At 37.5% G+C, this 51,260-nt stretch overlaps 2 protein-coding genes and 1 long non-coding RNA gene across 3 annotated transcripts; 1 reads left to right on the top strand and 2 right to left on the bottom strand.

The window, feature by feature from the left end:
- Positions 1-5,463: 5,463 nt before the first annotated feature.
- LOC108664426 (sialin) lies at positions 5,464-18,416 on the bottom strand. The gene is made up of 10 exons (XM_018151003.2): positions 18,317-18,416; positions 14,853-15,049; positions 14,064-14,297; positions 13,624-13,711; positions 12,378-12,580; positions 12,009-12,152; positions 11,606-11,738; positions 10,329-10,570; positions 6,656-6,779; positions 5,464-6,335 (listed from the first exon to the last, which is right to left on the bottom strand). Exons 1-10 carry the CDS (start codon positions 18,414-18,416, stop codon positions 6,220-6,222), a joined length of 1,581 nt encoding a protein of 526 aa, XP_018006492.2. The 3' UTR covers positions 5,464-6,219.
- Positions 18,417-22,248: 3,832 nt separating this feature from the next.
- LOC108664425 (gamma-aminobutyric acid receptor subunit alpha-5) lies at positions 22,249-41,691 on the bottom strand (the record flags this gene model as incomplete). Its single annotated transcript, XM_047885699.1, is given in 11 exon segments — positions 22,249-22,747; positions 23,147-23,255; positions 23,750-24,422; positions 24,959-25,044; positions 25,200-25,360; positions 25,864-25,951; positions 26,331-26,395; positions 26,745-26,882; positions 27,701-27,783; positions 41,154-41,189; positions 41,474-41,691. Coding segments are annotated over 11 exon segments (1,827 nt in total), but the record flags the coding sequence as incomplete, so codon positions are not given.
- LOC108664432 lies at positions 39,035-40,099 on the top strand. Its single transcript, XR_001930362.1, has 2 exons — positions 39,035-39,161; positions 39,963-40,099. It is a non-coding gene; the product is annotated as an uncharacterized LOC108664432 (long non-coding RNA).
- Positions 41,692-51,260: the final 9,569 nt, after the last annotated feature.

Here is a 51,260-nt window from a genome sequence, read left to right as displayed (position 1 = left end):
AAGCCATACGTAGCTCTACGCCTGCTCGGAGGTGTCGTAAGTGGAGTTACGTAGACGTTTTGAGTGTGCCGATGCAATATAAAACTATTGATTTACTTGCAACACGGTGAGTTGTGATAGAATTTTGTCAATAATTCAACATAGGCATAATATGTGAGCGTGCTAAACGGTGCTTTTTGAGAAAAAATGTCAATTAAGTTATGCCAGCTAATTTCTTTTCCTTTTGTGCTATAATTTGCAAGCAAATCTTGATATTGGTATCTAAGAGTTTTATGATCATTCATTAAAATAATATCTTCATGACTTTTTGATTCAAAACTAAGTGGAGTTTGACAAGCCAACCATTTTTCTAGCTACGTACACAAATTCCTTTCTTTCTCCGCTGATAGTTGAACTCCAACTCACAAAATGTTCTAAAGTCTAGGTAGCTCTCTAAAAAGTCCTCAAATTTTGAATGGGAAAAATGTAATTTTTTGCCTTGATTGCAAAAAAATTACAATTAAGGCGTTGTCATTGCTATTTGGACAACGTCTCACTTATTTCTCCATATGCTCCCTAGTCAGTCAACGCAGATGACGCTGACACAATACAACCTCCTTTCATCCACGCGCACTGCGCACTGAGTCGACAGGAGCTAGGAATGGCAAATTCGAAGCCTCTGATTGGTCAGTTAGTTGGATGGTTTCGATAATACCTTTTCAGATGAGTCTTGCGGAAGACAGTTTTGTTAATGTCAAATTTTGACTGACTTGATAAGTCAGTAACTTTTTGAACGTAAGTACGAAAAGTTACGTGTACTTAACGAAGTTTCGTTAATCTCTGCCCAGACTGGCTCCCAACTTTGAATGTGAGACCTCCAAAATTGTGACGTATTATGTCTAAAACGATGCAATCCATGTACATATGGCGTGACCATATGCAACGGCGTAGCCGACTTCTACCGGTCGCGCCTTAATATTCACTTGTGTTGTTGAAGTCGGCCTAGTCGGTCACGGTTCCGCGCTTCCTCAGATTTAGAAGCCTTCATTTAAGTCAGTGGTTCCCAAACTTTTTCAGGCTGGCGCCCCCTTTGGCTCCCTAGTGATTTGTAGCGCCCCCCACAGACACATATAAAATCATGCGCCTCTTTCTATAAAATTTAGTACGCTGCAATTTTAAAAGATATAGGTTAAACACGAATGTGTATTTCACAAATAGAACCCATTTTAGTGAACCAATATGTTTTCAGCCGTTTTAACAGTTTTGGCACTAGAAACCTAGGACGTCTCGGGCAAATTTACGGCCCGGACTCGTGGCCAGTCTCACGACCAATCTCAAAATTCAATTATCAAGTAATATCTCCCAAACTAATGAACGCAGCTCAATAAAACTTGGAACATGTATCCATCAGAACTTAACGGTGATGTTTAGCTTGCGAAAATTGTTTAAATATCACCTTCATTCGTGAGTTATATTGCGATACTGGCCGAAATTCGCAGTGATCAATGATTTTCTTCCAAATTACCTAACAGATTTGAACGGAATTTTGAATATACATTCCTAACTACCAAATGGTGTTTTTTAGATTCAAACAATTTTTTGATTTTACCGTCGTTTGCGAGATATATTTCATTTCACCGTTATTCTTGATTTCACTCTTCCTTATTCGCTTTCGTTCGCCAGTTATACAGATATAGGTAGGAGGAACGACCGGCTTTTCTACCGGCTGGTTTAACCAAGAGCCCTTTACGTATAGCCGGAAAACTCGCAAACGGAGGCAAAACGAAAAAATTGTAACGAGCTAAACATCACCGTTGCTGAGGTTAGGTATTAAAATACTAAATTTCGTTCAAATCTGTTCAGTAGTTTGGAAGAAATTTCTTGATTGGTGCGAATTTAAGCACGTATTGCTGTTTAGATCACGAATGAAACTCGCGAACGAAGGCACAATCGAAAAAAATTTTCACGAGCTAAACATCGCCGTTCGGTAGTTAGGACTGTAAATTCAAAATTTCGTTCGAATCTGTTCAGTAGTTTGGAAGAAATTCCTTGATCAATGTGAATTTCGGCCCGTATTGCCAAATAACTATGGCAAAAACAATTGAAGGCAAAATTCAAAAAATTTTCACGAGCTTTAAATTACCGTAAGGTCCTAATGAATACGTGTACCAAGTTTCATCGAGTTAAGTTCATTAGTTTGAGAGATATTCCTTGATCATTGAATTTGGAAATTGGCCGTGAGACCGGCCGTTAATTGGTAGGAGACGTAAACCCAGGAGAGGTTAAAAAAAATATAACTCAGGACTCACTGCAGTGAGTGACAGAGAGAGCATTTTCTTGTCGACGAAAACGTGAAGTCACGGACGGACAGACAGACGGACGGACATCGCGAGCACAATAGTGAATTTTTTCCATAAATGAGAAAATGCGCTAAAACAGATCTGGGTGAAAAAAACCATCGCTGGGAGTCATGTGCTGCACGTGTTGTGTACAAATCGTCAAACAAACGTTCGAACGTCTGACTTCGACTTCGGACTGCCGCCCCCTCTATCATCCCCCTATCGCTCCCTATCACCCTCTTCTTCTTTACCGCCCCCCAAAATCTTTCCATCGCCCCTAGGGGGGCGATATCGCCCACTTTGGGAACCACTGATTTAAGTGAATATATTTCACTATATTTAACCGTGAAATTTAAACTTTAGTTAATTTACATCCAAATAAATCTTTGATGGAAGCAGCACGATACAATTTGATCATGTGCCTGGTCGTGACGATTCATGTGGTTTCCTTTCAAATACTGCCAAACAGACAGCAACCTGTTCACGTATGTCCAGATATTTCCTCAATATTCCTATTCAAGCCCTAAACTTTTGGAATTCGAGCATTGAACTTGGCGGCACTTTGTCCGACGTTTGTCGTCCTGTCATCCGACGTCTGTCGTCCTGTCATCCGATGTTTGTCGTCCTGTCATCCGACGTCTGTCGTCCTGTCATCCGACGTCTGTCGTCCTGTCATCTGACGTTTGTCGTCCTGTCATCCGACGTCTGTCGTCCTGTTATCCGACGTCTGTCGTCCTGTCATCCGACGTCTGTCACATGACGTCTAGAGTCTGCTAGTAGCGTGGGACCTGCCCTGAGACTGGCGTGCGCCCTTAATAGTGGAGGTGAGCCATGTGAGTTGTCATAATTCTTGGCTCATGATCGAGGCGTACGTGCTGCTGTCCTAGTAATCCTAAAAGAATTTTACATCTGCAAAATTTGCGATAACTGTAGCTATAACTTGTAATTGTAACTTGTAACTGTAACTTATAACTATTACGGTAACTATAACTTATAACTATTACGTAACTATAACTTTTAACCATTACGATAACTATAACTTAAACCTATAACGATAACTCTATAACGATGACTATAACTGAAATTGATAACTGTATTAACTATAACTAAATTTAATACCGTAACTAACTTAATCCTATGCCTATGACTTATCACTATAAGTAACTGTGGGTGCTTCCACAGCCTTGGACCCGTATGGTGGTGGACGAGGCCAGTGCACCTTCCACGCTGTCGGAACCTAGACCTTTAGGTTCAAACCCAACAATAAATTTGTGTACTAGTTATTCAAATAAATATTAAGTTAAAAACCCACAATTCACTATTTTTTCCGCCTTCGTTTATGTTATATCACAACGAAAAGAGGGAGAGACTGTGCAGGATTCCCTCATTCAATAATCGAGCAGCGGCCAGAGTACAGACTCTTCGTGATATATCACTCCGCGTTAGGACCAAGGCTGTTTAACGCCTTACCAAAGGTGCTGAGAGACCGCCAAGGGGAGTTTACCCTTGCGATTTGCAAGAGACAACTGGATAAGTTTCTGATGAAGATCCCGGATTGTCCAGTTATGGGAAATTACTCTTAGCAAGTGACAAGCAACAGTATCTTTCATCAGCTGGCCCAAAGGAGGACAAATAGACGGAACACGTCCAACGTTGCATCCGGGATCCGAGGGCGGGGTGACCTGCCTAGCGACGACTCGGAGACGGAGGACGACGAAGGCGGAACTCCAGCTTGACCTTGCACTACGAAGTCCTAAATTCATCATAAGGTCTTCACAATAGTTTCCACAATGTGCGATGTCATTGACAGTTTAAATCACTAGAGACATTTATAAAGACAATTTCCTTTTTTGCAATTAAATATCAGGTGGCAATAATTACCATAAATACTTAAGAGCTTCTCTGCTTCTTACCTTAATATTCATTGTGAAAAAAGACGAAGAGAAAATTGAGAAAAGTAGAAAAAATTAAATTAAATTTTACTTAATTTTTTCATTTATTTTTCTTCGATTTCAGATTATAATCCTGTACATTAAAACAGGGCAAAGTGCATTATTAACCGAAAAAATAATAATAGGTGCTTTGAAATTGGACACTTCTACAAGTCACTCCGAATTGACTTAATGTCTTAGATCAAATTCTATTGCTATCAGTGCTAGAACACCTATTGTTCTAGCACTGATAGCTTTTCATAATAATCACCGCAGTAGTATCAATAAGTATCTTTCGAAGAAGTTTCGTAGCTTAACACTCTTTCTTTCTTGAGAAATGACTCTGAAAATAACGAAATGAAAAATAATGCGTGTAAATGAAAAATAATGCTCCTGCACTTGTATTAAGTCCATTGCAGCAAGTAGTCCACTCCAAACAATCTCTCAGCACACTCGCAGGTGGGCACACTCATTGCACACTACTTTTTCGTCTTGTCACGATGGCTGCCGCCCACTTGATCTTATTGGGTCGCCTGCCGAAAACCACAACTTCCCTGGATGTAATGGACCATCATGATTTCTGCCTTCCGGAACGTAGCCTTCAACACTTCTGGACAATCATATCTAGGTCGTGCGTCGAACCAGCCCTCAGTAGAACGGCCACTCGTCGAAGGACGATAAATTTTGGAGCAGAACTATACTTTCTGAAACCTAACCCCAGATGCGGTGAACGTAAGATTACGTAATTTAACGATGCCCGGAAGTCATATTCGATCCGCGGCCTGGTGGTGCATGGCAGGTTCTATGCAAGACCGGAGGAGGACAACGCCGAGTGGTTCACGGCTGATTGGTGGATGTCCGTAGAGATCCAAGGCGTTCGATTCAGGGCTCGTTGGTGCACAAAATTGGTGGTGCACGGCTGCGCTCCCATCTTATTTCTGCGACGAACTCTGAGACAAACTCTTTCTGCGCTTCAAGGACTTCTGAAATGACACGAAGAATGTTCTGTCAGTACAGAGGGAGTACCAGTATAATGGGCCCACGGACCAGCTATTCGCGTTACTCACCTAACTGGTTCTTCCTTCAACGGAGGTAAACTACAATAACTAATGCTCAGTGCTCGTGAAAGCTGATTATATTGCCCTGACTCTCCACCGGAAGGTAGAACCACCAGTTTTGCCTGGAAGGACTCAATGAAAATTATAAGCCGTGTCTCTGTTCTGTATATTTGATTCTATACTGTTCAATGTCTGCTCGTCTTCAGCAGTACCTATCCTCACCGTCTGTCGATATCTATATAATCCTTTTTAAAACGATCATTATAGCATGGCCTGCAAATCATCTTTGATTAAAATAATTATTTATGCACAAGGATGAGCGTTCATTTTATTTGCGCAATTTGGACTTCGATTTTCGGTTGATAACGGTCGAGCGATCTGAAGCTTCGGAGGCGCGACTGCGTAACTCCACAGAGCTTTCCTCGACTCACGGGATGCAACCTAAGGGATCTTCATTTAACGAATAAATTACATTCGTTGGTTGTCGTTCAATTTTTTTTCCTCTCAGTACAAAACGCATATTAAAATTTGTACACATCTTAAGATTTGAGGCAATTGTTTAATAATCACACATATTGTCGTATGTGCGCTTTTAAGGCATGCCAAACGTATACTGAAGCTTGCTTGCTTGCTTTGTTGGAGGTGTCGTATACTGAAGCAGTTCAAACGAACATAGTAGTACAGAGAAAAAAAAAAGAAAGAAAAAAAGAAAAGAACTTAAAAATAATCTTATATGCATTAGTGAATCGCATGAACATTCATCGTGTAGATTTTTACGAAACATAAAGGGTTAGTTTAAAGTTTGAAGCCACTTTTTAGCTTATTTTAAGTGTCTGTGAGTTCTAGAATCGTCGCATGAACTATTAGCGACAGCTGGAAGATAAGTTTGTTTCGTTTTAAATCGAAACGAAATCAAAACTTTGTTGCAGTCGATGACGGTAGACGGGGTTTCGTTTCTGCCAAGGATGCATCCAACTGCTCCAGTTTTTCAGTAAATATCACCGAAGATTTTCTGCGATCCTCCAAGCCTGTCGAGAATAGGATATGTCAAGTGCATCTATAAAGTTAAGTCAATATTGTCATCGGCATCAACGTAATTTTACAGGCAGTAAGTTTACAAACAGATACATTTTAGCAGCAAATATATTGAGCTTTCAAGAAGCATGATCAAGAATTTAGTGGCGTATACTGCATAATGTCATGATGAAGCCTGGAGTTCTTTCATTAAATAGACTATTATTTCATTGAATATGTTATAAATGACATTATGAGCAAAGAAAATATTAACATTTGGATGAGTCCTTCTAGGGAGCTTTAGGTGAACAACTTAATTGCAACTACCGTCTACCTGGTTCTTCTGCGTAGTTCCATGGCTGGATGTCAGCGCTGATGGTCAGGATATAAATCAGTGCCGTAGCTCCTGTAATTGCGGCCGAAATCAGGAACACCGTCTGCCAGGCTGCCAACGTTTGCTGCCCATATTTTTAAAATCGTCTCTTATGTCGTTGATCCAGATCACAATCAAGTAATAAAATAATTCGTCGTCGCGATATAGCGTTTAATTTTTATTCTAAAATTATACAAACACTGGAAATAGGTCCATGTATTCCGATTTTTATATTATGACGCATGAAGTTTCCTCAGGTCAAAATAATATTATAAAGGTATCGCAGGTCAGATTATTGTGCGAATTTGAGGGACATCATGTGAGTGAATTGGTTTGCGTCACTGTCGCACAGTTGTTAGCGCCACTGTATGTGCAGTGATGACAGCATCGAGATGGATCTTGTCCAGTGATGACAACACCGAGATGGATCTTGTCCTGTGTTGACAACACTGAGATGGATCTTGTCCAGTGATGACAACACCGAGATGGATCTTGTCCAGTGATGACAACAGTGAGATGTTCGAGCCAAGGCAAGCTCAGTTCATTTATCGGTGTCGCTGGTTGGCGGCGCTTCATCGCCGTAAAAATACCGGCATGACCTTGGGTTGGTGTCTCTAAATGAAATCTGGGTACTTGTCGCCTGTAGGATCTAAAGGATGGTGACCAAAGTGAAGACCAAGCCAACTCCATGCCAAGGCGGAGACCATGCCTAGGTGAAGACCTCGCAGGTGGAGACCACGCTAGGGTGGAGATCACGCTAGGTTGGAGACCATGCCAGGGTCAGGACAACGCCAGGGTGAAGACCACTTCAAGGAGGATAGCCTACCAAAGACATGACCCAACAAAGGGGGAGACTACGCCAGAGTGCAGATTACGCCAAGGTGAAGAACACGTCTAAATGAAAACCACACCAAAGAGAAGACCATTTCAGGAAGGAGTCCCCGCCAGAGAGGAGAGCACACTAGTTCAGGCTTGTAGCACTGGGGACCAATCACACCTGGAGCACCAACCACACATGGGGGACCACAGCAACTGGTGAGGCCTTACACGACCGGGAGATGGCCAGAAACCTCTATCTTGACGGCGAGTCAACTCAGAATTATTGCAGTAAGTGGCCACGAGTGTTGATTGGTGATCATGAGTTAGTCTCAAGCAAATACCACCACTGGCTCAACGCTTCGAAACTGGGCAACACTGTTCCACCAATTGACTTTTGTTGTTCCGCGCTGACGTGGCAGCCGGGCGCAGCCGACTGCTGCCGCTGGAGTTAGGTACAGCTCACCTCTCCCTTTAACGGTCCAAACAACACTCCAGCGTTTGATTTGAAATTTATTGAACAATTCTTGACCAATCCATTTCCGAATCTATTTTCTATTACCAAGTAGTCCGTGCGCGATTATTCTTTATAGTTCCACCAGAGCTGGGCAGCGCTACTTGGAAATGTAGCGGGGCTACCACTACCGCTACATGCTCTAAATGTAGCGGGCGCTACCGCTACCGCTACACCCACTATATTGTAACGGGCGCTACCGCTACAGTAAAATGTAGCGCGCTACATTAGCCGCTACAATGGCCGAAATTATTGGAAATCTCTAAATATTTATTGTTCTGCTATTGGGATTTACTCATTAACATTTAATGATAATAAAACATTTTTAAAACATATCAATGCAACTTTATTGCAATTAACCTAACCGAACTAGTATGGGTTACCCCAGGGTTAGATACAGTAAATAGAAGTTACAGTTATTTTTATGTTTTACCTTCCCTACATGGATGTGAACTTTATTCTACCAATCTAAGAAATTATCCACATATACATATAAAAATCAGTCTTTTTTATATATATGTGGATTATTTTTGAGATTGGTAGATTAAAGTAGACATCCATGTAGGGAAGGTGGATCATAAAAATAACTGTGTAAAAATAACTGTAAGCAAACTGAAAGATGAAAAAACCTGTAAGTGGTAACTGGTAACAACTTAACAAGTAACAACTAACATGTTGACTCTAGTAACAGGCTGAGGTTGACAACATTACACCGAAATCTTTCGTACAGTTTTATTCTGTAATTTAAATTATGTATGTATCATGCTGGTTTTTAAATAATATTTAATACTATTAAGGGGACCGGCTACCCTAAAAATCGGAAATTTTGGCTTTACCGTTTTCTTGACTCATTTTGTAGCTGCTGAAAAGGCGCGTCTAACGCAGTTTACCGCATGTCTGTGCGTGCTATAATTTTGCGTAAGACAATTTTAAATATATATATATGAACATTTTTTAACAATATGTACAAAGATTTATTTGAATTAAATCTGTATATATATGTAGATCATTACTCTCGTTAATTACAAAGTGTTTGCACTCGTTTGAAAGCTACAAACGAGACGCGTTCAACAAAGCTACTACCATAGATGTACATGCAATACTTTTTTGTGTAATGCAGTCTTGAACTTTTATAAAATGATCATTTTATATCATTAATTACAAATAAATGGTATTTATATACCATATTATTTAGGTTAATTGCAAAGTGTTTGCACTCGCTTGAAAGCTACAAACAAGATGCGTTTAACAAAGCTACTATCATGGATGTTCATGCAATAGTTTTTGCGTAATGCAGTTGTAAAGTTATGTAAAATGAATATTTTATATATATATATATTTATCTATAAAAAGTCCCATTTATAGCCTATTATTCACGTTAAATTGAACATAAATAGGTCTAAAGACGCGTGCTGGTACCTTGAATGCAAATAATTGGCAATGGGAAAGCTTGGGCTACAATATCAAGACTTTTTGGGCATATTCTTCTGTTTTCAATGAATTTTACTTTATTTGGCTCCCCTGAACAATTTAAAAATCCAAAAAACGCCATCTTAAAAAAAGTATAACTCCAACAGTTTGCAAGCTACGGCAATGATAGACATACCATTCGATTTGTAAAAACAATACCTAGCGACTCTAGAAGCCTTTTTTTAATATGTGCATGTTTTGACTTATATATGGGAGGGAGGAAGGTGGAGGGGTAAAAATGTGAAAAAATGGGAAGAACGCGAAAAAACGATGAGGACAATAAAAAATCGTGGCTCTACAGTCGCTAGATATTGTTGTTACAAATCGAATGATATGTGTCTCGAAATTGTAGCATGTGATTTGCAAAAGTTATAAACTTTTTTAGAGTACCCCTTATTTGCCGTTTTCTATTAATTTCACGTTTTCTTTCATTTTTTAAATTTACATGAAGAAAAAGGTCTTAGATTTCTGTTTTACATATGTGTATCAAGTTTCAAAACGATCCGTCTGTAAACAAAAAAGTTTTGTTGGAGGGTAGCCGGTCCCTTTAAGTAAAATCTAAAGGCTTTATCCATAAATGTAGCGGTAGCGCTGTAGCGGCAAAACCTCGTATCGCTACTTAAATATGTAGGGGGCGCTACCGCTACCGCTACCGCTACATTGCCTTAAATGTAGAGCCGCTACCGCTACCGCTACTGAAAATGTAGCGGCCGCTACATGTAGCGCGCTACTGCCCACCTCTGAGTTCCACTTAGATTAGTCTTTCAAATTTCTGGCAATACATCTGTAGAAAAGTCTGATGTAGCCTTTTCGTAAAGTCAAGGAGAAACTCACGTTGTCATTGGTAATGGCTCCAGTCACAGCTGGGGAAGCGAAGCCTGGGATGGTACCGAAAGTGTTAGTCAGTCCCATGAGGGTACCGGCGTAGCAAGGTGCCAGGTCCACGTGTGAACATAAGTGCCCCGAGTAACAAGCGCCGCACGCGCCCACTGCGATGCACAGGATGACGATGGCAAGGGTGCGGTTGCAACCCACAAAGCACATGCCGATCAGCGCCAGCATCGGTACGAAGCACGCTGCCGGCGACAACAAACGTTTAATTTTATGGCCTCACATAAGTGCTGATATTCCAAAGGCCATAAGCTAGACCAGCTCCGCACTGCTGATAGCCATTGCAACGTTAGACCAAAGCCACTGCTTCAGCCACTCCGTCTCCCTTGATATGTAAATCTAGGATAGCCCTGCTTCCACACTTATCATGACTCTCCATCTTGCAGCCAAGGATCAGAGAGTCAATATTTTGCAGCCTCATTTCGATTTGCATGTCGAAATGAGGAAATGAGCTGCAGTAGCTGGCTTCCGTCCAGTAAAAGCCAGAAATAAGGGCCACAGTGGGCCCTTTAAAAAACAATAGATATCTCTCATTTGAGATGACCAGGGCATCTGCAGACTGCAAGGAGCGCAGTTTAAAGAGGTGTTAAGCAACCCTCGTTACTCAAGACAAGACATTGAGATTGGAGTGGATCAGGAACTTAGTGGAGTTAGAGTGCTGAATAAAATTGAGTTTGATTTGCACCATTGCTTGGAAGTGTTCAGTTAGCAGATGGAAAGTGTATTGGCGAACTAGAGAATTATGACTGTTCAATTTTTAAAATTATTTTTGTTAGTGCTTCACGATTCCTTCAAATGTCGGAATTTCGAGGGATTGTGATTTTCGAAATACGCGATTCTATAGCGTTAGATGGTTCAAATATTGATATGGTAATATTAACTAGCTTTTGTACCATGTACAACGATCCCAGTTGGAACGTTGCTGAAACTGTATTGTTCGACGCACGATGCGTGCAATAATGGATAAAGATTTAATGAAGAATTTATGTTCATGCAATTTGATGCCCAATAATTTTAATTCGTTGTCGTTTTAATAAATAAGTATTGTACGTGTTACTTGCATCTGGATGTTTACCGACGATTTCCCACGATAAAAAATCGATAGGATCGAAATTCGAAGCATACCCTTATTAACAATAATCTTTCAAACGACAAGGAACGAATCTTGTAGAGTTTCATGGGTGTAGTATAAATGTATTTGAGTTTTCATGGATACTCACCAACTGCCATTGCGAGTCTGCGAACGTTTAAGATACGAATCGTTTTGTTTTTTGTGAGGTGATCCATGAGGAGACTGTGGAACAAACTGTAAACGTACATGATGGCGTACGGCAAAGCGGAGAGCAGGCCGTTCTGAAATCAGAACGGGAAATTTAATGCGGTATTTTTTCACGCACAAGCCAATTTTTTCAGAATATTTGAATTATTAAACATTATCGAGTATTGATCATTTTTTATGACGTGCATCTTAGATTACGTAATTTTATTAACATCAGCACACTTTCAGAGCTGATAGGTTAGCCGTCTTCTGCTTATATTCACTTGATGTGTTTATTTTTATTCATAGGTAATCGTTGGGTAATAGTACTCAGCTACAGCTCGAAAAAATTTTTGACTGCTCACGCTGCTGAGGCTGAAGTGTTGGATCCTGTCCAGGTAGGTAGGCAGCTCGGTGAGTAAGGTGTAGAAGACCCAATTGAATCCGAAGTGAATCACAATAATCGACCACACAGGTTTGCTCGTCCATATGGATTTCCATGGAGTTTTCTGTTACACCAATAAGTGAAGAAGTACAACGGTGCTACTTTCCACCCAAATTGGTACTTGCTATAAACTCATCACTCATTTTTTGTCTGAAGTTTGAGCATAACAAACTTTGAATAATTTTGAATCTAAGAATGAAGTCTCTAGATGAAAAAAAACAAATGAATAAAATGCGTCATTTGATGCACGTTTCTGGTTTCAAAATCAAAGAAAATTATCAAGACTTACTTTTGCTGAAGTGGAAGTTTTGAGTTGTGCAATAGGCTTGAGGTATTCCAGCTCGTGTTTGGATATCCTGGGATGTTGCGCTGGGTTGTCGTAGACCAGAGGGAACCAAAACACGGACCAGACGACGCCCAGACTGCCGAACACGTAGAACACCGAAGGCCAGCCGCCCAGGAACGATGAGTTGCACATGAATCCGCTGGCTGCTTTTGGTGTCCGGTAATGTAGTTCATTTATTTTCGTGTCCGGTTTTTAAGTACAAACTAATTGCGTTTTGGAACTACATTACCGGACACCAAAAAAACGCCAACCTCGTTAGGTTAGGGTTAGAGTTAGGGTTAGGTGTGTCTAAAAACCTTCTTTAGGTTGCTAGAGACCGTTTTACTGAGGTTAGGTCCAGCCAGGTCAAGTTTTTTTTATATATTTTTTGCAATTTATGAAAAAAAATAATTAAAGTCCGGTAAAGTGGAAATATAATATTTTTAGTGTTATTTAAAATGAGAGCTACCTGTAATTGAAGCTTGAAAATGGCAATTAATGGGCAATTTCTTATGAACTTGGCCGAATTTCTAATGCCATATGGTTTAAATTGTAAATCTATTCCAGTTATTCATTAATGAGGCAAACCTGCAGTATATCGATAACAATCAACATATTTTTTAAAGCTGTGTTTCCATGCCATAAATACTTTTCATTATTTAGTGCTATTTAATTTATTTAAAAAGAATGACTATATTAGGAGTTATCAGTTGCACAACTTCCAACACAAATAATATTATGTCCCGTTTTATTACTATACTTATTATTACCCGATAGTTAAATTGTTTAATTATTCCTTAACTTTTATGGAATTTTCATTCCATTCATTTAGATGTGATAAGTCACTTCTGAACAATTAAATGTTGTTAGGTTTAATCACTCCCATGATTTCTTTTCATTTCATCTACTTTCTATTCAGCCACATGGAACTGAATAATTTACGAACAGATTAATAACGCGTTATTCGAATTATTAGATAACAGTTGGCCATCTCTTAAGAATTGAACAAAATGATATTGCTAGTAGGAATACGTTCAAATTGAGCAATTATTGAACTACATTGAGATCTTTATGAAAACACCCTTTTAAAATACGATTTACCGGATAATTAGATGTATGCTGCGCGAGAACAAATTTTAGGTAATTGTTAAGCATTTTATATTCAAAATTCTCTAATGTTTGTGCACAAAATCAATATTATCGGAGTTACCTGCGTATATGAAGGCTGAATATTTTGATCTCTCTTCTGGCAGCACCCATGCTGCGATCAGAGAGTTGGCTGAAGGAAAGCTCGTTGCCTTTCAGGTGCAAAGCAAAATAAATCAGATTAATTATTACTCAATAATTTATTAATACAATGATATAGCCCGCTGAAAAAGTTATTCCGTATACCATAAGGTTATCCTCGACCTAGCACGAGATAGACCACATCCGAGATATGAAAATTAATTTATTTTACACACACAATACAATTTACACAGCGTAAAAGCCGTTTTCGACATGCTTCATGGCTTGTCCATTAAATAAGGTGTTACCCCGACATGAGGAGTAACGTGGATACGGACTCTAATTCCCGCGACTCAAACCTGAAAAAGCTGCAAACGATACACGCATTCTTGCTTCATTTATCAGTAATCGTTTATTCTTCACCTCAGTCATCCCCTCCAGTATTCTGAGAGCGATGAAAAGACCATCAGAAGTTCTGGCCGCCCAAGGCGTGAGCAAAGTCAGCACCGACGTCAGCAAGATGCCCACACCTCCCACCAGCCTGCCCCCGAAGCGCTCAGCAGCGATGCCCGACAGCAGGTTGGTGCACGCGTAGCCGTAGTAGAACGAACCCAGGATCAGACCCTGGGTCTTCTCGTCCCAATCAAACTCGCCTGGCTGCACCAGGTTTACATGTTTGAGTTTAAACTTAAAAACCTCCGTTGTGGAGGTGACATCTTGGCTGTTGGTGTCTTAACTAATTTATGGATTAAGTTTCATTGCCATAAGAGAGTTGTAAGCCATTTATTTTGTTCCAACGTTACATTTAAGATTCACGGCTTGTAGATTTGCGCATATTTGATTGCAAAAAGCAAACGTGTCTATTGCTCAAGGTCATACATATTTAAGACTTTGGATCTAGAAGTTTATTCTTTAACTGGCATCCTCGTTTAGCACCATTTCCATCACTAAGATGGTTCATCGAAATCTGTCAATCTAGTAAGGTAACCTTTTGACCCTCCGTGATTGATTAATGTAGTTTATAATTTATGTTGAATACTCTGTATAGGAAAAAAGAGAGCATAGGCTGCTGTGTTTGAATTCTGTCAATCATCCACTTCTCAAGCAGCAATTGTTTTTGTCCTTAGTTACCATAATTCACAAAATTATTGATCTTTCTCAAAAATATTATTTTTCATCCTCGTCGTCTTCAACCATAATCCTTTATCGTACCTGGCTGTAGCCATCGTCCTGTCCGTAGTCGTCGGGCAAGGGGCAGGCGAGGTCATCGTCTGTGAAGTTGGTGTTCGTGGTCACGTTCTTGGCGACCATCGCGACGATGGCGACGGAAAGGTTCACGCGCATGGCGTAGATCACAGCGAACCCCAGGAAGCCCATGAACGCGAACGTGTGGCGGGCTCCCCATATCTCTGAATAATTTTTATTAAGGGGACCATGTCGGTCCAAAATCGACGGGTTTGGCTTTTCCGGTTTTTAGTCTAATCTTAAAGCTGACATTCTGAGCTATCCAACGGTACCATTACCATCTCTGTACGTTGATTTATGCGTTCACTAGAGATTCCGCAAGGGGGGAGGTGGGGGGTCTGTAAGAAATAAGACTGGAACAAATTCGCTGCCCAGCCTATAAATAGAGTCTCTACTGTGTCTGTGAGTGAAGCTCAGTTACTCTCCTGTCGTTGAACGGGGAGGTGTACATGTAGTCGCTCCCACCATCCTTGACTGGTACAAGCTCCAGTAACGTTTAGTTTCGTATCTTTGCTACATTGAGTGGCAATTCGGATGGGTGCGGGACTTTGTCGGGCTGCTCTGAACATTCACACTATTTGTCACGACAAACTTTATAACCCTATAGTTTTGAAGCTACAGCGATGATACATATACCATTCGATTAGTAATAAAAAGATCTAGCGATTCTCAAGTCATTTTTCGATTTTGTTTTAGTTTGGATTATATATTGCAAAATGGGGGGAGGGGAAATTGGGGGAAATTTCGAAAATTCGAAATTTTTCGGAAAAATCACCATAACAAGAGAACCTAGAAAAAAATTGAAAAAGTAGCCCGACAATCGCTAGATATTGTCTATACGCATAGAATAATACGTGTTTCGATGCTATAGCATGTGATTTGCAACAGTTATGAACTGTTTTAGAGTACCCCCTTTTTGGCCGTTTCTATGAATTTCACGTTTTCTTTCATTTTTTTTCGAAAATTTCACATGAAAAAAATAGTCGTCATTTTCGATTTTACACATGTGTACCAAGTTTTGAGATGATCCTTCCCTAAATATAGAAAATAGATTTTGACCGACATGGTCCCCTTAAGTGCAACTCAAACACTATAAATTTCCCGTTGTTATTCCATTTTGACTGTCCAAAATAGCGCTTTTCAGTTTTCAATTACGAATAATATAATATACATAGATATAGTTAAACCTTCTATTAGCACCAAAAAGCATACGAGATGCACTTTATCACATTTTAGTGCTATTTCCATCAGAGAAGCATGTAATTTTATTGAATTAAAAATATGAATGTCACTCGTTTGCTTGCATCGCAAAATAACATGAAATTTAAAAGCTAATTGCATTGTTTTCCTAACAGTCTGGTCTCTACTAAAATCAAGAAATTCACGTCGAAACGATAAAATGAGGTCGTTCTGAGGCGCGATAGTAGGAACGTTGTTTATTGTTCTTTTCCATACTTCGGCTCCGCGTTCGAAGCTTTGTCTAGCGAACTAAAATACTTGTTCATGAAATACTTCCCGATTGACAATCTTCATGTTTCGTTGGAAAATAATTTAAAACCGATTCTGTCTTTAGATAGAAAGACATGCTCCGTATTCATATGCGACAGTCCCTATTTCCGAATATTGTTGTGCACGATGTGCATCTGCGTATGTTTGGATGACGTCACACAATCTTTATTTATGGTCGCAAAGCATAAGGGCAGGAGTTGTAGGACTGAGCAGTTCCTATCGCGCGCTTCACATTCTGCTGGGCGCATCCGAGCCGAGCAGTGTGATGTCCCTATATCAGATAGGGAATTTAAGGCGTTAGCTTTAACTGCGTATTTTAGAATCCTTGTTCATTTTCAAACAGAGGCCCAGTTTGAATTCAGCGTTTAGCTCCTATCCACTTGATATTGTGAATAAATAGGTTTTTATAATTTTTTATGTGAGTTTTGTCCTTTATTTGTAAATTTAGTTTCTAATTTCGGTTCCGTGAATTTAGATTGTATTAACTTGGGATTTATCTGCTTTCTCGAATCTTCGAACTGACGGTGGAAATGAACCCCGAAAGGTTTTTTAGGAAGATATTAAGAACTTGTGGCGAATTTTCTTTGCTTTAAAATTTAATGAAAAAAAAAAAAATATTTTGGAAACGATCATTAGGTTCAATTTTAAAAGGTAAGACATATTTCATCGGCGCAAAAATTTTCACCTCATAGAGTAATTTTAAAAATTTGTGTACTTTATTTTACCACATTTTTGTTTTACGATTTCATTGACTATCATGGAGTTTGAAGGCGCTTACGTAAGGAATCATGAATGTGTATTCTGCACCTAATTTAGTAAACAAGAACATAATAATCTAATCTAAGATAGGCTCACAGGTTGTTTTGCAAGATGACGCTTCGCTTATATATGTTTTTTTCCTTTTTACATCAATATACAGTTTATGAATTATTTATGAAAAGTGTAAGAATATGCGCTGGTTATCATGTTTAAAGATGTGTTTAGTATTTTTAATTCCGGCATCATTATGCGATTGGTTTTAATTCCCTTGAGTACGCATGAGTCAAAAATATAAATACGCAATAATATGATCAACGTACTCATCATTTTGAGTCCCATGAGTGTTACTCGAACACTACAAGCATTTTTAAACTACCATCACCATAAAATGAATGGCATTCTAATTGATGTATATGAGGTAAATATCCCAAGTCATGTATACAACACATGAATGTGTCTTATATTTTATATAATTTATAAGAATATGATCCAGATAATAAAACAAGAAAAAAACCTACTTTAGTTTATACTTTAGAATTTTTATTTAGCTTAAATTTATCCTGTCAAAATTTTATCCCTTATCTTATAATTTCGACATATATCGATTCTCCTCAGATGAGACATAGATTACAGGAATATAATCAACGTTATTTCGTGCAATAACATTTTGTTTACATTCATGAATATAAATTAAATTTTATGTACTTTGAGGCTCTTATCTCCTCTGCATTAGATGTCAAAGTCAATCTTTGCGTACACTTGTGCCCGTCTTGATTAATAATCCATCAGAGTAAAGTTTTCGAGAGTAATTGATAAAATTAGTTAATGAAAGGAGTTAATAGTTTAAATATAGTGTATAACAACTGATAAATTATGAGTGAACATTATTGGAATGACAAAATATTTACACGCATTGTGTAACAATTCAACAGTCAATGAGACTCAATGATTATGAGAACTATAAAACACAACAATAAATTATTTTAAACTTTACCCATATTTTGCAGAATTTTAACTGTCATAGTGATCCCGATGTAAAAATTTTAGTTAAAAGAATAGTTAGGAAGTTTTAATTTCCAAAATTGCACCATTAAATATTCACCTAAAACAGAAATAATGTGAACGTCACCGTGAATTATATAATTTGATTAGCAATCACCCACCTTTGTTTCCATCGCTGGTGTCCTCAGGAGGCGCGGATTGCGTTGCACGTAAACTCTTTCCTCCGGCAGAGCTCGCCAGACTTTCTCGATCATCTTTCATGGTACAGGGTGCGGCGTGGGAACTTACTCTTTTAAAAAAATCACAAAGTAAAAAGTATTAAAGATAGCGTTTTAATTCTTTCTTTTTTACAAAGAGCTACATTTAAAGTTTCGTTGGGTTTACTTACAAGTTTAATTCTTGAATATTACATCTTNAGCACATGATTGTCATGGTAAGGTTGGGAAGGATGTGTGAGGGTGGCTTCTACTTAACCACAACAGCACATGATTGTCATGGTAAGGTTGGGAAGGATGTGTGAGGGTGGCTTCTACTTAACCACAACAGCACATGATTGTCATGGTAAGGTTGGGAAGGATGTGTGAGGGTGGCTTCTACTTAACCACAACAGCACGTGATTGTCATGGTAAGGTTGGGAAGGATGTGTGAGGGTGGCCTCTACTTAATCACAACAGCACGTAATTGTCAGGGTAAGGTTGGTAGGATGTGTGAGGGTGGCCTCTACTTAACCACAACAGCATGTGATTGTCATGGTAAGGATAGGAAGTATATAAGGGGATGTGGCCTCTACTCTACCACAACAGCACGTGATTGTCATGGTAAGGATAGGAAGTATATAAGGGGATGTGGCCTCTACTTTACCACAACAGCACGTGATTGTCAAGGTAAGGATGGAAGGATGTGTGAGGGTGGCTTCCAGTTTACAACACCACGTGTTTGTTATGGTAAAGTTAGGAAAGAAGTGTGAGGAAGGCACAGAAGCGACTGTTTTGACCGTAGGTGGCTGCTGTGTGATTAAGTCTAGACTTACGATAGCGATAAGGAGGCGCGTGTTATCTATTTTTGCGGCTATGGTACTAATTACCCATGATTTAGAAAAAATAAGCTAAGATGACAAATCGTGGGAGATGATTAGATAGCCTAAAGTTGTTGTTGGGTTGGTGTGGCAATGAAGCAGGTGTGCAAGGTTATTGGTGTTAAAAGTTCTAAACATATGCGGAGAACTTATTCAAACCAATGAAGTTTTTATTCCCGAAGTTGATTTTTACGATTCGATGGTGCATTTTGTTTAAAGGTCAAAGAAAAACAAAAGGATATAAATTTAGCAGGGTATAAATATTTAAATGCCCTTTACAATGGTTTGCACAATGCGCAATGTCATTGACAGTTTAAATCACTTGAGACCTTTATAAAGCCAATTTCCTTTTTTCAATTAAATACTAGAAGGATATATCACACTTTAAATTCAATTAAATATCAATATAATATTACCATGAATATATAATAGCTTCTCTGAACTTTAAACTAATATTCATTTCGAAAAAAACGACTACAACATTTAGGATTACTCCTTAGCATGTTCCAAAAGCTGCATATTTTCGAGGAAGTTAGACACCCTTGCGGAAGTGAGATACCTTGAGTGTCTCACTTGTGAGACACCTTGAGTTTCGAGACACCCTTGCGAAATTGTTACGGTGGCTGGCGAGCTGGGCCCATTTTCCTGGCTATGGCCTGCGTATGCCTGATATGTCTACCAGGCCCATTGACTTTCAGTGAATACCTAAAATTTAGTAACGACCTCTGAAGCTATAACTTGTTTGGATAATAAATTGGCAACTCAGCTTCGTGTTGCTTCGTATGCCCAACCCCTGATAGCTGACAATTCCCTAATCCCATTCCCAGTAATTTCAATTCTCAAAATTCTGACATTAATTTGTAATCTGAAGTAATGTCAAATAAAAAAAGACCAGTTGTAACTTACAGTTAGCATAGAGTTTTAATTTAATTTCCGTTTTAAATTTGAAATACACTTAAATTTTTACTCATGAATGAAATGTGCACTTACCGAATGAAATGTGCACTTACCAAATTAAAAATATTATCTACCGTAATTAAAATGCCTTTCTCTCATTTTTGCAATGGTTCATGTCATCATCACTAAAAGTTAAGCGTCATGTCCTGATAATATCCCGATATGATTGGGTTCGTGGGAATAGGCGCTGAAAGAGCCCTCATAAATAATCAGCGCTAATAAGCTTCAAACAAACAAAAAAACTTACGAACAAACGCACAAAAACACAGAAACACTCACAAATTTATAATGATTAATGTATAATACAGCTTTATATTGAGTTGACTGACGAAGAACTAGAAGTGAAACGAACAGCTTTGGAAAAATTCAAGCTATTGATTTCGTTGCCAAAGTCCGATTTTCAGTTAGGTAGTTAAGAGTGAACGATAATTTATTAATTTGGTGTACAAATATTTTTCTGTTCAGGAGCTGGTAAGACCGAGAGAAATTTCCAAGTAGGCCAAATCTGAGGATACATGCAATAAAATACAATTTAACAGTTACAGTGAAGCAAATTGTATTTGCCGAAGTGCTGATACTGGAGGATTTACAGGACAAGGAGGTGGGCGGAGATAAATCTTGAAGCAGTTTCAGTGGAAGAAAATGTACAAATATTTTTAAAAAGCGAGGTTGACATGACAACTTAATTGGCAGGGATTTACAGGGGAGCTGTTTAAATATCTTAAATTTAAGCTTATCAACACTTGAAAATATCTTCGTTCCTCTTTTAAACATAAAAATTTTTAAACAGGAGTAATATAGTGCCAAGATCTCATGACGCATTCGCATATTTCTGTATGTTTCTTTGCATTTTAAGGCTTCAGACTGAATTATTCAATCTCGGTTTATTGACAGTCCGTTGTGTTGTCTGTTACCTTTCATCACTGCTTCCTCGTTTGCTATAATTTAAGGTATCTTCGTATTTTCTGCCGGTTGTAGCTTTTATGAGTGTGCTTGTTATTAAATGAACGATAGGAGACCCACTATCGTCAAGTATCATTATTGCGAGAGAGTTGAATAACTTATTTCAAACTAAGCCAGCATTAACCTGTAAACGATGAGTGTTCCCTAGTCAAAACTTGAGATAATGATATACACAACCAAGCATGACTGAGTTTATAGCAACAAAAAGAGCTATTTGTACATAGCTGACTTGGTGAAAGATGGAACCACATTCCGAGTCTGATTTAAATACCTGGCTAATTACGAATCACAATCGGATAATGGTCTCACGTTGGATGAGGTTAAGTGATAAGAGCGCAGGCGGTAGACGCTATCAAGTTATTCTCCCTGTGGCCAAGTTGAACAACATATAACTTTGGGGCTCAGTCATTAAAGTTTGACACGCAGTAGCCGATTAAATAAATAACAATGGGATTCACTTATCGGAGCTCGCCACACACTAGCCGATCAACCAATAACTCAGGGGTTCATTCTTTGAAATTCACCCCACATTAGCCGGGTAAACAAATACCTTTGGGGTTCAGTCATCGGAGTTCGCTACGCAGTAGCCGGGTAAACAAATAAGTTTGGGGTTCAGTCATTGTAGTTCACTGCGTAATAGCCGGGTTTACCGATAACTCTGAGGTTCAGTCATCGGAGTTCGTCACGCATTAGCCAGGTAAATAATCACTGCGAGGGTAGTGGAGATGTCAGAGTTCCAACACATTAGATGGGGTTAACAAGAGTTCAGCCTTGGTGGTGGAACGTATAGTTGCCCATCAAGCTGCTAAGTAGACAATTACGGCTCTGATGGTGTAAACAAAGAGTTCGTCATTCGGTAGCCGAGGTAAAGGGCAAATATACAGAGACTAGTGTGTAACACAACTGTCGCTCTAAACTCGCAGTAAGATACTGATCAATCACAAGCGCAAGTTCCGTCCTAAGTGCGAGGAAATGCATTGGAGAAGAAGATTCGAGGCCGCAGGTTTGCTGAACCTCGTACGGCTACAGCATTATTCACCGTATTGCAGCTACAGCACTATTCGCCGTAGTACGGTCACAGCGAATACGGCGAATAACATTATTCATCAAATCCGAATGGAGTTGATGTCTTAGATAAAATTCAGGCTTTGTCTTGCTGTTGATCAACTCGGCATCGAAGTATGAGTACCATTGCCACATGTCCATCCTAGCTGTTGATCAGCTCAGCATCATAGTACGAGTACCATTGCCACATGTCCATCCTAGCTGTTGATCAACTCAGCATCATAGTACGAGTACCATTGCCACATGTCCCTCCTAGCTGTTGATCAACTCAGCATCATAGTACGAGTACCATTGCCACATGTCCATCCTAGCTGTTGATCAACTCAGCGTCATAGTACGAGTACCATTGCCACATGTCCATCCTAGCTGTTGATCAACTCAGCGTCATAGTACGAGTACCAGTACCAAAGATTCAGCAGACCGTACGACACGGGGAATAGAATCCTCGACAGCTCGTCGATCCTCGAGACCGAGTTGACTGAGCCGGAGACGGTCGCCTCGCGCTCTCGCGCTCGTCTGTAGCTCTCGGAGCCTGACAACACGAAATAAAAAAAATATAACTCGGTACTCACTGCAGTAAGTGACAAAGAGCGCATTTTCTCGACGACGAAAACGTGAAGTCACGGACGGACAGACAGACAGACGGACATGACGAGCACAATAGTGCATTTTCTCCATAAATGAGAAAATGCAATAAAAAGTAACAAGCCACTGGAAAAATAACAAATCACACAGAATTCTACTTCTACAATCAACGCGTATGTGTTCGGAAAATAAGCATTAAGTACTGTATTAAGACGTGCAGTCGGGATGAGAACAACAATACATAGTTACAAAATATTGACTTATTACTGCTACAATACATAGACTTATAACTATCCGGTAAAAGCGGGAATAATTTTATGTGATATTTCTTCAAAATTAAGCCTACCGACAACGCAGCGAGTGAGCTGGAACCAGAAACCTTCTTTCTTGGACGTTTGCGTCTCCGCGTTTCTTTGGTTTTGAATTGAAGTTTCACTCAGCGCTGTGATATTGCTCTGAAAAAATTAGGTAGGAGTTACTTTCCTAGCTTCTACTCTACGATACATGATTTGATTCTTCATTGAAACCTAGACATTACCACCCCCAGGCAGTCTCAATATGAAGTTTATTTTGGCTTAGTTTAGAAAAAAAAATTCGAATTTATTCTCGGATGTCACAATTCAGGTGCAAATAACATTACAAAGTAGAATTATTTAGCAAATTTTTAGCCGTATGTGAAGTCCGAGACATTTGACGGCAATAAAAAGGACACGCGCAGCAGGAGACCTCATATCGGCAATTGTCCACGTCTGATTTAACAAAATATTTTGACTTCAATTAGTTACTGAGCATCTATGCAAGCAACACTTGACTATGGACGACAAAAAGGCCGCCAAAATATCTCTGTGTATAAGATTGAGAAACACTTGCCAACAATCATATTAATTTATATTAATTTTACTCATGCAATTTTAACGAGTCAAGCGCTTAATGTGGAAATCAACCTTACCGATCCCATTGAAGCGTAAAACGAAGCAAATTTCCCTTGCTGTTGCAAGGGCTTGAAATTTTTCGATTGGAGGTCCATTGTTTCACCGTTGCTCTGCTCATGCATAGGAGCGTCTCCTTTATTAAGGCTTACTTGCCCTATGAAACTTGTCTGTCCATACGCGCAGTTCTTAACCTCACACACGGTGTCGAGATGTGCACTTGACTGAGTCGGGACTGAGTACGAATCAAGCCGGTTATTGGAGTCAAGAAGGATGTTTTGTGAACTGTATTGAGATTCACACGATTGGCATTTAACTGGAGGATTTGTCTCTGTATTGAAAAAGTTTCTGTCCATCTCGCCACTGGTGTATACTCGAGTGTTATCTTGGTATCCATGTGATGTCACTTCAGCTTGCACATCGTCGCAGCAAACCTCCTGCTGATTTCCTTGGGTAAACTCCGGCTGGATATTGTTTATGACGTGGTATCCTCTGACAGCAGACTCCCGATGAGCCGTTGAGAGACAGGTTTCGGTTGAGACCGACAGGTTTGGTGGTGCTGGTTGTCTTACCCCTCGGTATTGTGAGATCGCTGGTCCATCGTCTACCAGCAACACGCTGCTTAGACCGATCACGCTAGAGCCGCATTCATCCATGCCGAACGAGTTGATTGTTCGAGGTCGGGTTAGCATCCTGAGGACAGATTTTAAGAATTTACTAACTATTAACTTAATGATTTATCAGCACATTTTATGCGTGTCGCGATGAGAAAGCCTTATTTTATTTTATGTTCAGATGGTGCACCGGGTGTCATGCTAATATTCGTATTTTTATTATACATATTTCATATTTTATGATACGTGGAATTCTCATGATTTTCAAATGCATTATTATGTAAATATTATCGTTTAATTAGCTGGGGCAGATACACGATTCTTTTCTGTTGTTGCCCGAAAAATTTTTAATATGATTATTTTCTGTTGATATTCATTATACATAAACACTAATTTGAAAGTCCCATCAAATTCTTACAGATGTTTTAACTACTATTGAGCAATGATCACTAGTAACGAAAATATTTTCTCAAGGTATACCAGTGCGTAGCCTGACAAGTATACATTTGTCAAGACAAGTGACCATAGGATCAGCCCAGTAGAAATGAGACTGATATTTACCATATTTTGTTGTGCTTGAATTCTACTAGATTAACTAATTGATTAATCTCTCACCTGCGAATCGTGCTGGCTGGAATATCTTCTTCAGTGTCTTCTATGTCCTGCCATTCGCCGTCCGGAAGCGCTTCTCCTGATCCCACCTAATGGCCGACGAGTGAAACTCGTAAGTTATCCCTTACCGGTCATCAATCTTCAACCATTTACAAACTCAAATATCAATGTTAACAATTCACTAATTTATTTTACGGCAATTAAACTGGTTTTTAATTTGATGTTGATATGCAGCAATAAATACCTTGGTGAAGTAATGTACTCCAGCGCACTGCAAGAGGGTAGCCATGCAGTAGGCGAATGACATGAGAATGAACCAGTCCAGCGCCGTGGCGTAGTGAACTTTCGGTAGGTCGGTGCGGCTGTCCAGGCTGATGGTTGATAACGTCAAAACTGTCGTTATGCCTGTTGAATTATTCAGTTCTGTTATCTATATGTCCGTTGAATGAAGAATTGAATTTTTATCGAAGTAACTCATAGATTTTGTGTTAGACAATTTATTTGAAATTGTTCCGGATTGTAATTAATAATTTTTGTAATTCTTACTATGTTCTAAAGATGGAAGGTATGTAAATTGTATTGCATTATTATACAAGTTAACTGTGACTCTAGGGTTTGCATTCGATACGCAATTATTATCGCTGCCTTCGATTATGCGAGAAATCGTTCAGTGTCTCAATTTTCACTCGAATAATAGAATTTTTATTACAAGCAAATGAGGAATTTTCGATTCAATAAAAAATTCCTGATTCACGACTCACCCAGTCCCACTCTTGACTCACTCAGTCCCACTCATGACTCACCCAGTCCCACTCATGACTCATCCAGTCCCACTCATGACTCATCCAGTCCCACTCATGACTCATCCAGTCCCACTCATGACTCACCCAGTCCCACTCATGACTCACCCAGTCCCACTCGATCGCTGGTTGCTTCACGGTTTAACCAGAAAGACACCCACGACAACACCACGATTAAAAAACATGGCACGTACACCTGTAAAAAGCAATAAATATTAATTAAAAACATTAATAAAATGATACTTTTCTATGGAGAACAAATTGGTATAACTAGAAAAACCAAGTGGCATCACAAAAAATTACCGTTGATAAAAACTCGAAACAACAATTTCAAAATAATTATTTAATCAAATTATTCTCCGGAAAACTAGATTATTTCAAATTTTACCAAAAAAGTACTGAGCTATAAATACACTAAAACTAAAAAGTTGTTAGCAAGATTTTTGTTAGTAAACGTATACAGAAAATTAGTTTTTTAATCTTGAGGAATGAAACTAATTATTAAGGAACTAATTACAAGCATCAAACTTATCTTATTTTGAATAAAAAGTGAACAAAATTTATATAAAGTTCACCTGTATGAGGAAATATCCCGTGTGACGCTGCAGGTTGAAATTAACTTGAAGAATCGAATAATTTGCTGTAGGAGAAAAGATTTGAACTGAAAATTCAAAATGAATTGAAAAATGTTTGTAACAGAAAATTCTGAATTCAAAAATATTTCTGCTTTTACAATGAATTTTGTACGCAAACATATGTATGCTTGTATTTTCTCATTGGCCAAAATCGATGTATAAAAGTTATTAATTTTTCTATAATATAAAAATAGTCCATCCTGGAACCAAATTATACAATTTCCAATAATTTCAATGACTCAAACCAATGTTAAACAATTTTGGCAATTGCATGTATCAAGAAATACATAAATTAACCTCTACATGTAATTAATAACCAGACATTTGAACAAATAGGTCATTGAATTGACTCACCACTATCAGTGCGCCATCCCGCGGAGTAGTTGGTGCACTTGGTGTTAAGCAAGTCGAACTGACTGAGCGTCATGCCTGCCTCGAACGTCACCAGTTTGTTGTCCCACTCGTAGCGCACCTCCCGCTCAGGGTATGCGTCTGTAATTAGGCTGTCCGTATTAAGCGAATAATTGAAAGTTTGTTGTCACACTCATAGCGCACCTCCCGCTCGGGGTATGCGTCTGTAATTAGGCTGTCCGTATTAAGCGAATAATTGAAAGTTTGTTGTCACACTCATAGCGCACCTCCCGCTCGGGGTACGCGTCTGTAATTAGGCTACCCGTATTAAACGAATAATTGAAGTCTGTTGTCCCACTCGTAGCGCACCTCCCGTCTGTAATTATATAGGCTGTCCGTATTAAAATGGAATGGTTCATTTTTAATTTTCATTTGTCGAGCCTAATAAAAGATCACTATAGTTAAATTATTATTAACCGAATTATTGAAGGTTTGTTGTCCCACTCGTCGCACCTACCGCTCGGGGTACGCGTCTGCAATTAGGCTGTCCGTATTAATCGAATAATTGAAAATTTTGTTGTTCCACATTCTATTATTCTCGTTAATCCTTTATTGAATGCAGAGAAAAAATTCTATCGAAAAAATGTCTGTCTATAATAGATATGATTTTCTATATTGGGCTATAAGCGAGCCGAAATCTAATATCTCAACCTTTGGTCGATCAATATTTCTGTAATAATAATAAATTATTTAAGAAAGTAAAAACTAATTAAAACATTACTCTAGCAGATTAAATAAATTTTCATTTAGTGAAGATAGTGTGGAACATTCGACCTGCTCATATACTCTAACAAATACAGCTTGTAGATTAAGTTTTATTAATAGACATTATTAGATAAGTTCTGTTCAATTAACTTATTGCATCGCAAACAGCCGTAAGAAATTGCTGGGGCACTCACAGCTGCTGATGATGAGAGGACACGACTGTTTGTCCATCGGGAAGTTGCGGAGCTCCATAGGACACTTCGCCTTGATGGTCAGCCTTCAACAGAAACAGAAATATAGTTCTTATATTTATAAATACGATATGTATATGCATTAATATGTGTAATTGCCGTCCGAAATTAATTGTAAAAGTTCCGCAGCTAGTTTAAATTCGAAATTCTTGAACCTATAAGATTATTTTTATATCAACCAGAGTATATATTTTTCCCTAGAATTTGGAATATTCAAAGACTATAATTTGTAAGCAAATTTACCCTTGGAAAGTTGCTGAGTATAAGCCTTACAATCCAATTTAATTGGACCGAAAGAGTATTTCTTATAGGCCAGTTTCCATATAATTTGGCATATTTATTTACTAACATTTGTTAACAAATTTAGCCTTTGAAAGTGGAAAAGGATATACTCTCCACTTTGATTGGACCAGTAAGGGGTTCGCCTGGAGTCATATTTGGTCTACCGGGACGCACCAATTTATTACACGTGATCCACCATGAGTTGATACTCGAAGGAAATTTGATGCCAGGATACTAATTGATGAAGTGAAAATATATGGACCTCGTATGAGGTAAATATGGCAGGGAGTTTCTGGATTAAAATATACTTTTGCAAAGCATTTATTATTGACAGAAACGCGATAATTATGATGTGAATAGCTATTATTGCGTTGAATATTTGATGCAGGGAGTCATCATATCAGAGCACATTAGTTAAGTTGTGTGTGTCAGAGTGCGAGACACTAAATGCTGCGTGTCTCAGAGTACGAGACACTTGGTGCTGCGTGTGTCAGAGTGCGAGACACTTAATGCTGCGTGTCTCAGAGTACGAGACACTTAGTGCTGCGTGTGTCTGAGTGCGAGACACTTAATGCTGCGTGTCTCAGAGTACGAGACACTTAATGCTGCGTGTGTCATAGTGCGAGACACTTAATGCTGCGTGTCTCAGAGTACGAGACACTTAATGCTGCGTGTGTCTGAGTGCAAGACACATAATGCGAATAATCATAAGACACATAATCAATACACCACTAGCGAATCGATCAGCATCATGCAACATGTGTGTGGGCTCAGCACATGGAACACCTTGTGCTGAACTTCAGGTCCGGCATATGTTGTTGCAGCACACAAAAACGTGGCATATGTCGGAGCAGCAAATGGCTTGTGTCAGAGTAACACATGGCACACGGCATGTGTCGGAGCAGCACATGGCTCGTGTCAGAGTAACACATGGCACACGGCATGTGTCGGAGCAGCAAATGGCGCGTGTCAGAGCAACACATGGCACACGGCATATGTCGGAGCAGCACATGGCGCGTGTCAGAGCAACACATGACACACGGCATATGTCGGAGCAGCACATGGCGCGTGTCAGAGCAACACATGGCACACGGCATGTGTCGGAGCAGCACATGGCCTGTGTCAGAGCAATACATGGCACACGGCATGAGTCGGAGCAGCACATGGCCCGTGTCAGAGCAATACACGGCACACGGCATGTGTCGGAGCAGCACATGGCCTGTGTCAGAGCAATACATGGCACACGGCATGTGTCGGAGCAGCACATGGCCTGTGTCAGAGCAACACATGGCACACGGCATATGTCGGAGCAGCACATGGCCTGTGTCAGAGCAACACATGGCACACGGCATATGTCGGAGCAGCACATGGCCTGTGTCNAAGGTGATGGTAGCAGTTCTGTAAGGGGTAGAAGGTGATGGGTAGCAGTACTGTAAGGGGTAGAAGGTGATGGGTAGCAGTACTGTAAGGGGTAGAAGGTAATGGGTAGCAGTTCTGTAAGGGGTAGAAGGTGATGGGTAGCAGGTCTGTAAGGGGTAAGTGATGGATAGCAGTTAGGTAAGCGGTAGAAAGTGATGGGTAGCAGGTCTGTAAGCGGTAGAAAGTGATGGGTAGCAGTTCTGATAGGGGTAGAAGGTGATGGGTAGCAGGTCTGTAAGGGGTAAGTGATGGGTAGCAGTTCTGTATGGGGTAGAAAGTGATGGGTAGCAGGTCTGTAAGCGGTAGAAAGTGATGGGTAGCAGTCTTGTAAGGGGTAGAAGGTGATGGGTAGCAGTTCTGTAAGCGGTAGAAAGTGATGGTAGCAGGTCTGTAAGCGGTAGAAAGTGATGGGTAGCAGTTCTGTAAGGGGTAGAAAGTGATGGGTAGCAGGTCTTTAAGGGGTAAGTGATGGGTAGCAGTTCTATAAAGGGTAGAAAGTGATGGGTAGCAGTTCTGTAAGAGGTAGAAGGTGATGGGTAGCAGTTTTGTAAGCGGTAGAAGGTGATGGGTAGCAGTTCTGTAAGCGGTAGAAGGTGATGGGTAGCAGTACTGTAAGCGGTAGAAGGTGATGGGTAGCAGTTCTGTAAGCGGTAGAAGGTGATGGGTAGCAGTACTGTAAGCGGTAGAAGGTGATGGTAGCAGTACTGTAAGGGGTAGAAGACGTTGGGTAGCAGTTCTGTAAAGGGTAGAAAGTGATGGGTAGCAGGTCTGTAATGGTAGAAAGTGATGGGTAGCAGGTCTGTAAGGGTAGAAGGTGATGGGTAGCAGTTCTGTAAGGGGTAGAAGGTGATGGTAGCAGGTCTGTAAGGGTAGAAGGTGATGGAAGCAGTTCTGTAAAGGGTAGAAGTTGATGGGTAGCAGGTCTGTAAGGGATAGAAGGTGATGGGTAGCAGTTCTGTAAGGGGTAGAAGTTGATGGGTAGCAGGTCTGTAAGGGTAGAAGTTGATGGGTAGCAGGTCTGTAAGGGTAGAAGGTGATGGGTAGCAGTTCTGTAAGGGATAGAAGGTGATGGGTAGCAGTTCTGTAAGGGGTAGAAGGTGATGGCTAGCAGTTCTGTATGGGGTAGAGGGTAGCAGTTCTGTAAGGGGTAGAAGGTGATGGGTAGCAGTTCTGTAAAGGGTATAAGACGATGGGTAGCAGTTCTGTAATGGGTAACAGTAAATGGGTGATGGGTAACAGTTAGTTCTGATATTGGTAGTTACTAAGCAAAGAGTCAGGCATAGTAAGAAAGCAAGTACTTGCCATGTCTTTCTCCGTGATTGGCCCCATGCTCCTAATTAGCAGATTCATCTTGATCTCGGTGAGTTTACCTACGGAAAATGGTGAATATTAGTGATTAGTTTAGTGTTAATTAAGAAATTTTGAATAAAAAATCGACATTAAAATTCTATTTGATCTTTCAGCAATACTACATCATACGATCCATCAAAGAGAAGAATAAATGAATTTACCAATTTAATGATTGATTTTGAACGATTTCAACTTGAACATTATTACATCACTGTAACCATGTTTTCATATACTTTTCTATAGTGATTCCTGATAAATGAAGTGTTGATGATGCGCCCGCAAAATACAAACGATTTTGGAGTGAAAGACTGCGGAAACGAAGGCACAAGATTTAATTTCCCGTGGAACTCTGGTGAGCGGCTCCACACAGTCGCGGGGTATCTATGATATTTTTTGCCAATAGCCTTTCGAAAGATGCGCTATTTTTTGGCATGAACTTCGTGCGTGATATGAGAACGCTTATCGACTTCATTTTGAACCCTGGAACTTCATCGTCTATATAAATTTATTGGGAATTGCTATAGAGAATAATTTTCATTCAGTAATGATTTTCCCTTCAAAATTGTTTAAATCAAAATAAGCTGTCGTGCGCTCTGGAATGTGAAGAATTTCTGAAAATTATTGTTTCACATTCACCCTAAAACAATCACGGAATATTTTTCGTGAAAATTTATCTAGATGTCTGAATTTTTAATCAGAATTCAAATATTTTTTCTCGCGATACATTTTGATAATTCAATTTCATGATAGATTTGTATATATGAGCGAGTCTAACGTTTGCAAATGTATTTTATTAGTGATCGGATCAATTTTGAATAACATCAACAATTTTATAGAAGGCGAAGCAGAAAAGATTTTAATTGCGCGTCTGGAGAAGCTAATTCATAATACTGATTCCTACTGACACTTTTCCTAATTTTCCTTCAGAGTTCGCGCCACTTTGACAGGACCCAGATTAATAGGATTAATATCCCAGATTAGTTTAGACATGACTTAACTTTTCTGGAGTGAATTAGTGTACGTACTTGTAATGGTTAAAGTGAGTTGAATTCAAACAGTCACTTATAATGATTCAGCATTAACTCCCACCTTCAGCATATCCTGGTCGTATTTTGTTATTGTAGTTCTTCAGAAGACTCTCAAGAAGTTCGCTGATGTTTCTTGATAAAGCCGCCAGGTCTTTTTTCACTCCCGCAGGATGGTAGGAATAAGGCGCGTCCGCATGCATCCCTGAACTCATATGCGACATCGCATACGCATCAATTGCGTAAAGATTGCCAGCATTCTTTGCATATATCGCGTTATGATTGCCAGCATCTAGTGCATCAATCGTCTTATGATTGCCAGCATCTATTGCATCAATCGTGTTACGATTGCCATTATTGATTGCAATGATTGCGTTTCGCTTTCCAACGTCGACTGCAACAATTGAACCAAGTTTGTCAGCACCAACTGTGAAATTCCGATCGATATTGCCTGATTTTCTGGCCTCAATATTCACTTCTTTTGACGATTCCCCTAGAATTGTGTCATATATTTCATCTCTTTTCCGTGCGTTTTTTGGGTGTACCGTATTTTGATGTTCATTGATTTCTACATACTTGAACTTAGAATTTTTGCCAGCTGAGGAAATTTTGTTTTTCGCATCATTTTGTTTCTTTGCAATACGAGAATTTATCTCGTACCAATTTTGAAAGTCAGAATTTTCAAGTTGGACATTTCTACTTGTTGAATTCAGATTGACATTGTTCGGGATTTTACTCATTAGTTTTCTAACCGATGTCTTGCCGGTTCTTATCTCATCTGATGTCCCCTTGGATTCGAATTGTTCTTCGTTATTTTTGTCAATAAAACCATTAGACTTCACAGAATAAAATCTAACTTCTCGCTTGAGGAAAGAATTTTCAATATCATTTTTAAAATCTGATTCGTTGGATACAACCAAATTAGACGCATCTTCTTTATCGTGATATTCGTCAAGCTTCAATTGCGTTACATTTGTTAGGCTCTTGAGAATCAGTTTGTCTTCATCACCATTAGTTTCGTCCAATGTACTATCAGTCGAGATTTTCAATTGATTTTCCGCCGTATTCTTCAGCTGGTGATGCAAGGAATCCAAAGTTAGCGATTGCGAATTCGTTCTGAAAAGAGACAAGAACCTTAAATTGTTGCGGTTATTGGCGATTATCATTCCAAAACGTCCATGACTGGTCCACTCATAAAAATTAATGATCATATTGCACAAATAGTGACACACTTACCGACACCCACAGCACGAGCAGTGAGCGGCCAAGAGCACTGATATTCCCTTTGGCCGGGCCCAACAGGTCAGAATAACTCATGCAAAAGCAAAAAATATAACTCAGTACTCACGGCTGTGAGTGACAGAGAGCGCATTTTCTCGTCGACGAAAACTTGAGGTCACGGACGGACGGACAGACGGGCGGACAGACTGACAGACGGACATGGCGGGCACAATAGTGCATTTTTTCTATAAATGAGAAAATGCGCTAAAAAGTGAATCGCTATTTGGACGCAGTCTCACTATTTTTTCAATATGTACGAGATTTAAATATTCAGTTTTAAAATTGAAAATAATTAATCGATTGTAAGTCTGCAATACATTTATTGCTTCAATTTGTGTTGAGTTAACTTGAACATTCTTCTTCATGCGTTTAATGGGATGAGACAGATCGAGTAAAAGCTGTGGCTCTCAGTGTTTTGGCCAACTCTTCGTTCGTTTGTTGACATCAACAACGAATATTTTAAATCTTAATTCCTTCAACCACAATCTACAATTAATAGAAAATTATAATAGAAAAAGGCTATAAACCTGGAATAACACCCGCTCCCATTTTATCGCGCAATTTTCTCTCTTTAATTACTTCAGTTTTCCGCTTTATCAAGAGTCATTGTTCAGAAGAAGCTGAAGCCTCTTGACTGGTGAAGTCTTCAACTATCCGCTGCGCTATCGCCAGTATAGCACGACTGCGTCTACTCGTCGACGGCTCGAAATCGCCCAAAATTTGATCATACGTTTTAAAGCCGTCTATAACTTCACAATTTCAAAGCTATCAATAATTTTACCGTTTTAGAGCTATCAATAATAGAACCATATCCGATAATTTATTAAATTGTTTTGTTCAGATTATATTTTTTGGTGTAGGCTAATTTAAGTTTCCGCAAGAGTAACTGAAAAGTTACGCTTGAAAATAACAGTACATCAAAATAATTTAGTCCGAACAGTTTTGATATTAAATTATATGTGAATTTTCGCCTGGTTGTTGGAATCGAAATTCAGGAAGAAAGAAAATGTTTGAAGACCTTCAACTCAAATTTTCTGATACATTTAGTATATTTCCATACGAAATGTTTCTGTAGCAGAGTAGAACATAATAAATAGCGCAATTCGTAAGCTCTTGAAATAAATGAAATTTTTGAGGGTACCGGCCGGAGAAAAAGAGATGAGTTGTGAATCATTGAATCAAAGAAACACGCCAAAAATAATTTTGTAAACGCTTAAATTATCTCTTCCATAAACTAGCTATCGAGACTATTATTATTTTTTAATTTTTATTTAAGTTGATTGTTTGTTATTATTTAAGTGGAGGCGGGTAATCTGAGATTATGAATCAAAATAAAAACTCTTCATTCATGTTCGCTTACAATACCAAACTTGATAACCACAAATTAATTATTAATTTTATTTTTATTGGATCAAGACTCACCTTTTAGTAATCAATTCAGTTTCCAAATCTTCATCGTAATGTTGAAATAAGTTCATCTTCTGAAAGGCATCTTTTCCCGTAGTGAATGATCCATTTTTTTCAAATTTTATTTTCGTATTTCCTGTTTTTCTTTCACCAGTTATTTCTTTGACTTTTGTTTCATCTGACATCTTATTTTCGTCTTGTACACTTAATTTATTATTGATTGACTGCAATTCGATGGCCTTACTACTGAGCGATAATTTGTTCGCTAGGGCGTTAAAATTTTGGACCAGAGACACTGCAGGCCTGCTGGCTTGGACGCTCAGTTCATATTTGGTCTCCACAGAGGCACTGCTCTCCACGAACTGCAACATAACTGCTAGAAGCAGCAGCCTACGGGCCATTGTCGTATGTATTACACTTATTATTAATTATTATGGCCAATTTAGTTACAAAAATAATATTTTTTCGGCGAGAATAATTCAGGTTGCACCAAATATCAATGGGAAGTGATGGAAGCATATCAAGGTCTCTGCGTCACACGCTGTTGCGAAATAAAGTTGGAAAATTAATATATTTTCAAATTAGGCCATATCAATACTGTTGAATTATTGCTATTAATACATCAGTGCTAATATGTATATACTTGTGTTGATGTTATAATCACAGCGTTGATTAATATGAATGCAACGGCATTACAGCCCCTTAATATGTGCTTATAATAATACCAACGTGTTATTATTAATATAGCTCTTTTTATAATAATAATATTGCCATGTTAATGTTAATACAGCGGCTTTATCATTAGCATCATTGTGTTAGTATTCATCCTGTCTTGTTAATATTAATATCGCCGTGTACTGCAATATTAATAATTTAATATTAATTAATTAAATATTTGACATTAATATTTAATTAATAATATTAATATTTAATTAATAATAATAATATTAATCATTATATTAAATAATTATTAATATTATTTAATAATTATTTCGTACTGCAATTTTAATATTAGTACCACCGTGTTAATTTTAATTTTTAAATCAATATTGCCGTGTCCTACGGTGCATCATTCAAACTTGAAATCGCCGTGTTGAGCTTTTGGCAGGATATAATTTTTTTAACTGCTCCGCAGTTATAATGCATAGCGTTTTAAAAGAACACAATAGAGTATACCAGTTACGTCGACAGATGTTACCATTGAAAATAAACGACGTAACTGAGGCTGTTTTGAACAAAATCAATGTGTGTTTTTTGAACGTCTATACATTAGTAGGTAGAGTCATGGTAGATCTTGGTAGAGTATTACGGGACATGGTTGTGAAGGCATAATAATTGGACGTAGAGCCTGGGTAGAGGTAGAGAATCTCTAACAGTGCATGCGGATGAAGAGTCATATTAATGAATGTTTATTGTAGAGCGATGATACATCTATTAATGGTTTTGATTAATTTTTAACTCGGTACATGAAAGTAAATTGTAGAGTCACAATACTTGGATGTATTGTTTTAGTGAAAATGATGATACACGTCTACATTCCATTGAGCAGCAACACTTGATTCACAGAAATGAAAGCCAAAATAATATAATTCTTGTCGAACAACAAAACTTTAATATAAGTAATACTCCTTTCCTGCCGTGTAAATGACAGTAAAATATGCTCTAGACAGTTCCTTGACATGCATTTTGAAGTAAAAATGCTACAATACACTAAATAAATTCAAATTTATATAAAAATACAAAATTTTAATCACATTCTTACAACAAAGTGGACTATCTTCTGTTAATCTGAAGAAGATTACTGCAGAGAGGAAATATTGGCCTAGATCCTGAGCATGTCCGGATAATAACACTTAATTTTTTGAGTCTGAGGATTTTTTCTAAGCGAAGTCAAAGTGTGGAATTTTCTGTGACTGGCGTGTTGAAGTCAGAGCGTCGCACCCACCCTACCTGCCACTGCAGTGTTCGCTGCAACACTGCCGAGGCAAGGTTCGGGTGTCTTTATATACCCGGCTGCATTCTCAGATATCTTTGGAACGGTCGCGAGTTCTAACTTTTCCAACAATAAATGATGCTTCACTGTTACTTTTTACAACACTTCTCTTTAACTTCACTTCTTGTTTGTTTGTCTGTCTGCTACAAATCTTATAATCGATATTTAACTCACTTCTACCTCTCCAATCTATCTGAAATTTTACAGACTTGCGTAAAGTTGGAGACAATGCATGAATCAATTGACAGAATATATAATATTAAAAATTTACAAATTTGTTGATATTAAAGAAAATATGAAAATTAATTTTTTAATACTTGAAAATAAAATTAGAAATTCATTGTACATGTGTAACATCTAAGTCACTGGATTCTTTAGAAGTATGGCCTTTAAAAAATAATTTTTAAACGCATATTATTATATTCTGGATAACAGAAATTTAAGGCAAATTTTATGCTAAATAAAAGATAATTTTTTGAATGTGCTCGTATTTAAAAAATCCACTTCTTGACTTTAATTGTAAATGAAATAATAAATACTAATTATAAATAACATTATTATTCGACAATATCTGTAAGATTTCCCGACATTAATCACTATTTTGGTCACGTAAAGCTATAAGTTTTCCGGCATCCAGTTTTCGATGGCCAATCGGTGATTGTCGGAAGCATATTACTGTCCGCAGTTGCGGAGACACAGCATTTTGCAGTGCAAATAACTCCTGTTTGACCTCCTCGTGATTGTCAAGATTGTGTTTGTGCTCCGTAGACAAACATTGTGCGGCAAAAAGGCATGTGATTTTTGTCAATATTTTTTTTGTAGCATTCCTTATGTTAGAATAATGTAGTCATTAGCTTAATTTTTATTTAATCATCTTTTGCGATGTTGACAGCCACCTTGTATTTATAAGCAGTGCTGATCACTTTGCATTATATCTTTTAATTATGAGCCAAAGATTATTTTTAAGCATTACTTGCCGTGTCGTATAATGTATGAGTTCTAAGTCTCAACTTGACTGCATTAATTTTTCTCTCTCTCTCCCACTATTAAGCTGGATTTTTTCAATAACTGCTCATACTGGAACCTTTTTCCAATGGAAAACTGAATAAGCCATTTTAGTTTCTACGTACATATCAAATTTCACGAACGTTATCACATCAAATTTTACGAACGTTATTTTGTTATAGCAGACTTTGTACACGGGATCGATAATTGAGCCTTTCCTTATTTCGATCTTGAATGTTAAGACGCTGAGAATGTTTCTCATCAATCGAAGTAAATTTGTTCATATTTCTGTTTTATGTTTTTCTACTTATGTTTTTCGTAAACGAAACGGAATTGATATGGGTGTTTCGTTGAAACGGAATTGATAAAGATGTTTCATAAACGAATCGTAATTGATACAGCTGTTTTATGCACGAAAGGCAATTGATGATAATGTAATAACTGTTATAATTGATAATTTGATAACTGTTATAATAAATGCTTTATATGGTAGAGTTCATATGCAATCTAGTAATGATAGAGGAAATTATTCAATGGCAATATTATCGGTGATACTAAGGATGATAATAATAACCAGGAATATAAACGTCTATTATATATATTAAATTTTAATACCTATGTTAATGGTTAAAATAATGGAGACGATATGAATTTTTTTCGTGCTAAAAACTTTCTTAACTGTAGAATTTAAAAATCCAAAATTAAAATAGATAAAGAAGTCATATCTTAATCTTAACAAACATCCTCCAGCTTACAACTATTTTCATTATGAATAGAAAGTCAAGTGATTGCTTGAAATCGCGAGTTAACAATGAATTCGATAAAAAAAACGCGAAGATAGTTTCTAACATTTCAAAGAGTTTTTTTCATATAGAATATTACTGAATATTATTCAGGCATTTCAATTGCTTTTATATTGAATAGGAAAATGCAGTGCAATATTTCATTACAAGTGCAATGTTATGTTTTTCTACGATGAGCTGCCAATGAAACATCGTGCAGCTGCCAGCCGAATCAAGTGTTCCAAGTGACGCCATCTTGCACTATTTGATATATAATTTAATCATTCGCTATTGAATACTTGCATTCCGCCCCGTAATTATTGTAGGTATAAAAATTCAAGTCATCTGTTCAGCATTACAGAATGAAGATTTTAATTTCATGGCTATATGCGAAGTGAAAATGTATAAGAATGTTTTTTATTTTTAAATCCATGTATTTTGATCATGTCTGGATTCATTATTTTAATGAACGATTTGGAGTCACAAACGTTATTTGGTACAAACAAATTAGCTCGAATTTATAGTTTTCTCTAAAGATATCAGTGGTTTGAATTTATTCAGGTAAAAATTTATTATAGCTATAAAACTAGTGGGTAAGTCGTTGGATATGATTTAATTATTTAACGCGCGATCTCAGTCGATCTTTAGCATTTACATTTATGAGAGTCTCCCCTCGACGCCGTCTAACATGCATGAGAGTTGAGCATGCAACAGCAGTTGGCGTGCTGCTGTCATAGGAGACGCATGTGTCGCTCGCGCTCCTGCACTGACCTGATATTTTTATTTTACATGAAGTGAATTGCAGCCAAGCAACGTTATTCATCATGACCAACCCCATCGTCTACATGAATGGCGATCAGGTGAGTTAATGGAAATAAGGTGATGGCATTTCTCCTGCCGTTCCATGTTGAAACCATTACGCTGAAGTTTGACAATTATTTATTTAATTGATTAATGATAATAAGTATTGCGAACATTAACATATTATTAAACTGCGGTTATTTTAAAAACTATTAATCAATTGATGTTTATGGAATCGCGCGCGGACCTCTGATGATCCATGAATATTTTTAAGTTTAAAAAATTTAATTAAGCGTGTATAATGTAGTGTATGAGTTGACATAACGAGTATGTTATGGCTGATTGGTATATTAACAGTGGTATATTAACCATGACACACTGTTAGGAGAAGCAATTGTTAATCATGATTTGCAGACGCCCGTGATAAATATTTAATGTTTGAACTCACATACAAAATGTATTGGAACCAATGTGTGTACAACCATCATCCTTAATTCGCATCAGTTGAGGAAAATATCAATCCAATAAATTAATTAATGCCATACATAATATTGAATATAATCGTATTTTTTCGCATCGCTCTTATTCTACCGGCAATCGCAGTAGTTTCAGAAAATGACACATATCTTATGTGTGGTAAGTATATCTTTAAATGTATCACAAATAACATATATATATGTATATGTTATTTGTGTAATAAATAATAATATAATAAATAAATAATATAAAATAAATAATAAATACCTGTATTGCTGGCAGATCGTGCAGATGGTGCTGATGTATACCTTTAAATGTATCATAAATAACATAAATATGGATATTTTAATAATTGAAATAATAAATAACCGTATTGCTTGCAGATCGTGCAAATGGTGCTGAGTGCGGTGCCATACTTGCTGCTGTGCGCGGTGTTCTGGGTGTTCATGCGTCTGGCATGGAGATGTGTTACGTATCCCATGGAAATGCGTAAGATAATACGGGAGGAAGAAGAGAGAGACAGGCACATGGCCTGTGTCAGAGCAACACATGGCACACGGCATATGTCGGAGCAGCACATGGCCTGTGTCAGAGCAACACATGGCACACGGCATATGTCGGAGCAGCACATGGCCTGTGTCAGAGCAACACATGGCACACGACATATGTCGGAGCAGCACATGGCCTGTGTCTGAGCAACACATGGCACACGGCATATTTCAGAGCAACACACGGCTTGTGTCAGAGCAACACACGGCACTCGTCACGTTTGACGTAGCCGTGTTTATTTGTGACGCGTTTGATGCGCTCAAGCTGCGCTTTACTGGCCGCTCTGCATGCCGTGCAAATAAAACACTAGGGTGAAATGAAATGCTTATGCTTGTAAATACGACACTAATTATAAACCTCAGTTTAATGCAAGCATATTGAGCGTTAAATTGTTTATTGGAATTATCAGATACGTGGAAAATTGTAAGGTTGACCAATATCAGTGGCTTAAATCTATGGGCGGTAATCGTGTGTGGCATACCGTTGAACTTTATTAGAGAAATGCAAGTTTTTTTACTTGAGTTATTGAGAACTGAATAATTTAAAAAAGTTGTTAACGCACCGAGTGAAGGTATAGTTATTGCTAAATAATCTTAATATAATACGGATTAAAAAGAATAGGTTTGGAGATGAAAAACTGTTCATGTTCTTGAATCAATTAAGGTAGATATTTTACAATTTCATTATTACTTCTTCGCTTACAACCTCATAAATTTGTAACCGATTACCGTTTACTCATTGACAGGAGAGAATTATTAAATAATAAATTGTTGTGAAATCATATGTGCCGTCAAAAACATTCGAGGTCTCCACACACCTGTTTATATATAATTGGTAATTTCAACTTTTTATCGGGAGTTAAACTTCGAATTCCGTTGGTGTCACCAACCGTAAAAAAATTCGACTTTCCAGCGTGATTCTGAAGAATTATTGTTCCCACATTTCAATATTTGCTAGCAATGAAATTTTTGAACAAATACGTTTTAAACTTACAACTTTGATGAATTAAATTTCTCGTCTCTCACCTCATGGAGTAGAGAATCCTGCCATCCTGCGTTATCCTCAAAGTTTTAATTTCTCGTCTCTTACCTCATGGAGTAAAGAATCCTCTCATCCTGCGTGATCCTGAAAAGTTTTAGTTCTTCGTCTCTCACCTCATGGAATAAGAATCCTGTCACCCTGTGTGATCCTGAAAGGTTTCATTTCTCGTCTCTCACCTCATGGAATAGAGAATCCTGCCATCCTGCGTGATCCTGAAAAGTTTTAGTTCTTCGTCTCTCACCTCATGGAATAAGAATCCTGTCATCCTGTGTGGTCCTGAAAGTTTTCATTTCTCGCTTCTCACCTCATGGAGTAGAGAATCCTGCCATCCTGCGTGATCCTGAAGAGTTTGTTAGGTCTGGTGATCATGTGGATGTAGGAGCCGAGGCCGTTGTGGAAGAAAGTGTCCGGCTTCCAGAGCGCCTCCAGCATTTTGATGTTGAGTGTTAACACAGGGAGTGGTCCTTTGAAAGTTAGGCGTTCGTCATGCCACTCTTGCCGGAGGTAGCAGTCCATCGAATATTTCTGTATGCGGTAAAAGGTGATGGTAGCAGTTCTGTAAGGAGTAGAAGGTGATGGTAGCAGTTCTGTAAGCGGTAGAAAGTGATGGGTAGCAGTCCTGTAAGGGGAAGAAGGCGATGGGTAGCAGTTCTGTAAGAGGTAGAAGGTGATGGTAGCAGTTCTGTAAGCGGTAGAAGGTGATGGTAGCAGTTCTGTAGGATAGATAGATAGAAGGATAGAAGGTGATGGGTAGCAGNCGCTGTCTCTTATACACATCTAGATGTGTATAAGAGACAGGTTCTGGGTGTTCATGCGTCTGGCATGGAGATGTGTTACGTATCCCATGGAAATGCGTAAGATAATACGGGAGGAAGAAGAGAAAGAAAGACAGAAGAAAGCAAAGTAAATTATCTTGCGTCTGGCATGGAGATGTGTTACGTATCCCATGGAAATGCGTAAGATAATACGGGAGGAAGAAGAGAGAGAAAAGCAGAAGAAAGCAAAGTAAATTATCTTGCGTCTGGCGTGGAAATGTGTTACGTATCCCATGGAAATGCGTAAGATAATACGGGAGGAAGAGGAAAAAGAAAAATAGAAGCAAGAAAAGTAAATTGTTATGTGTGTCGCGTTTCCAATTTCCATACGCAAGATTTTACGCGAAGAAGAGGAGAAAGAAAAATAGAAGCAAGCAAAGTAAATAATATTACATCGAATTTAGCGTAACATATGAGTTGTGTGAGCGAAGAATTTTTATGGAGATTTCGTTTGTATATTTTTGAAAAATTTAGAAAGCTTAGATTTTCAAATAAATCATCGGCTTTCTGGCTGCTATCACCGGCTCCTTTACCACGGCTTTCCCGCCTAATTGTGGAACATTGGAGACTCGATAATGTCTACGTGTCAACTTTACTCATATTAATTTGATCTGCATAATGTTAAATCTAATATATTTAGCCAATTGTTGGCGTTACCAAAGATTCCCCAACGATTTTAAAAAGATAATGCCACTAAAAGTTATGCTAGTTTTGTAATATGTAAATACTTGTCCATCTTTTTAGTCATGGAATTTAAAGAAGTTCTGTCATAAATATTAGATTTTGGAATAAATATGACCAATTAAGTTACCTTATTAATTAAATGGAGTCGCTATGAAGCGAGTAAACAAAATCGGCTGTCGTCTCTGATTATGATATGCTTAGATATTTGACCGAAATTTCTTAAACAGAAACAACAAATTGAAATGCCAATTTTTGGTATTGAAAGCAGGTTTTAAATTCACATGTGACTGGTCAAGGGTTCATAATTAATTAGCCGACTGGGGTTGTTATACTATAATGAATTCACGCGAACTTTCTGAGTTGAAGCTGCACTAGTTTGGTGTGTTAATTTTCGGCGTGTAATTTCCGAACATGATTTAATGAAATTAAGTTGACTGAGACTTTAAATTTAATTTGCGTTTGTTTTTCAAGTAGTGTTAATTTTAAAATCTATACTACATTCTTATATTGTATGCAGCCTATTGTTGGTAAACTTTTAATGGTTTTGCTATTTTTTTATTCGCGAAGCAATAATTGTGAATTTGACAAAATTTGTAGAAGGTATATATTATATTTAGATAATATAGATATATCAATATTTTGACTGGAGTCATGCAGTTTCAAAATATGATTGATTTATTTTTCTACATTTTGGTTGACACTTTCTCTGTAATTTAATATTAGGAAAAGTGGAGTACAATGTTATGAATACGCTTTTTCTTGTCCTAATCTTGGTTTTTAATCTTGGTTTTTGAACTATGAACGTTTTGATAAAATATTTTCCCATCTATAAAAATTTCAGTGTAATTAAGTCTAGATTTTTTATACTCTCGTATTATCCTAAATAAAATTTAGAAGTACCTACCTAATAATAACGAAATATTGAAGTTAAATTAGTATAAATAAAACAATAATGAAATAAAATTAAAAAGCATCTACGTAATAATGACGTAAAAGTTCAGTTCATATTGTCACTGCTCACCGCGAATGTGATGCTGAACTAATGTATGTTCACTGTAATAATAGTAACATTTTTCATTTCTGTGTTAACGATAGCTAAAATTCTGACGTGGAGCTTAAAAATCGTATTTCTTGACTTATATACAAAAATCGTATTTCATGACTTGTATACACTAGAATTACAATATTTCAACTATTGTTCATTTGAACTCTACGGAACTGGAAACTAACATTTAACTTACTCCAAAGCGGGATTTCGCTGTGTATTGATTGATAACTTATTAAAATTTAATGCAGTTATTTTCAATACGAAGTGTTAATGAAGTAATTAATAATTTTTACACGTTATCTATAATACAGGGCTCAAATTACGAAGTGTAATTACTTGTGCAGCTTCGTTATTAATTGTGCTCTAAAAATTTCATTGTACGTACCAAATCTGTTTAAATAAATCGAACAAAATTGGGCATTTTATTTAATGTAAATTTCCGGGTACATTTTTCGTGCAGAGTGAATGCTACAACCCCATAGAACAGTGCAATAATCGCAGTACAATAATTATTTATCTATTCATGTTCATTTATCTACGGGATATATTATATTAAAGAAGAATATATCATTTCCATTCCACAAACACCAATTGATCAATAGTTGTTAAAATATCTATAAAAGGTGAACATTTTGGCCACTCGCATGCGATAAAATGTCTCCTATGTATTATAATATAGACACGGGAGTATATAACCTTATTATGTCGATAGGAGTGGTTGTTATTTGATGAATGTCTGTGTGTGAATGAATCATTGAATGAATGTCTCATGACAATCGCGCAGGGTGCTCGCGAGGAACTAGAGCAGCGGGCTTGTATTGACTTCCTTCCTAAAGGTTACGTGCGTCCACAGGTGCGAACGCCATTGTGAACTGTTGTATTCTAAGCGTATTGACTTAAATAACATTTAAATTCTTGCTTCCCACATAATTGTACGTCCTCAATTAGCTATTATATAGAAAAATTGCAAATCTTTGAAATGAATATGAATAAATATATTTAAATTTTACTGAATGAAGCGCATTCAATTTAGCAATGTTTAATTACTCCTCATAGAAAAGTTTATCACGTCAATTACACCTGATATATTATTTTCTATTAACGGATTATTATTAATCGTCTAAATTTTCATTGGTTTCAAATGTAATAATATTTTCCCCCCAAATGACAGATTTTTCATTAAATAAATTCCGTAATAGCGAAAGAGTGATAAGAGAATGTAAGGCTTCCTGACATGTAAATATTGTAAGAATATAATTTCATATATGATATATTCCAACAATTAAAAGAATGTTCAAAAATTATTACAAATGAAAAAAATGTATCAAAGAACAAGTTTAAGGCAAAAGTTCAAGAAAAAAAAGCTGTAAGGGATCGAGATAAGATGATGATACATTATTATTAAACATTTCGTAAAGTAAAGGAGATATCTCGGAGAAAATGTTGAGAAAAATATGGTATAAAAGGATGTAGTGTGGTCAGATAAGTGAGGTGTGGTAGATGGGGGAATAGCAAGTAGGAGGGTTATAGAGAGTGTGGTAATAATGGCAAGGTAGAGCTAATGAGAGAAGATGTCAACAAACATGTCGACGTAAACGTCAACGTAAACATGTCAACGTAAACGTCAACGTAAAATATATCAACATAAAACGAATGGTGAAAGATGAAATAGAATGGAGTTGCAGAGCTTTAAGAACTATGAGTTATAACTCAAGGAAAGAGGACGAGAATTGTTGATAAACTAGTGATAGAGAAGCAGCAATAAACGAGTAAACATAAATGGACTGGTAACAGAAAAAATTACGAGAAAACACGAAACGTCTGAAAGTAAGCAGCCAACGCTAGAATAGTTTGGGAATAAACGAAAGCGAAGGATAAAAAGAATGAGAGTAAATAAAGAGGGAAGAATTAGAGTTAGAATGCGAGTGAGAGAGAGATAGAGAGTAGGAGAGTAATAGAGAGAGCTGAGTGCCGCGCATGCGCTGTGGTCCAATCAATAGGAGACTGCATGGTAGTCGTGGTGCGTAGCTCCAGTGTCGCTATGGTTGTCGTGGTGGGAGGTTCGCACAATAGCTCGTGCCTTGCAATCCTGCATCGCTTTACAATTTCATTTTTAAAGTACGATTATTTTTTTAATATATAAACTTGTATTATTTACAGAAAAATCTCCTCTTGTTTTTTTTGGACCCGGCTCCATCACATTGTTCATGTATATTTTTTTATATTACATGACTTCCTCTTCTTATTTTTTAAATAGAAGATTATTTATAATATTATATTTCATTAAATTATTATTGTATACTTTTTTGCATAATAAACCACTGCCTAAATATTAAATAATGAATTAAAGTTGTTTATTTAAAGTTGTACCTATTTTCTGATTCTGGGGTTGCATGGTTTTGACATATATTCCTGCCATGTTTACAATTCATTTGGCATTCATGCTTAATATAATGAATCCGAATTAATTTTTCGTAACCCATGCATTAAAATTGACCAATTGTATATTGAAATATTTGAATATATTCAAATATTTACACACATTTGAATAGTAGATTACAATAATTATTGTGATCGTTATAATAATTTTTTCCAATATATATGTTGTTTCATATTTAATAAAATCTTTCGCATAAGTTTACAGCGAAAATGATTGCTAAATTTGTGTTGAAAAATAGAGATCACGATTTTTTGCGTTAAAGTAAGATGTGTGGGTGAATTATTTATTTAGTTATTTATATGTTTGTTAGCTGATCACACACGAAATATTAATTCGTTTTTGAACTATTAACTTGAATATTGTAATCTTCAGTAGTTAACTTATAGGTTAATTTGTATCCTCATATGTAATTTTTTGTGTTCACTTCAAGTTAAGAGTTAATTATTAGCTCTAAATTTAACTTGAAAACTATACTTTTTATTTTATATAGGAGATTTTTCTTTAAGGGAATAAAATAGAAAGAAAGGAAAGTGGGTTATGCAAAAAAAAAACATTCATTTAACCAAGCAAATTAAGAAAATTTATCTAAATGCCTAGTGTGTTTGATGATATTCTTATCTTGGTGCTGATGACCTGCGTTTTTTTACGTCTTTCAGCAACGTAGTTAGGAGAAGTTCTCTGTAGTGATGCAGATAAATGAGTGAACAGTGAATTTGTTAGGAAAAATATATATATCAAGAACTAATTACCAGATAATTAAGTAATATCTAAGTGTTACTTTGATTATAGTAATGCATATTTGCACAAATCTTAGAAGTTTTTTCACGTAATTTGTATTAGTGTTGATAAACGTACCCTGCACGTCGTTGAAACCGAGTCTCTTGATAACATTTACTGTGAATGCATCGACTGAGTGTTTAGTGTTAATATTCAGGTAGATTATGCAGTATACATAGAGTTAAATAGCGCCCTCCGAAAAGGATGTAAACGTTCCGTAGAGTTATACCACGCTAACAAAAATGGAAGAAAAGATTTCGTATAGTTGAGGTCGGCGATATATACGTATACTTACTCGTAGTTAGCGTTGACGCGACAACGAATCTACTGTAACTCAACAATCAAACTAGCATGGGAGTTAAAGTTAGCAAAATGAACTTGAAGATGAGAATGGACTTTGACTGAAATTTCAGCAGCGTCTTGCGAGTCAAACGTAAGTTGAAAGTTGTGTAGTGGAAATTTAAAATAGCACAAAATACTTTCATAATATACATATATTTTTTGTGTAGAATATGGCTTATGTATTATAAAATTTTTATGTGAATTTACATTTCTAAACAATTTGGAGCGTAGGTTCACAATTATTTTTATTTCTCATTGAGATATTGTTGTATAGAGATGCTACTTGCTCAATTGTGTTGATAATACGCATATTGATTTGGCTTCAAATCATGCTTATTACCCGCAATATATTATCAATATTTAAACAACTTTCTTCATAGAAATCTCACCTCAAAATAAAAAAGCGGAATCATTTTCTAAATCTCATGCCCTACCAATATTACCACAACAAGAATAATGTCTCAATTTTAACGCATCCCATAGGTTACCCACAATGGGTTCGAGCCTGGTTGTGGGAGTGGTGGTGGTGGGGGTGACGGCGGTGGTGGTTGTGGTGCTGCTGGTTGCACGGTACATGGGGGTCTGGGCATGGGTGGTATCCTGGTTACGGGCTGGACAAGAGGAGAAAGTCCAGCTCTGCGGACCGGAGAGAACCCAGAACCGGACCAGAAGTTACTTGGTGAGTGGCTCGTGTATTTTAAGTTCGCTATTTAAGCGCTAAACTTCATTACTGAAGCGAGCTTCGTTTGCAATGCAGACGTAACTAAATAGACAGACGTTGCTTCTAATTAAGAATAAATAATTTAAATAAATTAATAAATTAATTATCATAATATAATTATTATAATTAATATTTAATTATTTATTAATTTAAATAGGCGGCTATCTATTTATTTCTATTTAAATTATTTAATAATTTAAATAGTTTAAATAAAAGTAATTAGGACGAATAAAAACCTGCACTAGCATTAATTTTGTGCTTTTCTGTTGCCGCCGCTTCATGGGCTGCATAATATTTATACATCTCTAAATTAAATAAATGAAAAAAGAATAATTCGATTAAGAATGGATTTACGCATAAAGTGGACTATGTTATAGACTAATATTAGATCTCAAATCCCAAGGAAAAATTAATTTTAAATTTCCGACGAGTTGTTATATCATATAGATTATTTTCACGCTTGTGTCGGTTCGTTATTTCAAACCTTACTATTTTAAATGCATTTACATGCAATGCTGGCTTATTAATATGAAAACTTGCTAGAGCGGCCACTTGAGGAAGTTTTAATTTAGCTTTATCTTTAATTTAAATGCTACAAAAAACATATTGGGATGAAAACACTTTTTTCTTCGCTATTCACGTTTGTGTCACAATAGGTGATAGGGTGTAAAAATTCAACTTATTACGACATTACGCCCAATTCATCGAAGATGAGAAAAGAGGGCGAAGTAACCGTTCAGATTTAGCCAAGCATTTTTTTGTATGAAAGTCCGTAGTGTAATCCTATTAGCACTGTGAATGCAGCTCATTCATACAGCATTCACAGCATACAGCTCGTACATACAGCATACACTGTAGACAGCTCGTACATACAGCATACACTGTAGACAGCTCGAACATACAGTATACACAGTATACAGCTTGTTCACACAACGTACACAGTATATAGCTGCTGGTACATACAGCATACACAGTATACAGCTCATACACACAACGTACACAGTATCCAGCTCGTACACACTGCAGAGACACAGTATATACTGTCGTAATGGTAAAGTTACAGTATCTGCAGTCGTAAAGTTGCAGTATTAGAGGGCAGAGGTTCAGTGTTTACAACTGCAGCTGCCTGAGGTACGACGATTGTAAACCTCTACAGCCGCAGCTGCCTGAGGTACGACGACTGTAAACCGCTAGAGTGCCGGAACTCCACGGGAAGCTCGACCCACATTTCGATTTACTTCCGCCCGTCCTTACCGTGACCTCTGAGGCTAACATTTGGGTGCATTTTTTTGCTTTAAAAGATTTTCCGCGATACTCAAGTTGGCCACGCCTTAGTGCGATGCCATTACGGTATTGATTTTCGAACTGCAGTTCACTGGCCTTTTGTGATGCACATATTCACAATTTTTGTATGAAAATGATATTATATTTATTATAGAGGATAATAATCTGCAAATATAATCTAATTTAATCCTTCTTTAAAACAATTCCAGCAGAAATATTATCTATTTTGCCAAACATGTTATTTTGACATAATTTCTCGTTGAAGTTTAATATTTGTTACTCATGTTGTGTTGCCGTCATTCAAAATAGACTAGAATTTCTAATTAAATTATTATTAATCGGATCCGTTGGCTAATTAGTTACTCAAACTTCACCCAAGAACCTCACAAATCACTCAAGCTTCACGCACGCTTTAACTATACAAGTCAAACCCTTCTATTATTCGAATACGCATTGACTACTCAAACTACACACTTTTCGTCTTCAAACTACACACTTTACTGACTCAAACAACGCAATTTAATTATTCAAGCTTCAGATACTAAACAATCTAAGTAAATACTTCAATTTTTCCAACCCGCTCCAACCATGAAACTTCACACTCTTCCTACCTCAAAAATACTATTTAGAGACACACATATCAATAACTTTCAACACTCACAATTCAAACATTAGCCTCTCACTTCAAACATTGGCCACTCACTCCAAACATTAACCACTCAAACTCCAAACATTAGGCACTGAAACCACTTACTTACAACAAACCACGAACTCACACCACTCAAACCGCAAACTTTCATCAAATATTTCACGCCTCTTGACCAAAATATGTGTTCTCACTCAATAAGGTCAACGGGAGATCATTGGACAACATGGCACAGTGATGTGGCCAATCCTTCTTATCTCATGCATGTAGAAAAGTCTGGAAGTAAATGGTTAATAGATGTTACATGTTTCGATTTGAATTTATTATTCGAACTAATAACTGGTACAAATAGTAATGATTTAGAAAATATTAATTAATTTTTCCTCGCAAATAACTCATGATTAGTTTTTGCAACTCCAAAATATTCTAATTTTTAACTCCATCATTCACTCTTTAAACACAAAAATTCCTTTAATTTAAATTATAGAACTTTTTTCATTTAACCAATATAATTTTGCATCCTTTTCATTATCATCATTCAATTTTTATTTCTTCTAGCATTCATTTTTCTATAATTTCATTCATCGATTTCATCCTTTCAATCAACCCTCCTGCATCCTTTCAAGTATCCAATTTCCATCTTATGGTAGATTATTATGGTATTATTACAAAGCTCCCCACTCTTTTTCATTCTTTTAATAATCATTCTTACCTCTTCAATCATCTCTTTTTCATCCTTTAAATCTTTTATTTTTCATCCTTTCTCTCATTACTTTTTTATCCTTTTAATCATCCCATTTTCATCTTCCCAATCCTTCTCTTCTCATTCATTTAACCATCCTTTTTTTCATACTTTCAATCATTCCTCTTCCATTTTTTAACCCTCCATTTTTAATTATTATAATCATACATTTTTCACTATTCAATAACACATCTTTCCTACTTTTCTCCTCACATTTTCCCCATATCACAAATAGTTCTCCGTATCCTCCCCAAAGTTGCCCGTATCCTCCCCAAAGTTGCCCGTATCCTGCCCAAAATTGCCCCGTATCCTCCCAAAGTTCCCCATATCACCCAAAGTTGCCCGTATCCTGCCCAAAGTTGCCCGTATTCTCCCCAAAGTTCCCCACATCACCCAAAGTTCCCCGTATCCTTCCCAAAGTTGCCCGTATCCTCCCCAAAGTTCCCCATATCCTCCCAAAGTTGCCCGTATCCTCCCCAAAGTTCCCCTCGTATCCTCCCCAAAGTTGCCCCGTATCCTCCTAAAGTTCCCCACATCACCCAAAGTTGCCCGTAACCTCCCAAAGTTGCCCGTATCCTCCCCAAAGTTCCCC

The sequence above is a fragment of the Hyalella azteca genome, unplaced genomic scaffold, assembly GCF_000764305.2.
Source record: "Hyalella azteca isolate HAZT.00-mixed unplaced genomic scaffold, Hazt_2.0.2 contig2797, whole genome shotgun sequence".
Lineage (NCBI taxonomy): Eukaryota > Metazoa > Arthropoda > Malacostraca > Amphipoda > Hyalellidae > Hyalella > Hyalella azteca.
The sequence above is the reverse complement of the archived record's forward strand: the minus strand, read 5'-3'. Positions and strand labels throughout refer to the sequence as shown.

Coding starts and splice junctions, on each gene's coding strand:
- LOC108664426 (XM_018151003.2), bottom strand. CDS start 18,416: ATGAAAGATGATCGAGAAAGTCTGGCGAGCTCTGCCGGAGGAAAGAGT. Junction 15,050..18,316: donor CACCAGCGATGGAAACAAAG/GTGGGTGATTGC, acceptor AAAATTATTCAG/AGATATGGGGAGCCCGCCAC. Junction 6,336..6,655: donor GAACTACGCAGAAGAACCAG/GTAGACGGTAGT, acceptor TATTCTCGACAG/GCTTGGAGGATCGCAGAAAA.